The 72,089-nt window shown below is 33.5% G+C and overlaps 1 long non-coding RNA gene and 1 other non-coding gene across 2 annotated transcripts in view; both read left to right on the top strand.

The window, feature by feature from the left end:
• Positions 1 to 29,094: 29,094 nt before the first annotated feature.
• Positions 29,095 to 33,878, top strand: LOC136989688 (uncharacterized). Its single transcript, XR_010882942.1, has 3 exons — positions 29,095 to 29,419; positions 30,509 to 30,582; positions 33,791 to 33,878. It is a non-coding gene; the product is annotated as an uncharacterized lncRNA (long non-coding RNA).
• Positions 33,879 to 72,084: 38,206 nt separating this feature from the next.
• TRNAS-GCU (transfer RNA serine (anticodon GCU)) overlaps positions 72,085 to 72,089 on the top strand; it is an 82-nt gene continuing 77 nt past the window's right edge. Inside the window, exon 1 of the tRNA in view lies at positions 72,085 to 72,089. This exon is cut by the window's right edge and continues 77 nt beyond it. This is a non-coding gene — a tRNA (tRNA-Ser).

Genomic DNA, 72,089 nt, shown 5'->3' with positions numbered 1-72,089 from the left:
GATGAGGAATGTTAATTAGTGTCCGCTAGGGATTTATGTCTTTTACCCATTTTGGAGCACTTTAACATATGAAAAATTGAACTTCTACCTGACAGCTAGTTTCCAGCGGTCCTTTGATGCCCTCTGACCCCTCGGCTACGGAAGCCTCTCTTTGTAAAATCCTCTATTATTCGTTGCGCCTTTAGCCTTAGGCATTTTCTCATTTCTTGTTTTCAATTCTCTCTTCTCACAAATGGAACATTTATCTTCCAGTTAGTTTCACTTTTGACATGACTTGAAATTCTTGGATTTTTCTACAAATTCTCTTTCAGAAATCGAATTATTATTATTATTACTTTTTTTTTCCTTCAATTTTTATGTGGGGTTTCATATTCTTAAATGCTCCAAATGCGGCGGAACGTTGAAGATTTATGGTACCCTTTTTACCATTCTTGTTCTTCAGAGACGTTCAAGTTTCGGCTTTCCTAACCCAGATGGAGTTATGGTCATATAATTTTCGTAAAAAAAACCCTTCTACAAACCTTGAACTTGATGTCCAACTAAGTGCTAAATGGATATATTTAATGGTTTTGAAGTTCATTAAGGTCAAGCGGCTCGAAAACAAAAGCTTTCTCCTTGACCTTTACTTTGCATTCTGAGAAAGAATGGCAATATGGGACGGGTGGTGCACCTTCTGTTTAAAAATAATATCTTTGAGAATTAAACCTTGAGCCCGTATTTTTATATACAAAGAGCAACTTAATCATTTCATTTTTATACTACTAGATGCTGGCTATGATGGCCCTTTCGGGGTCGTGACATCTTTATAATAATTTTTAATAGAGTTGTGACGTGGAGTAAACATTTCGATTCGCCGTTATGAATCATAACATCGAAAATAAAAAGTGTTACGCTTTGCACTCTAGAATTGCACTTTGTATAATATCAAAACATAGTTTTGTGACTCACCGTATCATCCGGAGGGTGGTACTATAAAAAGTTATCCCCCCCTCCCCCAAAAAAAGGAGCCGTAATTCACGTCCAGTGGATTATTTCCTAATTAAAAGAGTAAATAAATCGTTTGTTTAATTAATTATTTTTTTTTATTTTTAAGTGCTTTTATTTAAATGAGGATAAATTTGATAATTTGGTTGGGCTGAATGAATCGATTTTAGTAAAAGGCTACCTTAAAAAATACGATTTAATGAAGTTTTATGGTTGAATTACCTTTAAAATTTCCGAAATTAGTACTTTATTCTAACTTCCTTTTAGTTTTTTTTTATGGTTTAAGAGAGAGAAAGATCCTTCTCCTCTTACGTCCAAATTTAATTAATAATAAAACCCTGCTTTAATAAACTTGTTTATTATTATTATTATTTAGAGGGTCAAATATATTAATTATAAATACTTAAAAATTGTAAAATTCGATGATAATTTATTGTTACGTCAGCTGCTCTTTTCTTTCTTACCCTGTGGGGGAACGGACCTCCTTCTCCTCTTTCGCTTCGGGACAGTACGTGACTGAGCATCCGGTTACTTCCGGTGACGCGCGCTGTGGGTCACGAATGAGCGTGATAGCGTCTGTTGATGGATGGTTGACCTTTCACCCCCGAGAATTTTGGGCACCCAATTATTGTACCAATAGTCTTAGTAGTATAATGTTTCTGGGGATGCCCGTTTCGTGCGTACGTGGACTAGAAGATGTAAGGGGGGGAATGTACGTCTCCAGTTACGCGGCTTTAAATCTTTCAAAGGACTGCCGTATTACGTCTCTGACGTCATCAGATAATAATTTCGGTTTAAAAAGTTAGTCAGCAGTAAATGATGCATCGTATACATCTGACTGGTGTGTTGTACGTAATAAGTAATGTCACTCTTGGGATTTGAACGTTAATATACTGATACATCTATCTTCTGGTCTCATAGGGTTGAGGAAATGGTTGATTTCCCGGGTGGGTATCATTGTTCCATTGATAATTGATGGTCTAGTGGTATAATACGTTAGAAGGATAAATCCTACGAGATATTCCTCTACTTACCTATTCGGAATTAACAAATATCTCGCGCCAAATCTAGTTAAATCGCATTGTTACACCATTCTCCCTCCTCCATAATTAATATTTAAAGACGTATTAACTGGAATTGGAACATTTCTACGAAATTATTTTATGAATTTCCAATTTCTAATGCTGGATTTTTCGATGTTTTAAAGCCTTATAAAAGTTGGTAGGGGGCAAGTAAAGCTTGTGACATTTTTCTTCCGCATTTGTCACCCCGTATAGGGTCCGTTACAAGCTGGTTTCTCTTCCATTGACACAATGCTCTTGGGCACACGGTCCCCCTGAATGAAAGAGGAGAACCTTATTGAAATTGACGGAACAGCGTCACGTCGGGTTCCAACCCGGAATAGGGGAGAAGCCGTTCTTAATCCCTTTCCAAAATCCGACTGTCCCATCTTCCTGTGAATAGTAAACTGGGTTGGTCTTAACAACCACACATCTCTGCCATTGTCAACATCGTTTCATTCAAGTAGCCGGAGGGAAATAGGGGAATGGATGAATGAAAGCTCCTACCCTACCTCTTTCCATCCTCCTCCTCCTCCTCCCCTCGGTGGAGATGTACTCACCTTCGTTACAACAGCTGCTGTAGATCTTAGGTTATATTATAATTGGTAGAACGGTGCGTCATTGGTTGAAAGCTCGAGAAAATCCTATTATGAATAGTTGAAATATTTGATGAAAAAGCTTCACCCCCCTCGTTACTAATTTCGGTTCTGGTTACCATTAACACCATTGTGGCTCTTTTTTTAACGTCACACACGTTTGTCTGAAATGAATGTTCTTCCCATGAAATGTAGGATATGCATGATTTCATTAATGACTCATAAAAAAGGCCAACGTTGTAAAGAGGTGCATGTAAAATTTATGACACGTTGATATGCCCATATTATATAAAACCTTTTTGGTCACAGCCATCGACTTTTTTAATTTAATTAATTTATTTTTTTCCTTCTAACTTGCCACATCCGAGTGACAAATCCTAATGTAACTCGTTTGGCACTTGACATTTTTTCCAGCGCGTCAGCCGCGTATTGCAACAAAGATTCCCAACGCACGAGCAGCTTCAAAATGTCATCTTTCCAGAAACCTTTATTGGGTTAGTCACATTAATGCGAATGTACAGTTGGTAAACAGGTTATCTTTCTTGCACACGGTGGTAGAATGGGCTTCTTTCCCTCCAATGGAAATGGCGTCCTCTTAATGACGACTCGAAGAGGAGCCCCTTTGCCCCTAAACCGTCCGTCGTATCGGAAACCTGTCAAACTCCTGCGGGCATGGTTGAGTCATTCTGATTCAGCCTGTTTAATTTAAAATCTCCAGCGCAGTTCGGAGACCTGATTAGTCTGGAAGCTCCACGTGCACTGATTGAATCACCGCTCCCTCGTCCTCTTCTCTCTCTCTCCCTTCTCTTCGGCCTCTCCCCCAATTTTTATATTCTTCAGCCTGCCGCATTTTCGTCACGCGGTCATAACGTTCTTGACGACTCGGCAACTACTAAGATAACACATGCCCCAGCAAGCTGTCGTTTCAATGGCTACCGTACAGGAGCCATTCTTGCTCGTGGGTCATCCTCTGAGGAACCAACCTGGGTGGAAGGTTCAGGTGGTTCCCTTTCCGTATGCGTGACTACTCGTGTCCCGTTCGCTTTTGATAGAAGTAACGTCATTATCGAAACAGGGGGGTGGGAGATTTTTAAGGGGATTGTGTGGCAATCATGGAGCGGAATAATCGCGCCCCCTGCTTTTTTTTTTATTCTTTAATCTTTACTCTAAAACGCATACGCAATTCGACATTATTCGAGCGTTATAACCTATAAATTATTATTAAAAAATATACAAAAATAGCAGCAACAGTAAAAACTTTTCCTAGAAACGAATCGTAGTAAGAGTTTCGACAAATTTGAACGTGATGTTGACATTCCCAAGAATAGAATTCATTCAGGCGTAACGTCACTTCATACTAAACACGAGCGACGTAACTTGGTAATTTATAACGATATAGTTCAATAATATCGTAATTACTATTTGGATTAGGGCAATCTTCTACTATTTTATACTTTTTTTTGCGTCTTTTAACTCCGCCGCCATGTAAAAAACGGTAATAATGTTAGCGCAATACAACCGTGCCTGAATAATGATATGCCAACTTAGCTATATTTGAACTGGTAATAAGCTTAATACCTGTATGTGTAGTAGTAGTAGTTGTAACGACGTTTACTGTTAAAAAACGCGGTCTTTCAACTTGTCTGCGATGACGCAGTTGACGGGTAATTCTCAGAAATTACGCTAGGTGGCGGACGTCACCCTCTAGGCGCTCGCCCTTAATATATATTATTTTTTTTTTAAATATATTTTTAAATTTGAAATTGTGTTAAGCAGCGTTTAAACACCTGCCACAACGGATACGGGACTAACTGTTACGGAAATTAGTAAGGGGTATAAATATATAAAATTTGAAAGAAGAAAAAAAAAAAGAATTAATAATAATAACGTTGCGTGCAGCTGGCAGCCTGTATTGCTCCTAGTTTGCAGATGGAGTGTCGGATTCAAAATTTCAGGTTTGGCCAACCGGACTGGCAATTAGCCCGAAGGTTAATGCTGTTTGAGATTAGGAGTTGGCGGTAAGGAGACGAGAGATTACGTTGTTCCCTAAGGGAGGAATAGAGATGGGGAATGATTTTCAGACAATGAAGGCGACAATCTAAGGCACGCGTTTATCCCGGGGGTTTGTCGCTAAGTCATTAATAAAGTTGCCGAGTTGGGTGTCAGATAATATTACCAGGTAGTCTGACGTAATTGCTTCAATACAAATACACCTTGTAACTCCATTTTCTGATATATTTCTTCTTCGGTTCTCCTTGGCATATATATATATTTTTTCATATAAAGTAATTTCATGTACGAATGATATAATTTTCTACCTCTTCCTTGATTTCTTCTTCTTCTTCTTCTTTTCTAATGGACGATTGTTTAGAATCGTTTTGAATATGGAAATTCTCGCGTGAATTCATTAAAACGGGATGATTTTTTTCAAAAAGAGATTCTGACCCGGCCATATCGAGTGGATTTCTTAACTATAACTGAGCGGATAATTGCATGAGGCAACGTGTAAATCGGTCACAAGCTGCCGCCGCTAACGATGAGCATTTTAAAAAGATGCTCATCGTTAGCAGCAGCTTGCAATATTCAAAATGCTTATTCTAGACGTGTAGAAGCGAACAGATGTTTCGAACACGAAAATGCTCATTCTGATATTTTTAATTGGTTTTAAAAGAAAAGAAAAAAAGTATATCCGGATTCTCCGCGTGCTCCGGAGTACAGGAAAAGGAGGAGGGGAGTAGCTTAAAAAAAAAAAGAAAAGAAAAAAATAATCGATCTTCTGAAGATTTTAAATCTTAAACTTGGCAGAGACTCTTGTTTTCGATTTCAGCTGGAAATGGCAAACTGGCTACGCTTTCCCGGGGATATAACTAGAAAAAGAAAAATTGGAAAAGCATCAAATTGTGATTAAGCTTCCCGGAAAGTTTGCCTAAGTTACGTAGCGAAAATTAAAGCCGTTTAAACAGTATTATTACTACGTGGATACGAAATTTCTTGGCTTGTAAGATAACGTTGATTTCTATCGCTAAAGGGTTTTAAAAAAGGATTGATTTTTGTATAAATATATACATTTTCTTCCTGAGGGAAGTAAAAGAAAAAAAGAAGGAAGGAATTCTTCAGTTTCTACTGTTTTCTACTCAAGTAGATGGTGATATATTCCCACTTATTCCTCCATCATTGAAAAATCCTTTGCGCCAAGCAATGGATGGAACTTTGAGTTTGATGTGGCGAAGAAGATAAGGTCTATTTATTGTCTCTCGTTTCATCTATATTGCTGTAGTATTTGTCTCCATTCGATTTCTTTATAATAAAAAAGAAAAAAAGAGTCACTGTTTCTTTCTTAAACTTTGAAACTTAACGCCTCGTACTTAAATTCTATGTTCCGTTAAGTCTATTTATTTATTTTTTAATTTAAAATTCGAACGATTGCTCGTTTGTCATTCCTTCTTGTAATGGAAAAGTGAGAAAATGAATTGTTGTAATGGAATTTCGATGGTTCTCTCTTCGCAGAATTACGTTAACGTTGATTAATAATATTCTTAAATTAATATAAAAACGTGAGAATCATTCAGATATGACGGTAATTCTTTATATATTTTTTCCTTTCAATGTAAATTAAGGTTGCTTTCTCGTTATGTAGGTGACGACCTGTATAATTTACGGGACGGTTTTACGCGCATTGCGCCCTTACTATTTACAGATATTATTCATAAATACCTTATTTTTTAAATTTATAATTAACATTTGATGTAAAAACTTCACGCGGTTTTGCTCAAAAACGGTCGGCTTTTTGGCTATTTCGGACGGGAGTCGTATTGTTCTTCTTATAAGGCAAATCTGAGTATTGGGGGATTGAAAGGTTCCAAATCAATTCAAAAACAATTGGCAATTTTTAAAGAGATTTGGAACCTTTTAACTTCTCAATCGGACTAGTTTCCGTTTTAAAATAATAAAATTAAATTTGCCTGAATTAATAAGATTGCTTTGTGTTTGTAGAGGGAGAAGGAATATTTTGGAAGATTGCCTTTTGGAAAAATCGCAATATTTCTTCCCCCTTTTTTACCCTCTTTCCCCCTCTTGCTCCGTTCTTGTTTATAAATTTTCACAAGGGAAAGTATCCCAACCGCGCCCATTGTAAGATCTCTTCTAAGCTTAACTTTAGCATCGATTTAGTAGAACAGAGAAGAAGCGCAAGTACTAAAATATCCTTTTGTGTATATTTTTTTAAGGCAAGGGAAATATTTAAGAGGCCCGGAAACGTTATAGATAGATATTTTACAATGACAGAATCGCTTATTTTTTTTTTCATACAGAGCCACCCCAGTTGGAGGGCGCTACCTTCACGATTCCCCGGTATGGGTAATAATGAGGAACTGGGGGTGGGTCAAGGTCTCACCTGTCACGCGCATTTCTAAAACCTAGTTTGGAAGTTATTTTATATATATATATATACGTATTATATTTTCTGTTTTGTCTTCTATAAACACAAATGTAAATCTGAGTAGCTGGAGCTTTGTCATGTAAAATGTGATTACCATCGTTTACTCGCCGCCATTTTGCCGTGAACATTAAACTCTGCTAGTTTAATGCGAACGGAGATAAGACAGAATATTCCCTATTGTCTACGGCATTACTTCTCCCCATATAAATTGTACACGTGAGCTTTTATCTCCCTTTTCGATCATCTCCATCCTTTAAATCGGAAGATTAAAGCGCTCAGTCTGCGACGTTCAGCAATGTTACCGAATAAACGTTACAGAAAATCATTAAGATATGTATATATATATATATATATATATATATATATATATATAAATGGTAATATTTTTGTGACTAGTTATCGTTAAATCGGTTAGAAACGTCGTCGGAGTAATGTGACCGGATTTCCGGTAACAACGGATACGAAAATTCTAGCAGGTGACGTGATTACTCCCGCAGTGGCTGATTGTGCACGTGACTCGAATGGGAGTTATGGGGAGGGTGAGAGAGAGAGAGAGAATTGTTGCCATAGTAACCCGGATAGGCGCCATTATTATTATTCGGGGGCGGGCATTTGTACGAACGTCCTCTTTCCCCAATTTTTTTATAAATTCGATTTTGGTTTTTTTTTTATTTATTTATTTATCGATTTATTTTTATGTATTAAAGGATCGGTTGGCAAAATGTCTGATTGCATTTTTAGAAAAGTTGCAGCAAACTCCCAAATCGCAATTTTTGCTTAGGCAAACTCGCGAGTTCTATACAAACACTTTTCGATAAGTAAATCTTTTTTTTTAAAGGTTTATATATTTATTGACAAGTGACTTTATATTCTTTACTAGTGACGTCAAATCATTCTTTATTAGTTTGCAAGTTTTATTGGCCTCTTGACAACTTCATAAAGTTTTCATCACTTCTGATCCTTTACGTTTCGTGTTATCGTGTGTGTGAGAGAGTGAGTGAAAGGGAGGGAGATTCCCAGACCTTTAGCAGCTCAAAAACCAAAATAAATGTTATATTAAGAGTTGTTGGCACCGCTGCATTGTAAATTCTTCCTATTCTAAAGTAGGAATTTACTCTACAAACGTTATTTTTACTACGCAAGTCGCAAAAAAAAAAACAAAAGAACACTCACGTCACGCAACTGTATTCGATATTACGGGAGTTTAAACTGTATTTTTTTAATTACCGTTTTTATTATTGCTGGCCAGCTGTCAAAGTAACAAGTTGCCTCACTTAAACAGTTCTTTGAGTCTTGTGATATGAATCAAAACGTTTTTTTTTTTATAAGTTCGTTGACGTCTGATCTTTCGTACTCGAGTTGGGAGTTTTCGAGATTTTTCTCCTATCTACAACGTTTATAAAACTCATTTTATGTTGATTTATATATACTTTTAACGTGTCGAGAACAAATTTTAATGCTTCCAAAATGGAAATCCTGTCGAGGGGAAAGGGTGTTGACAAACGTGTTAAATTCTAAATGCTGATATATTGGTTTCTAAACAATCGTTTGGGTATTTTTAGAGCAAAGTAAATTTATAAATCAACCTTTAAAAACGTCTTTTACGCAGTTTTTCTCGAGTGGTTAGGAGGTAGAACTATTTTTATTGAGAAAAGAATGAGGAACCACACGTTTACTACTACAACTTCTTTCTATCCTCCTTTTTCTTTTTTAACGTGGCAATTACTGCGATCTCTCTTCAATTAACCGAAACTAATTGGACTTCTGGATGGAAGAATTGACATTACATCTCGTAGGATAATGTGAAATAATAAGACTTATATAGAAATTGTCTCGTTAATCCCAGTTCGTGTATCGAATTATACAGGTTAAGTGTAGCAACTCGTGACGAAAATTCGCTTTATATATATATAAATAATGGAAGATTAATGTAAAATATCACTTATTTTATTAATTATGAATATAAAATTAAAGCTAAAATCTACTGATTAAGCCATTTTTTAAAAAGTATACTTAAGTTCTTTATACGCGTGATTCAAGTTCCATTAATATAAATTATACTTATAAATTATCATTAAGACATTCGTACAAATGTATATATTTAAAAAATTTTTACTATTTCGCTTGCCAAATCCATATAAAACCTTAATTTCGAGATGCTTAGATCCTTACTCTCAAGTAATAATTCGTTTAACACTTCTCCAAAGAGACGATAATCTACTTAATTTCTGTAAAATTTAATTATTCCTAATTCCTAAATTAGTTTAATAAATTTCAAAAGAAAAAATAATTTACATAAAAATATCGGATTTAACTCTTAAATTATTTTAAAATCTTCTTCTAAAGTTAATGCTTCTTCAGAGGGAAGAGGAGGAGGAGGAGGAGGAGGAGGAAGGAAAAAAAGATGGAGAATGCATCTTAATGCCCCCCCCCTTTTTTTTAGTGGAAGAAGTAATTTAAAAATTTCCTATTACTTAACTGACGTACCCCCTTTTTTTTCTTTTGCTTCTTCTTCAAATAAATCAGCAAAGAAACAAATTTAAGAAGGGAAAAAATTAGTTTAAAAAACGATAATCTTATATTCTGTCGCGACTTACGGAGTGCAATGTAACTTATTTATATACCGAGATAAGTCGGATTTTTTTCTGTACAAAAATATGTTATTCCCTTAATCAGATTCGTTATTTAATGACAGAATTCGATAGATGTTTTAGTTGTTTTTTTTTTCATTAAAAAACTCGATAACAAATTACTGGTTTGTTTATCTTTAAGATTTGAGAGAGATTCTTCTATGAATAAATTTCTGTTTATTTATTTGTTTCTGGTGAGAGGAGAGGGGTGAAAAAGTAAATCCGATGATTTATTTCACCTTGGGGAATATTCATAAATTAGGTTAAAGTAAGCGAAGGTTATCCGAATTCAACAATTGACAATTATACCTTACGTAATATACCCCTACTCTCCTCTTAGAAGCGTGACGATCAAGTTAATATTCTACTGATTTTCTAAAGATTACTAATGGTTTCTACTGAGTTTTTTGCATAAGAAAAGAATAGAAATGAATGATTTCCTAATTTACTTTAGTACTTTTTAACATTTTATATTATTTTTTCTGTTGAATTATCCGTAAGAGCGCTACTTTTAAATGTATGGGGGAACCATGGCAGTACGGAATACTATTATTTTTTTTATTGAATTACGAGGAATACTGATGAGAATAGCATCTTCATCGTCACTGTCCACTCCAGTACGTGAATTATGGGCAGTTTGAAGCAGTTTTGACAAACGAACCACCCTTCTTCGGATGCAGAGGTTGTGTTTGAATGTCACTAGTCTATGTTAGAAACTGGAGAATTGAAAATATAAGTGCATGAATTTTCAGTTTAAAGTGCAATATTGAAGTAACAGCAGTGAGTATAACACTTAACATTTACTTACTTGAGAATAAGAATGAGTAAAATTACAATATCTTGCTGGAAAATGGGAAGAGGAACTATGTTTCAGCACGTGTTTACTAATTCAAAAGTGACTTCGACAGAGGGTCTGTTGTGAAGTTCTTGTGTGGATCACGCTAATTTGCACCACTCTGATCAAAAATACTGTATATAAGGAGTTCCGTTCTACTCTGGTTTCCCTTTATCCCCCTCTCCGTATATACTTTAATAGTAAATAACCCTTCGATGTTTGAGCCATGATATTAAATAAACGATAAAATTCTAGAGTTTTTCTACTCGTTTCCCTTCTTTCTATCACGATTTAGATTTATTATAAGTGGCTTACAACGTAAGAAATGCGTAATAGCTGGATGCTTCACACGCATTTTCGAGATTTAAAATCAAAAATACGATATTAAACGAGTAAATAAAGTAATAAAAATGTAGATATTTTAATAAATTTTAGTTTTAAAACGTGATTTAATGCTGTAATATGTATTTTTCTTTTTTCCCCCTTCGTTATTATTGGGCATTCTTTAATCTAAAACGAGTTACTGCATCACTCCTCCCTCCCCAAATTCCATCATGAAAATAAATGAACTAAATTCAAACGTAGCAATGAATGCTTTAAATATATATATATACAGAGAGAGAGAAAGAAAAAATATATTCTTTGCTTCTACTTCTAAGTAACTGAACACGTAAATCGTTTTGTGTTCAACGATTTGCGTCAAAAATCAAATGGTTTTGGTTACTGGTCATTGAGTTTGACTTGGCTTTTTCTTCTTCTTCTTCTTCTTATTTATTTATTTTTTACGGGAATGATATGGGTCACTCGCCCCTCTTCTAATTTCAACAACGCTAGAATAGATTCGTAGTCGTTAATGGAATTGTGAGAAAACCTGTTAACAACGGACGGAAACGTAAAAACTTGGCTGTTGCTTGTACGTTATTTTATACGCATCGATGTGTCCGTTATTGCAGGTTCATTTAAAGTTGAAAAACGTACAGTTTTATATATAAAATTGCTATTTAGTTAGTATTTTTTAAAAATTCTCAGCGTGTTCTTAGTGTATTTTTTTGAGTAATTAATTCAATATTAATATTTAAGTTGTATGTTTTTGCATAATTTTCATACATCTGTGTGTTTTTTTTTAATTAAGATACTCTTCCTGTGTTTTGTTGTTTAACTTTCTTGTGTTTCCTGTGTTTTATTAAACTTATATAATGTTTAATATCCTGTGTTTTCTTGTTTTGTTTTAATACAGTATTCTCGTGTTATAATTTATTCTAAGAACTAATAAATTGTGATTTATTGTCACAATTAAGTATTGTTAAGCATTTTCCTGCCGAATTTAACCATTTAAACACTATTTTTTCTAGAAAAATAGATTTTTCTAGAAGGGAAAAAAAAACACTAGAAAAGGGAGGAGAAGAAATCGTGGTTTATAGACTAAATACAAGTCAACGCTTTACCTTGAAACCGTTTTTAAGGGCACCAAACTAGAGAAATGATAGCCGTAAGCTTTTAAAAAGGAACATTATAATTAAAGGGTTTGTCTAATTGAGTCCTGTAAAGACTCAATTAACTTCATTGCATACTTTAACAGGTGAGAACAATACAATAATATAAGCGAGGGGGAGATTAAAAGGTCTCTATCATTAATATAATTCTTGGTATATGTATATATATATATATATATATATATATATACTACGTACTTAAAATGTTTTTAATTAACTGATGGTTTGTAATGCTCCTCATTACAGTTCTGGAAAAGTATTGTTTATATGGATACAAATTAAAAACATAAATTGCCAATTATGACGAATGATTTAATAACGATTTTTCTGAAGAACAAAAGCATCCCTTCTTAATTACGTTTTTCTAACGCTTAAAGGGTTTTTTTTATTTTTATTATTATTATTATTAATGTCCTTCTTTTCTTTATATATATTATAATTATATGAACGAGGTGAAGGGGGGTTTATAGCAATAATAATTAGAAAACATTTGGTGAAGCGGCAGAAGAGAGATAAAACGGGAGCCATTTTTGTTATGATGACATCTCGGCTGGAATTATTCCAAATACGTTTTCTCTTGAGGATTTTTCTCTTGGAAACGTGTTTCTTGCCCCCTTTTTTTTACCCTTTTCTATATGTGCCGGATGTTTGACTTGCGTAACAATATTAATTCTCTTACAGAGTTGTATGTTAAACACTATAATAGCTCGTAAATCCTTAAACGAATGTTATACAAGCACGCGAAAATCCCGAGTTTTTTTGAAAGATGCGCATGGGAAAATTGCGATTAAAACGCTTAAAAATGCAGCCAGACCTCGATATAGCGACCTCATCAATAGCGAAATTTAACCATTAATTAACTAAAAACATTTCAAACGGCACGCCAAACCGCTTGACTTTCAACACCCGAAACCTCAAAACTTCGATTTAGCGCCACCGAGGTGGCGCTAAATCGAAGTTTGCCCGGTTTTTTAAGCTATCGGCGCTGTTGCAAACCAGGTTACTACATAAATCGACAATTGGTACACCCTTATCTAAAGTATTCCCTTTCTGGAATCTGCGTTACTTAAATTCTGTAGACTCCTCTCGTTTCACCTTGAAGTAACTCCACAAATATTTAAATGATGCTTTTATATATTAAAAGGCATTAAAAACGACTCGGGGAGAATTTTCGTGTTATAAGATTTTTATCTGGAACTCTCCCTCTTCTCTCTCTCTCTCTCTATCTTTCTCTTGTTCTTTTTTACTTCAGATAGACGATAACGTAATTAAATTCATTTATAAATAATGTAAAAATTTATATTGCTTCCATGTAAATCAGCTTAAGCGATGGCATAAGGAAGGAAAAAGAGGTAAATTTAGAACACTTTCTTTTCTTTTTTTTCCGAATTACGTAATTTACTCGAGCGAATTGCGTAATTTACTCGAGTTATAAAATTGTTATTATTAATACCGAGTCGCGTATACTAATTAACTTTATTTCTGATCTTTTTCTTAAATTGAAACTAACGCTGAATTCTCTACTTTCGTGCTTTTTTTCCTCCTCCTCCTCCTCCTCCTCCTCCTCCTCCTTTAACTTGGCTTCAGGCAAGAGCTTGTATCTTTCTGGAAACACCCCATCAATATATTTACTGGTAAAATGGTAACCATTTTCCCCCTTCTATACCGTTCTCCCCCCTTTTTTTTATGTTGCATTGCCAATTATCTCACCGCTCGAAGGATTATTTTTGTTGTTTCGTAAAAACCTGAATGCCAGATTAAAAGAAACGTAACAAGAAAAGTTGAAAGTTATGAAATTTTCTGCTCGTTTCTTCCACAAGATTGTCACGTTTCCTACGCTCCGGATGGCATGGAAACGATTTTTTAAGTCTTTCAAACGTGAAAAGATACCATTTCACTTACTTAATTTAACCATTTAAAGTATTTAACATTGTAAAATTTTCGGTTTAATCGAATTACCGTACATATTTCAATCGTATTAGATAGTGGATGGATCTAATTGCTTTTCCGATCACGAAGAACTTAATGGAAGTAGATGTGTGTGGGGGGGAAAGGGATGTAAAAATTCCTGTATAAATATATAAAAAAAAAGAGAGCCGAACACTCTTTCATGAAAGTAGAAAAGATTGTAATCAAAATAGTTTCCTTTACGAACCGAAAGACGAGACGATGTCTTCGGTTGTTTCGTTTATGGAAAGAGCGTTTTATCTCGTGTAATTTTATTCCTCTGCATCAAAGTGTTCCACGTGGTCGGGAGGACTTAAGTCATCAGAGATCCAATGACTTATCTTTTACTCGTGAGCGTATCTTCCGCATACTGAATGCATCACGCAATTTTGTCACGCTACGTATAAAAATTTCCCTTCTCTCTCTCTCCTCCTCCATATCGCTCACAGTTTTGTCATCGTGTGTCGACCCGAAATCGTAAATTTTACATAAGTATTATATTCATAATGACGTAATATTTGTTGTTTTCTGGAGTACTCTTTTGTGGCTTTATCTACACGTTTAATGATAAACGTTGTACAAATTATCCGAATTTGTTTTGTTTCTCTCTCTCTCTCTCTCTCTGTCTGCCTACGCAGATTATTTGCATTGTTCGTTGCCGTTTCAATCATCGTTAGTCACGATCCACTCCAAAAGAAATAATTCAAGTCGCCGTTTGTCTACGTGTAATTCACTGCGCTCGTAAGAAAACTTTTGAAAATTATCATCCTTTCCGTTCCGAGAAAAAGTACTGTGCAGGACATTCACTCTTGTAACCTTCGAAACGGGAGGGAGTGTAGATGCCCAGCGTGTTATATAACAGGAAGAGCGTTAAGATAATATTTCAACGTTGTACGAGATCTCGGAGAGAGAAAGGAGGAGAGATTCTCTTTCCTATTTTATAACAAAAAAAAAAAACCTTGAAATCGGCTTCAAGATTTTTGAAAAATCAAGATCAAGTCCGTTTCAATTTATTCTGTGACCATTAAAATGCCAGTTTTCTTACAGTCACGGTTTATATTTGAATCTATTAATGGCATATTATTAATATAATTTTATAGTAAAAGCCTTCAAATAAGTCTTCGAGGAACCAAAAGATCAAGTCCGTTTCAAATTATTCTTCGGCGGATTAACGGTGATTTCTCTTAATATTTTGGATTTTTTAAAACGATATTTTAAATTTAAATCGTGGTATTTATTATTATTATTATTATTATTATTATTACATACAAAAAGCCTTGAAAGTAGCTTGATGGATATGAAAGTTCAAGATCAAGTCCGTTTCAATTAATTCTTTGGCGGTTACGTGTCGATTTCTGTAGAGTGACGGTTAATATTTTAAATTTTCATTAATGGTATCTGGAATTTAGAGGTTTTTATTGTTATTACTTTTATTATATATAGTTTTTCATTGCGTTTTTAACGACCTTCGAAGCGTCTTTCCCCCCCTTTTCGTATTTGCCTTCCAGGTGAGGACAGGTGTGGTGGCGAAGATTTGTGGCTCGTTATCCAGGCCGGAGGTCAGGAACGCAGCTGGACACCGGAAAATAACCTGCTTAAACTGATTTTTTTAAATATATATATATATACACCATCTTTACCTCTCTATATTAAGTACGGGTGTAGAAAAAAAGAGCGTGGGTATCTTAAATTTTCTTTCCGTCTACATAGCGGCTCTAATTACACCCCAGCAGATTAACGAGCTTTAATTTTTGCTTCTTTATTTTATAAAATTTAGCTTCTGTTTTCGACTTCGTACCCGAAAAGATCATTACTTTCATTTGTAACTCGATAGCTTTAATTGTATATATTTTGGATCTTACGTAAGGGTTCGTCCACGTGTAGTCACGAAAAGTCTTCAACAAATTCGTAATTAATTTTATTTTATTTTATTTTTTTATTTTTTTCTTTCTTCTTCTACTTCTTTTTCGGCTTTTCATTGAGATAATTAAAATACAACTCCATTTTTAACTGAAAATTTCTGCTTTAATTGGTCTCTCAATTTCCCTTTCCTTTCCTTACACGTGACGTGAATACTGATGGATGTTTAAATTCATATTTAAGTGTTACCCGATAGTTTCTTCGTCACGTATTAGAAAGGATTTGGCTAATAATTTCTACAAAATTTCCAGTCTAAAATTGAGTTTTGTGTCTAAATTTCGGCCATTCAAACTCGCTAGATTGATGAATTGTAATGAAAATAATTGAGAAATTCGTGTTAGTCCTTACAAAAGGCGTGGATAAACCAGTTTTGTAATTAAAAAATATATAAATAAATAATAGAAAATTAATAAATTTCTGTTAGATTTATCGGTAAAGATCATAATATAGAAGTAAGGAATTAAATATTTACATTGGATTTGTTTTGTAGTGTTTCGAGTAAAGAAATTGATTCTATTGTGGGTATATAAGTGAAATAACTGTAGAAAAACTTAATAGTTAAATTGAATTCTTTGAATTTCTTGTATGAAGAATGGATAATTTGGATTTTTGAATTGTATTTCATGTAAAAAGAAAGTTTTTAATTTAATTCTACTTGAACTCTGAATAGTAGGGCACGCAAAACAGTAAAGTCCAAATGGATCGCTTAGTAATGCTCTGTGTAAAAGTAAGGAAATTAAATTAATTCTATTCGATTTTCGTATTAAAAAACAAACACAAATAAACCCAGTTTACGTTTTAATATTATTTTATTATTATTATTATTCATACAAATATGAAACTAAACAGCGCTCGAACCTATGCTTTAGAATGTAATTCGGGTGGCTTCTTAACGGTGTTATAATGAATTAATTAGCTTATTTTCTTCATAAATCTTGTTAAAATTAAAAATATATTTTAAAAAAATAAATTCTTGAGTAGTTGTTTTTCTAGAAAAATTCGTTTATTTGATTTAAAATGATTTTTTTTATTAGTATTTGGGATGATAAATTTGATAAACTCGTATAATAAATGCATTAATTTTGACTGTAAAAGGTATTTTTCTATTCTATATAGTCTAATAAACTTAAGTACAAATTACGGCAGCTTATATTAATTATTTTATGGGCAATAATGATCAAAGAAGGGTTTTACAAGAGGGAAGCCTCAAGATTTATGGATGACTTTAATTTTATTCGCCTTCCTCTGACCTTCATAAACTTGGCTAATAAGTAATTTCGATAATTAGTCGCGCTTCTCCCTCGGAGATTTAAAGGTTTTATCATTGTATATAGCTTCGAAAATCGATCATAAATGTGGTTAGAGCAGAGACAATGAGAAGGACCATCACTAGATCCGGTTGGCGTCCTTGAAAAAATTCCTCGATTCCCCCGGCTTGGACGTTAAAAAGAAAATTGTGGATGTAAAAATGGGGCAGGGAGAGAGTTTACCCCCGTTCCGGGCCCGACGACTTTCGCCACCCATTTAGTGTGACCCCGACAGGTCACGATTGGAATAGGGCGTTAAAGTCTGCCACCCGCCGCCCACAGGTGTGCTATGAGGTCGAGGGTCGTGGGGCCGGAGGGTGTTTAAACATGATTTTCGACTCGACGAATGGCTAGCAAATTAGTGGTTAGAACTACATACAGATAGGCCTACTGTTGGGTCACAGACCGCATCTCTTCAAACTAGATGCTGCCGTAATTAATGCCAATTTATTGTGTTTACACCAGCGGTGGCATTCTTTAGCTTCCATTAGAAATTTGTATCCTTATAGATCGAAACGATAGAGAGAGAGAGTGTCGGGCATGCTTTTTGTATTAAAACGTATGCCTCGTATATCCCGAAAATAAAAAATGAATTCACCAAACTTATGATCGAGATCCATCCATCGATGGATGATGATCGCTTTCGAACCGTGTTCGTGTTGCACATCTGTTTGCATTTCGAACCATCTGGTTTGGTGTGAAACGATCCATTATGTAACACGAAGTGAACCTTTTGGGGCCTCTTCCGTTCGGCCCGACCTCTATCGCTCGTTCTGAGAAATTCGTGCTTCGTCTCCGACGCATGCTTCGAACTTCCGCCATTTTCGTGCCTATTAAATCGTGTTACACCACTTTACATTGTTCTACCACTAAATTACTTCCATTTTTAAAAAGAAATATATATATATATAATAACATTCCAGCCGATTATCTATATAATTTTATTAAATTTTACCGTTAAACGGTTTCTTTTTTACGTGTATACATATAAAGTTTTTTTTATTATTATTTTTTATTAGATATTCATGACTTTATATTCACCTTGTGGCTACGCGGAGCGGAACACCCGAGGCTCGGACGACACCTGTCGCCTCGGGACCGGAATTGGGCGTCTTGTCACGTGACGTTCCTAACACCACTTCCCGTCTACGTTCAAGACGTTCCACGTGGATTTTTTTTCGCGTTATAATCATCCAGGCGTTTAATTATACGTTGTAATTTATATACTTCTCACACTTTTCTCTTAAACTTTTTTCTTTCTTAATATATATATATAAACGTATGCGGCTTTTTTTAAATTCAGATAGAAAAATAGATTAATTCTGCGGTTTAATATCGATATTTTTTTATGTTTTCAGGTGTTTACGAGCTCGTTTTCTGTGTCGAAATCCCCTTAAGAAGTTGAGGGCGCGTGCCCTTAAATGGCCATAAAAGAAACGATTGAGCTTTTTTACAGTGAAGAAAACTCCAAGGTCGTATGAGGTAAATCACCGGAAAGTAGTTTATCATAAGCATAAATAGTATTAAGATCAAGAAAGGAAAAAAAAAAACACTACAAAACACGACATAAGCATTTAGTAATGGAAGGTGACCTCTGGATCATAGACGATCCATGGAAAAGATATCGAACTTTCTGGCTTCGTAAGTTTTTTAAGGAATCGTACATTTAAATATTTATGATATTAAGATGCTACACTCTCAATATATTATAATATATACGTTTGTATTAAAGAATGAATGCTGGCGGCGAGTATGTTTTAGAAAGAAAAGAAAAAAAAAAAGATAGTGAAAGTGTCAAAGACTTTGCATGAAGTGGGCGTCACAACTAGTAATTTAGACTAATTACAAGTGTAAGAAACAATGTTATCGCCTCAAAAGTAGTTGTTGTGTTCGCTTTCTGTGACTTTTGACGGTTTGTTCCAACAAAGAAATCTTCCAGTAATTACTAAGGGCGCCTCTCTCTCTTACGTCACCGATTCAATGCCATTGTTGGAGTGATTAATCAGAAAGGGAAAATTTATTTGGGTCGTTTGTCTTCGGTTCTAGACAAGCTAAAGCGTCCATTTGCGGTTTAATTGTTTTACTTGTTTTCCAAAAGCTACTTGGCAGTGAATATAAATGTTTAATTAGGAATACCAGGCTGCCTGGTTTGTTGGTGCTAAATGCGACAGGCAGTGTGGGAATCCTAATAATAAACATTGAATTTCAACGTTTGTCCAGCGTTGACCTTTCTTTAAATTAACCTCTACCGTTTCGCCAAGGTTTGCAGAGGGGGAAAAACCTCTGATTTCTAGGGTGGAAGTTTTTGTCAAGTCAGTATCAGTGTGACCTATTAGAGAGGGTGAAACCTCTATATTTGGGGGGGAAGATCGTTCTCTAAGTAAGACTTACACGTTTTATGGATGTGGATGAAAAAAATCCCGGTTTTATGGAAGGAAAAGAATGGAAAATTTCTTCACCAGAGTTGTAAATTAAATTGAATGCATAGGAGAAGGTTTGTTTAACTTTTAAATCTCAATCTGGGGGCATGTAAATGTATCGGATTTCGATATTTGTCCGACGACGATTTATTTCTAAAAATAACGTGGATGGTCTGTGGCCGGTTAGAAGCAGGAGAGGGAAAAAAATCCCCCGTGTTCTAGAGAGAAAAATGATGATAATAATAATAAAAAATATATATATATAATCAGAAAAATCTTTCGCAGGACCTTTAAATGACATTGACAATGCATCAAAAAAATTCCTTCAATTTTTAGATCTCGACCTCGGGCTCGCATTTGTCACGATTCACCTACTTAACCCTGAGCCGAGCGGAGAGTGATTGGAAGTCCTTGTCGGGTGTCCGCCCTTGGACTCTCGTGAAATGACGTCACGGCCACGAAATCGTCTGCCAGGTAACTTCCAATTACGTCTTCTTTCCCACGGTGCATTAACGTGGAGGCGTGATGCAAAAAAACACCGTAGAAAAAACCGAAAAAATGTCTTACCGACAGTACTTACGTCTGTCGGTAGTCGGGGGGATTAATTAGTATTTTTTCGGTAGGATCACTTTAGTTTTCCAGATCGGTAGACGAGACGTATCGAGTTAAAATCGCGAGCTGTAAGATAGGAAATACCCGCTTAGGTTGCACAATATGGTTGCGCTTTTAGCCCCGGAGCCTTAATGATGCAAAGGCGAATGGACTAACATCCGTGGGAATGGTACTCCCAACCGCCCACTTTTATCTGGACGACGGATAAGTCAAACAGGTGCTGAATATCGGTGTCAACGGCCATCTAACCAGGCGTTTTCGGTTTGTCTTAATTACTATATTTATACTTCTCTCCTCGTCGAGCATCTCCACCGCTCTTGTTTAAACTAATGTCGCCCGATACGTACGCGCTTAAATGAAACCTCTACGGAGGCGTTAACGTGTTTTAATAGTAAAAAATCTAAATTACCCTCCTGAAGAGGGGTTTTTTTTTCTAATGTTCTCTCTTAAGATATTCCCTCAAATTCATTTTTAGTATGAATGAATAATTAATAATGAGTTAACTATGTAAGTGACCATCAAGGTTATGTTTCTTGTAACCTTGATGGAAATCTCGTCAGAATCCTGATGATTCTTTAGCAATATCTTCTGTATACTAACTGAATTAACACTTTCTTGCTATATTTTTACATTAAAACTTTTTAATGAGAAATTATGATGTGATATTTCTGTATAAGTTACCCATTTATAATACATATAAATCAACTTTTAATCATATTCGCCTAATTCAAGTTGAATTTTTTTTCCCTCCAGATTCAATGCCAGTTTAGTACATAAATAATAAATTTACACTTTATTTAATTTATAAACATTATTCTAATAGAAAATTTATGTGTGTACAAGCTATACTAATCTTATTATTCAGTACAAGGACCATACAAGATTGCCCTTATTTTAATCATTGTTTCTTAACCTATGGGGGGGGGTTATCACCACAACTGGATCTAAAACATTATACTTCAGACTAAAATTAATATTCTATCAATGTGTTTCGAACATACTGATACACCCCTTTCTATAAAAACAAAGTGCTGCCTTCATCTGATATAAATATACTTAAATATGGTAATGACAGTAACAAATTTTATGGGTTTAGAGATATTCTAGTTCTTGCCATGGGGAAATTTAAGAAAAACACTAGCAAATACTGTTCTAATTTACATAATCAGTGTAAATGATTGAAATATTCTATCAATTATACAAATTGGAACCATCTTTAACATATTACTCTGCAATAACTCTAATTTAAAACAGGCTCTGCTATGCAAATTACCCGAAATTGAAATCTCTAACAAATTTAATTTAATATTTAAATATTAAATAATAAAAATTCTCAGATAAATATAGGGACGAGAATGTATTTATATTCTCAAATTAATATGTTTTTTAATCTATATCAATTTCCCTGCTAGCATTTTTACAATGTGTAAGTCTGTATGTCTTGATTTGTTTCCTTAATCTGATTTTTTTTTTATGATATTGAATAATGATCATTTGTAAAATCGAACGAATCTGAATGGATTTGTCAATGTTTCCCTGTTTCTTTCTCTCTTTTCTAATCTGGTTATCTATTGTTCTTATTCTGTAGACCTTGGACGGGTCAGAAGCGACGACGATGGATCCAAGGTCAGCTTCTTTTTATTTTCCTACCCTCCCCCCTCGCCAGTTTTTGTGAGTTTCCCTGGGGTTTCTCGGGGATTAATCGCGTCTAAGAATGGCCCCGATTGTTATCTGTAAAGATAGAAAAGAGGCCCCACCTTTAGCATCTCACGTGATCTACCGGATAGGGATTTTTCAGCTTTACACGCGGTTGGCCCAATAGGGAAAAATCGTTTTTCTTTTATAATTGGGCGAATTTTTTTTCCCCTCTATAATAACGATTGTATTATCATTATAAATACATTAATTTAGATTTAAAGTTTGTATTGCACAATATCTTCACGAAATTTTTTTTCTAGGGTAAATTAAGTGTAAATTGCTTAATTTTTTCGTCGAATTCTTCATTGTAAAAAAATTGTACTTTTATTAAAATTCCATTAACTGAGGCATTTGATCCATTATATTTCTATTGTCGGCAATTTTAATTTAACGTGTTCAAATAAATATAATAATTTGAATTATTTGATAATTTAGGAATGATTTCTTGTAATACTAAGTGATGCGGCTGCCAAGATAAATGTGTACACAAGCTAATGATGTTGCCAAAATCTCAAAATAGCAACATATATCTTAATTAATTATTAACACTTTTATAATAATAGTTGTTGAACATATTTACTAACTTTATTTAAGTGTAAACTATAGAAGAAACCACCTGATTCAATCTCCTGATACTGAGGGGAAGCCAAGAATTTATTTATTATTATTTTTTTTTACATGAAATTCTTTTTGCTAAATGGTGAAAAATTTACTTTTTAATGATTAAAAATTGATTCTGAGACACACAATTAGCAGAGGGACACCATTTAGTTCAGCCCCCTAACACACAAGGCCTCAAAGTTTTTATTGATGAGTGTAGAAAATCCTGCTTTTCACATGAATACAATTGATATTTTTATGCCCTTTTTAGAGAGGAGAGGCCCTACATTTGTAACTGGCTAGGGCCCAATTTCACTTCTTAAATCCTGATAAATACAGTGGCTCGATAAGGTATTTTTAGTAAAGATGGGGGCCACCTTACAAACATGGATCCTCCTCCATTAAAAGGTATATTTTTATACCATTGATTTGCCATTGTTTCCCTGCATAAATCTAAGATATAAAGATCTTATTTTTATAAATTTAAGGTTTATTAAATTCTCCTCTAAGCCATCTTAATAAATACAAAAAATGTATCCTTATTTTGGAAAGAAATAATGGCAAAATTTTATAAAAATTATTATTATTATTAACAATAAAATTTTTATACTCAATTACATAGACTAATAAATATTTTATGTTGAAAATTCTCACGTAAAAGTATAATTTATGGGTTCGATTCAGTATACAACATTCCACATAACGCCTACTTTCTGTACTTTTTTACTACTTTTTATATTGATTAAATCGAACTGTATAAATAACAGAAGAACAAGTATAATATAAACAGGTTTATAATACATGTAGAGATGTATTTCTGAGTATCAGAATAGATCAGGAATCAGTAGGAGCATTAGTACATATATTCAGTTGTAACAGGTTCCACTGAGATTAAACCCCCTGAACGGGGACTTAAAATTGGTCTTGCGCTGTAAAAAAAAGGGGGGTTAAGGTTGTTAAATTTTGTAGAGGAACAACCCATTTTTGCCAGCGAAGAACGACAGTTTGGCTTATCTGAGTCTTCTTTACCATAAAAGAAAATAATAGGTTATTAAAACGTGGTGCATTCCTTTAAAAAAATGTAGAGAATTAAATCTTTGAGAGAGGGGGAAAAAAAAAGAAATTCTCCCTTCAGAAAATTGTAACGTTACAGAATATATTACGCAATTTTACGACAGACTTAATAATGATATATCGTACTATAAAATTTCTATAATTTGGAAAAATCAACAATAAAATATATTTTGATTGCTGGATTTAAAAAAAAAATTAAAAAATTATATCATAAATTTTAAAGGGAGGGGGGAAAAAAGTAAATTGTATATTTTTAAGAGAAAAAAGTTTAGAGGAGGGTCGTAAAATTTCTATTAATGGAAAAATATCGATGTATGCAAAATAAGAGAAACGTGTCGGCGTGTACGTGGCGAGTGTTTAATTCATTAATACAAATTCGATTATGAGCTCTTTCCGGAGAGAGACATTCCCGCCGCTAACTCCCCATTAAGAAGGATGAATAATGGGTTCCATCATTATATCCCTGGGGCTAAATTTAAATCATCCTAAATGAAGTTTTCGCCTACAGTCTTGGGAACGTTATCTCAAACAACTCGAGACTATTTCCGCACCTTTAACAGGAAACCCAAGAGTTGTCAATGCACGCCACCCGATGTCAGCACACCGTGAGAAAGTCCTCCTTACGACTTAGTATACGTAGTATCGAGTTCTACTTATCCGCATTCACGCAACTTATCGAGGGTGGGGTTGACCTTGATTCCTAGAAAGGTCAAAAAAAAAAGATTTATTTTTTTTTTTCATCAGTTTCCCATGTTAACGCCAGGTGGAGTTCTCTGTCTCAATTTCCGGTCAGGGGATACTCATCTCCTAAACTCTTCTCCTCTCTAAATTTGTGATTTACCTGCAGGGATAGCGCCTCTTTTTTATATATGTAATTTTTTTTTCTACTTTTCCTTCCTTACCTGTCGATGGAGGGACGAACCGTAGCGGTGGCAGGAAATCCCTCTACGCATTTTCCCACACCTGTCCCCTTGTCTAGCAGTTGTTTGAGAAACACCGTCTCACCGGAAGTGAATTTTTTTCCGTCTTCGTCTTTCTTACAAGGTCACTCAATGTTCTCCTTTCTTAAGGATCCAGACTACTTTTTCTCCGCTATTGTATAACTATGTGAGAGTTGTATCCCCTATTATTGGGCCTACTCCTTACAGCTTGAGACCCACGGCCCAACTTTGTTCCACTACCGAATCTTTAAAATTTTAAAAATCTTATATATAATGTGTGTGTGTGTGTGTGTGTGTGTATTTATTGTATTCTTTGAGTGTGTTTGTTTTTACGATCCCTTCGGTCGACTGCTACCCACTGATCGTTAAGGGGTGCAACACCCTTTCGTCACGTTATCGCTATTCTGTTCCCATGGGGCCATGAAAACCGGACGCTCTCCCATTGGCGTTTTCACAGGATGTCCACGTTTGACACGTACCGCTTCTGAACTTGTCATTGAAGGTCATACAGGTGAGATGGGATATTAATTGGTTTCGTATGAAACGAAATCCACCCCCTCAAAAAATAAAAGAAAAGAGCGGAAACTTCTTAATTGACCCTGAAAATAAAGCATATGTTTGATTAATTTGAAGAAACCAAACATATTTTAAGTAGCAGGTTTCATCTGTCATCTTCTGGCCTGTGAAACTTCAAGTTTCAATTAATTTGATTGGCATGTTGATGATGATTTCATCATCCGACCGGTTTTAGCTCCACATTATTCAAGTAGGATTGTATCGATCTAACAGGAGCTTTCTTTATTTAAATAATAAAATGTCGTTGCATCCATTTTATGTACACTGTACACGTAATTTTATATATATAAAAACAAATTAAAGTGTATAAATTACGCTATTATTAACTAACCTCTTTTTTTTGCCAATTCTTTATAATTTTCCCACATTCCTCTTACAGGCTCCTATATTTAGGCTGTTTTATACACTTCTAGCAACTTTAACAATGATTATATGGCCCTATACTTCTCGGAGAAATTGTAACTTTTATTTTTATAACAATTCCTAGAATCGAACCTTGTCGCTTATTAATAATAACAAAGTATTTCTTACTCTACATTCTTCGTAAAAATCGGCTAAAAAGTAGGCTAAGTATTATCATAAAACTACCATTTTCTAATAGTTTTAATATAATAAAGTATGATTCACTGTGTAGTTGTACATTTTGCATTTAATCGAACGTATGTGTAACACCGAGACGGTTACCTTACTCTTTCCTTGTCACTGGTAACGTATCATTTACGGACTCGTTTGACAAGTTGCGACTACGTTCCGCATCAGTTATCCCCCTTCAACGATAGGTTATACTTGTTTCATCTTAATAACTGACTGACCAGTTTACTTACCGTAAATATACTTAGAAATATTCCTCTCCTATAACCTTGAAGTGAGCCAGTATATGCTGTGTGTTTGTGTGATTCGAGTCGCAAAAATGTGTTTTACATTTAAAATTAATTATTCTGTGGATTAATAATATATACACACTTGGCTTTTCCTATTAATGATTATTAAAACTTAAAAATAGTAGTAAATTACTTATCATAACCACTATACATATAGCCTTATACATAAGTGCATTATATATAGGGGGGCTACATAGTAGAACACCAATATGAACAGGTTAAAGATTACCGTTCACTTATACAAACATACCAGAGACAATTTACATATCTACACTAAACATACACAGATCAATATCTCACTGATGAGTTCAATATGTTGAAAATGTATTAAAGATCCACGTCCATACGCCAAATAATTACTTAAATTCGGCCGATAGTAATAAATGGGAGGGGGGGGTCTTGTGGTTTTGAATAAATAAAAACGCTCGGATATTTATATCTTATGTGACACATACAAATAGTTGTACACGCCCAAGATATTTACCACATCATTATCATTATTGTAAACATTAACGCTATGTAAACAAGGTTGGTGACTCCGTACACATCCACGAGTGGCCGACTAGTGAAAAGAATTACAAGATTAAATACCGAGAAAGAATAATAAAATGCATTTTTAACGTATCATTCAGTTACAGTACACGTTGAAATTATTAAAACGTAGGCGACGATAATGCATTTCTGACAGGTGAGTAACAAGAGAAGTTCATTAATGCTGGCTCGTATGTATCAAAGACAACTCTAAGCACTATAGAAAGGGGGAGGGAATGTGGGTAATGTAGCTCGTCTCATCTGTCACCAGACGTGTCAAAGATGCTATATTTATTTATCTATAACCATTTATAAACCATTTATTTTAATAATGATCGATCGAATTGGGTACAAGAATGGATCAGAAATATTTGTTAACGTATCAGTCTGTTGGGTAGTTTTCCCAGATCTAGACATATATATATATGTAATAAAAAATACTTTACGACAGTAATAATATACAAAAGAAAAAGTATGACGCAGTCTACACGTATAACTGTCGACCTTGAGTTTCTTTCGGGTGATTAGATCTACCAGATTTTAAAGTATAATCTATTAAACACGTTATATACATAAATATAATTATAATATTTCAGAAAAAAACACGCAAAGTCCTTAATTAGTTACGTAATCTGTTTCATAATTAGTTCCACTTTCGGTTACGACTTGGAAATCGTTTTGCAATTCCGACTCTTCGTGAGGTCATATAATACGCTCGCAGATGCTGACGTATTTGTTAATTGTAATTATGGAATTTTTATTAATAAAAATGCCCTTAGTAATTAGAGAAATAAGAAAGTAAGAAGTTCAGGTATTAAGTAAGGAGAAAATGTGTTGGTATACGGAATCCCACGTGATTCTGCGGTGCCAATGAGGTTGTAGTGTGGCCCGTATCGACCTTGGAGAGACCGGTCCCCTCTTGGTGGCACCTCCAACGGCGGATACGGATTGGATCACGTGACTGGCCAGATGGCACTAACCCGCCAAGGACGTACATAAACTGTACCGCTGCTCCGATGAAGCGCATCCATCGGAGCGGCCTCCATAGCGCGTTCGAAAACCGAATATATACAGAATACTCCGGTGACGTAACATAATTATACAAAAAAAAATTGCTGTGAGGCAAATTATGCATTAGAACGTAATAAAATTTATTAAAATCTAATTTATTCCGAGTTTAAATTATGTATAAAAATCATATTTTAAAAACTAATATTCAAATTTTTGATAAAAGCGCCACACCGATTTAATTAAGTTTTCACGTTATTTTTTTTTTTTTTAATTTAAAATTCTTCGACCGAATGGGAGTGGTAAAATTCCTTTAGGAGATTAAAAGAAATTACTTAAATTAATTTATTCAAACTTAAAATGTTTCTAATTTACTTTAAATAAGTTATGATAATTAGAAATACGTCAAGGGAAAAAAAATATTTTCTGAGGTAAAAAAAAATCCACACTAGAGGGCACTAGCAGATTGAAAGATGAGATCGCCCTCACCGGCAGTAAATTGAACAATTTTTGTTGCTTCCTCGTAATTATCAAAGATTAATTAAAATATTTATTTTTTATTTTTAATGTTGGTTGTGTATCGAACGGATTTTAAAGCATTTTTACTGTTTACTCAAAGGCCTGTATATAAAACTCTGCCAAGTTAAACAAGAAGGGAGGAAGCTGAAAGACTTCTATAAATCGATCGGCATGACCCTGGTGTCATTTAAAATGAAGATGATGTCTAATAATTGATAGACGTCGTATCTACATGAGCCTTGGCCTAATTGGAACAGATAAATGGACTCTCGGCTTTATTTTCCTTTCTTCTAAACCTGTTTCTTTCCTACTTTATCCTCTCGTTCCTTTGTCGAATGAGTTTATCTTTCCTTGTCGATACTGTTACAAATATACTTCTAGAATATCGAAAGCTACACTTGAATTTTATCTACAATGAGTGGGTATGATGAGAGAGAAAGAGCTTTTTAAGTAAAAACAGTGCTTGAAAAATGTTTTCGATCCCCTTAACCATTTTCCAGATCAAAATCTTGAAAGGCGTCGGTAAGGGAAGTCCAAAGAAAAAGGGGCGGGTATGCTATTTTCGGAGGGAATTCGCAGCCCCGTGGGGTCGGAGGTCAAACGGACCATGAAGGTCGAGGCAACGCCTACTGCTAGTGGCACCGAAAACCTGTTTACAGAAAATTCGTACACATTCTTTTCAATTCCTGGCGGATCCGCAACAGGATAAACACTCATTTCCCACTTCGTGTTATTCTTGAACAGTCGAAATTTCTAGAATATTCATTGACGTAATAATACATTTCAAGATTTAAAATAATAATAATAATAATCTCGAAACTTCAACATTCCGGAATTTATATTTATTATAAAGTAAAATATGTTACGCCATTTCGAAAATTATAAAATTCTTAACGTTAGCAGCGCCAATTCTTCATCTACCAGTGTATTAAAGAACTAGAAAATCGGGCGGGAATTAATTAATTAATTCTAAAAGGAATATGTGATTTCTTGTTAAAGTCCATTTTCATATTTTAAACTGATACGTGCTCCTGTCTACGTTGTGTCCACCCCCTCGGGCTTGCATTCACGATTCGATGTTTTCTGAGTAATACTAAATTAACTCGGTGGTGATATGGAAAGGGGAGTTGTAAATCTACCTCTCTCTCGGCAACAGATGGCCCGTCCTGCTCTGGGACGATTGATGAAAATAGTAGAGTGGCAGGATAGAAGGGAGGTCCGGTTACTTCAATCCAGAATGTTAAAGTCGGCGTTTCTCTCTATGGGTCCGGTTACTGCTGCTAGTCGTGGAGAAATCGTAAATCTAGTGGCTGATGTGACGTCAGAATGTCCTAGACAAATGGATTAGGTGAGGATCACGGTACGCAGGGTACAACTTATCTGATTTAAAATGAAAGGAGGAACGTAATCCTCGGGGTACACTGATTAAAGAGATGCTCAACTTCACTATTTCACTCCAGCCCCTGTTCCAAACTTGGGGTTGGCTTTCTTACGTTATAAGCTGCATTAAACTAATTAAATTCCGGTCTCGCCCCTAATTTAAATTATTAATTTAATTTAGTTTTTTTTAAATCCCTAATTATAAACCATTCTTTAATTTTAAAGCATGTTTATTTATGCACATACGGTTTTTTTTTAAATATATATTCATTTATTAATTTATTACAAGCTTCAAAATTAAGCCTGTAAAATTAATGTTAATATAACTATTTTCTGAGAGAAAATTGCTGATTAAATCGGTCACCTGCCCTTCTCGCTGCAGTTTATTAATGAGTGAATTTACTTGTAAAGGCAGCTTTTACTCGAGATAAATTTTCTAGGTCAGGCGAGAGCAGGTGAGACTCTGCTTCAGTTCCTAATCTAAGGGGGGGGGAGAATGAATGACTCCGGACCTAAACTCCATAGAAAATTAAAGAAAATAAACCACAAAAAAAAAATAAAATGCCACGCTTGAGATGTTTCGCATCCGCACTGGAGGCGGCCAAAGACGTGTATGACCTACTTTTAGGCATTGCGCTTGCCTCAGTAATTGGCCCCTCAAAGGGGCGCCTCACCTCAAGGCAATATTGTTAGGCGGTGAAGATTAATTATTACACTCCATTTGAAACTTTCTAAAAATTCTATTTAATTATATAAACACGTTCAATTTTTTTTAGGAGTTTATATTATAATATTTTGTACAATTAAATTAAATAATCTGCTTAACAAGTTTCATTTTAATTACACAATTCGTTTTAGTTTAAAGTTCTTATTTCTGTATTATTTTTACATTAATAAAAATTTAAAAATTGAACACGAATTAAAGGCTATTATGGTGTAATAACTTTGTGTAAAATACGTTCTCTAATCTTTTAATTTTTAATTAAAATATTTTAATAATTAATCGTTCCAATGTTTGTTATAAATCTATTAGATTTATCATTAATTATTCTTACAGAAATTGCAGAAAGCTACTTAAAGTCATCCTTTAGTATTACGAGGTAATTCCCACATCCTCCATCCCCAGCACTAGTAAGTATTCAAGATAACGTCTAGCATCGTAATAATTTCATGAATATTTAATAATATTCAACGATTCCTTCAGAGAAACCTTAAAAAGTTCGTTTAGATGGGTCTGTTTCATCCAAAAAAAATAGCTTAAGGAGGGAGGAAATAATTGCTATCAAATCAGAAAATTCGACACGATATTGGCACGTCACGTGACTTTTGGTGACAGGTTTCGGTGGTTCCGTGACTACTGTTTTAACACGCTTCAAACTGTGGTAAATTGATGCTAAATACGCGCATCTTCATCCCAGGGTTTCATCCTCATCATCATCATCTGATGCTGACGTATTATAAATATTTTAAAAGACAGTGTCGTGATTTTTAATGACGTTTAAAACCAGTTACAGTATATTGTTAAAGGAGTAGTTAGTTTTTCTTATAATTACATTTATTTAATATACTTTTTCATATTGTAAATTGATTGGATTCATGCGGGGTATCTCGTTACTACAGTAACATAATGGGACTGTGTTATCCAACAACCGTTCACTGTTTCACGGACACGATATCAAATTCCATTTGAAATTCCCATTAATTTTCTTCACAAATTTTTATTAATTCATCTGAACATCCCGAAAACAGTTAGGAGCAAATTAAAAAAGAAAAAAAAGGGGGGCACCACCCGCTGTCAGAAAAGGAAGGTGCGCGCTGGCTCAAAAGTTAATCATAGTGGCAAAAGTTTCGACTCACTTCACTCGTACAGATTGACAGGCTGCTGGCCCGCTTTACGGTAAGTACTGTAAATGGTCACCATGGTGACGGCACGGAACTGAGTCACGTGGCCTCCCGGAGGGTAACGTGACTCAGACAGTACAAACAAGGGAGTACAATTTTTTGCTACTCTCGAAACACGTGTCGTTGTTAATCTCTGGCCACCAGACGTCGATCTGATTGGCACGTTTCGGTACCTATTTGGTCATCTTGTACAATATGCCCCAAGGCTCTATATCCCTGGGGGCTACGATCGATATGCGGGTATTTATTTTTAAAGCGCAGTAACGCTTGGACGAATCAAAACAATCTTTTTATTATATCGATTTATAATTTGTATACATAGGCCCGTCCGGGACTGGACGGGCCTATGTATTTCACGCTTTTCTATGTCATTCGACCATTTACAAAACCTCAATGCAGTAGTAGAAAGATGTGGTAAGTGGGAAGCAACCTATACACTCACACACGCTATAAATACGTGTTTCCACTTACTAAAGCTAGGCCAAGTACTCTCCGGTTTGATCCTGATTGGCCTATATCTATGTTTTTGATCATTATGAAGGGGCCAATCAATCAAATCTGTCGAAATTCCCACAGTTTGTGCAAAAATTCCATAGTCGGAACTAAATAAGACGAATGTTTAGAGGTGCATCAATATAGTATGCTTGAATGAAAAAATTCTGATCGTTCGGTACAAAATCCTAATTTCTTGATCAAATTTATGTAAAATTCAGCATTTGAAACGTGCAATCGAAGGTATTTAAAGTGAGAATTATCATTCTAAGCATACCAAATCATTAGAGAAACACGTGACTGGAAAGAAAACATCGCAAGTAGAAAAAGTCCTTTTGATCGAAACAAAAACCTCTTAATGGGAAGAAAATCCTCTACGGTCAGAGGATAATCCCTCTGGTATCGAGGTTTGGAAGAGAAAAAAAAACCTACAATCGGAAGACATTGAAAAAATACAAAAATCATCCCGTTGTGTAACTTATATAGAAACTCTAACGATCGGGAGCATTATAAATACATAAAATTTGGGATTTTCCTACAGATTTGCCGTTCCCTTATCTACGAAATCGGGCTAAGAACGGAGTGTAAAGCGTGAATCACACCTGGCAACAATCACGAAATTAACCGCTAAATTCTTAGAGGTCAGCAACGTAACGCGTTGGTGGTTAATAACACGCGCGCGGTGATCTGACCCAAGACGTCCTTTAACCCATCCATTGTCTCCCGAAAGTCGTTTAATCTCTTAATTCCGGTTACCGACACACAAAACGAAAGGCGAATTATAAGCGCGTGACGTCATACAAACAGGCCACGATATTGGCCAGTGGCCTCGGTTCTTAGCAAACGGCAGATGCTTTGGCCTAAGCTATTTATATCCCCTCGTTATAATATAAGTAACAGTCGTTAACCGTTTGCTTCTCTCAATATAGCGTTATTTAGCAACGTTCCCAGCGGTTGCGACAATTACGTTCAATACAATTTTAGAACACGAAATCGAAAAAAAAAAGACCGAATTAAACCGTGACGTCAGCCCGTTTCATCATTCGGTTCACGACCCGCGAAGTATAACAGACGAACTGGCGCGATGGCGTCGTGGGGCGAGGGAAACGCCCTCCTTGCCTCTCCTTCCTACCTTCAAGGTCAGGGGATCGTAAACACGCTCGAGCGTCACCTAGGTAACCGAGCCTCGATTTCCTGGCAAGCTGCCAGCGGTGTGGTCACGTGGATCACTCGTGCGATGTCGCTTTCTGGGAAATTAGGATGAGGTCAACGGCTCTTCTCTCCAAGAAAATAAACCCGAGTGGAGGTTTACTTTTTTTTTTTTTCGGTTGCTTATTAAAGAACACCCCGGGATGACGGCCGGAGGATGTTCGGAAGTGGAGCAAGGTTGGGGATGTCCCAGATTTGTTCCAGATGCTTTTCTTCGTTACTGGGGTGTCGGCGTGTTAACTCGAACGTGTTTGTTTTCTAAACAAAAGTTCTCATTCCCCCCTGTAGGATACATTGGGTCATTTGCCTGTTAATTCCATTTAAAAACCTCACCGGGTAAACCATGTAATTTTCGACCCCCCCTTCCTCCCGTATAATTCTAAATTTATGTGGCATCTGTAATTGTAACGAAGCTGTTGCCCCCGGATTTAAAGTTCACAGCTATCGATACGTGTGACGTGTAAACCCTCGAATAGCACCGAAAGTGTCGTCGATGTCGATGCCTCCACGTGTGTACGTACTGTGTATACAATGGAAAACACGAGACGGCATTAGCGCGTGGGAGTTTGTGTGCAAGATTAAAAGCTAATTTTCCTATCGTTAAATGTTGTTCTAGTCCTTAATAAACTTCATTTGTTAATTGCATTGTTTAATTTAGTTCTATATATTACTGGGTGCTTTGAAACTAATAACCATTTCCTTCCTTTTTTTTTTTTTTTTTTTTTGTTTTTCAAAGACTCTTCCAGAAAAAATAGAGGAAGAGAAGAAGAAAAAAGAAGGATCTGGACGGGCTCCAAATCGAAAGTTTTGCTGATTGGATTTAGGTAGAAGAATTTTGGATCTTTTGGCGTCTGGATTTGATTTCAATTGATTATTTGTTCTTTATTTCATACACTTTTTTATATATTTTGAACAGTTTTATGAACTGCAATTATAAAAAAGAATGAGAAATGAAGTTAATTCTACCGGAATTTTATGCCAATTTTGCAAGTTTTTACTCCAAAATTCCCTTTATTTGTAAACCTTTTCTGCCTTGTTTACAATGCCCCTTTTCTCCATAATTTTTGCACTTTATTTAGCTTTTTTTTTTTTCTTTTTCTTCTTCTTTTTTTTTAATTCCTTAACTCTTGCAAGTTATTTGCAAGAGTTAAGGAATTTGCAATTCATTCTTATAAATATATTTATTTCATGAATTTTTACACATCCTGAGCAATCTTATTACACACCTCTTATAATTACTATTTACAGTTTGACTTCTACAACACCTTATACCAAATTATCAAGATTTTACTCCTATTTACCATGAATTTTCGATCCTTAAATTCGTTCTATCTTTATATAGCCTAATTAAATCCTCGCACTTCTTGAACTCTTCCAACTTGGTGTTTACTTGTGTATTTTTATATATTCTGAACACTTATTTTTTAGCTTTTATAATTTTCCTTCCATGGCATCTTGTGCCAATTTTTACTCCTATTTACATTGTTTTTTTTCGCTCCTTCCCCTTCTTCACCCTTATTTACAATACTACTTCTTTCTGTTATTCTTCCACCTTATTTACAGTATATTTTTTTCGAGTTTTATTTACAAATTTCCACTTCTTAAACTGTTTTTTTAGTTCGCTCACTCACACTTCTGCGCTTTTGTATGGGCGACAATGGACCCTTTTCATCATCGCGAATTTTTTCGTCGCTTCTTTACGTCACAGAGGACTTTTCTTTCGATAGAAGCACGCAATACAAACACTTATCACTCGAAAAAAGTAGGAGGATTTTTATAAATATTCCCCAGTTTTAAACGACAATAAAAATAAATAAAAAAGGCGCATTATCACACTTCAGGGAAAAATGTACCTTAGGGTAAATCTATTCTAATATTTTTCTCACCCCCTATTTTTAGTTTGCTATATATGTTTTTCTTTTCTTATTATTTTCTTGAGCCAAAGTTTATCATTCTCTTGGACCTCCTTCTTCCCTCTCAGAAGAGAGAAGAAAAAGAAACATTGATGGATGTATCTTGCTTACATTAAAGGAACAGTGTGTGTGTGTGTGTGTGAACATTTGATGTTTTAAAATGATCTTTCCCCTATTCAAAATTCACTCTGGTTAGGTTATTCTCTTTGGAGTAGAAATAAATATCAAAGCAAACTTGGTATATTTTGGGGTATTTGGGAATAAAATATTCGCCATTTTATCACCAAGTACACTAAGAATGAAGTGAGGTACCAACTAAATTCGAATGGAACTATTCTTATATTTATTTTATCGAAATATCAATTGTGTTTTTGGTCTGTTTAAACTCTTTTCCACTGCCAAAACTTGTTCTTTTATTAAATTGCTACGAAGTAATTCCCTAGAAAATTCACTTACGTATTGAGTCAAATTATAAAGAAACAAAGAAAATCCCATATTAAAGGTTTATTTCTATCTACTTCTGTTGATTGTTCGGATATTACTTTAAAAAAATTATTCTTTCAATTTTTTCGGTTCGTTTGTATGTCTGTTTGCAACTAAAAAAATCTCATATTCATTGATTTTTTAACTGAGAAATTTTTAATTGAAATTGACTTTTGTTTGTTTGTATGGATGTCTGTTCGTAAGTAAGGAGTAAATCTTGTGTTTATTTCCGTTTTTAACAGAAATTTTCGGTTATATATAACGATAAAATCGTATTTTCTTACATAAATAAACTTAAAAATTATTGCTTGTTAACTTTATTTGTGAATTATAAACATTAGCTTAATATATAATTAACTGTTTGGGTAATAAATGCCAGTAATAATCACTTTAAATCTCTATTACTTGGTTACATTTTTAACTAAGGGAAAAAAGTGGAAAACTTTTTTAAAATAAAGTACCTTACACTATTTATTTATTTATTATTAGCTTCTGTCTTTAAACAGGAATAAATGGTATCGGTTCTTTATCAAATTTTGGTCATTCGTTTGCGTTTTATGCTTGAACAAATTATAAATACTGTAATTATAATTTTTAATCTAATTAAAGTATAGGCGGTTCTCAGAAATATATTTGCTATACAATCGAAATTTCAATTTTAACGACTAATCAGCGATGTAGAAATCGACATAATCACGCCCACTTGTATTGATTTACAGTTTTTTAAACTAATCTCCGTTAAGATAATCATATTTTAACCAATCACCATTGGAACATATTTTAAACATTTATATGTCGCATATATTACAATAAACCGCCTGTATTTGCAGGAATTTAATTATTTTACTAGTATTTATAATTTTATACTTTATTTATTTAAATTTTTCGATTTATATTTATTTTAAATAGAATTATTATAATTATAGAGACAAGAAAAGGATTAAAAAAAAACCCTGAAAAGTTGGGATGAGACTGTAAGTCTCTAGACTGTGTATCATCTAGTAGCATCATCATCATCGTCGTCGTCGTCGTCGTCGTCGTCATAATTACACACGAATTTTCATTTATTTGACTTTAAAATCTCATTTTTAAAGTCAAAAAAAGTCATTTAAAGAATAAATTAAACAAAGCAGCAGACAAAATATACAAGAGAAATGTGAATATTTAATAATAAATATGCAGAAAATCTGATAAAGATCCGTCATCATCCTCCTATTGATCATTAAAACGGGACATCTCGAAGATAACCCGCTGATAATTTTCCATCTACTTCGCTTCTACGTCAACAAAATGTATATAAAATGGCCTTTATGAACGTGATTAAATGTAATTCATTCTTCTAATTGCTTGATATACAACGCGATTTATATTTAAAAGCTAAATATAACTTTGTAATTTCCCTTCCTTTTTTTTAATTTCACATTAATTTATAAATAGGTTTTATCATAACAGTAATTTAATCCACTCTTTCATTCGACTCTTTCTAAGAATATAACGAAGTTTATGTAAAAAAATATATTCGAATTTCATAAATAAAATGTTTAAAATTTGAAAAATACTTTCGTCTTATAAAATTCTGTATAATTTTTGTTTATATTTGATCACATGATTGATGCTTTCTCTGTTTGATCTTCAGCATCACTCGATGCTCGAATGGGATGAAAGATTTGCATCTTCTCTTCGCTTTTTCGTCGAAAAAATTGATTTTTTAAGCGTAAAATTATGCTTAAAATTCGGTATCATGAGTAGGATGTATATATAAACTATAATTTAGGGCCCCACGCTTTTAAATTGATTTGTTAGAGAGGCAAGGCCTTTATCACAGCCGGATTTAGATGCCTCCCCCTTTGCCAATACGTGTAAAAACTGCCTTTGAGAATAGAACGAGGCCCATCGTAACGTGAGGCCCTAAGCTGTAACTTATACCTAAATCCGCTTCCTCCTTTTATGTGTTACAGATAAGACCTCAACAACATAGATGAGTCAATTGTTGTTGAAGTTTGAACGGATGTTGACGAGTTAGTATCAATCATTCACGTGTAATTTAATACAATTTCTTAATACGTTACCCCACGTTCCTGTAAGATGATGTTGCTGTTACGTTTAATATTTTTTGATAAAGAATTGATGTGTAACGTTTAGAACGAATTAGTGATGCAGCACATTAAGTGTTTAGTGTACGGGGATTACAACTGGATACGAAAGCGAGTGTCTTTTTGAAACTGTAACGACTTACGTCACGACTATTTTTGAAACAGGATACAACATTGGACGAGGAAACACTTTGTTTCGGGCCCTGCATCCAAACATTTAATATCCACGAGAGCAAAAAAAGAGACTTTTTTTTTATTTTACCAGGCGAGGGGGTTGTAGTTTAGTAGAATTATAGGATATAGTCCATAATTCCTAGCAGTGGACACGCACAGTCAACAGTGAATAGAATCGTTTCCTGTTTAAAAGACCCTTCGGGTGTACAATTTGGTGGCGTCTACTTCCTCTCGCGTTACTAAATATCGAACAATGTTATATGCCTGGGGCATCCTAGATAGGAAAAAGGGGAAATTGCGCTTGTATCTAACTCATACTAATCATTGGTGGACGAATATACGTTTATCCTAAGCGGGAATTCCCCCCATAAATAATACAGACCTCATACTACACCGCTCTAGATTCGAATTTAACTCCGAAGGAGTCATCTATCACACGAATTGCTCCATCACTCACCGGTCTAGAGACTATCCGGATTGATAAAACGAGGAGCAAAGCCTCTTTCCCACTAGACATCCCCCTGTTTTCCTCCGTCGTCCAATCCCCCCCTCTTGTTTATACGGGGATAGGTTTAGTAGGCATCTCTATTTAATATTAAATAATTTATCACGGACGTGTCAAACATCCTTAACTACCGACGCAGTAGGTCTATTTTGGTTTTAAAAAAAGAAAAGAAGATTACACCCGACAATAGCGAGTTTCCGTTACACGGATATTCGAGAGAAAAACCACTAAAAATAGGCGCTTCCCCCCCCTCGTTTCTTTAAATGCAAATTCGGACATTTAATTGAGGATCTCATGCGTGAGCGCGTGGACTAAAAAGTATTAAACGGTGCCAATATCCATGCGGCTCCTATGACGTCACAACTAAGGTAGTAGAAGGCAACTCGCACGCCACCTGTCGGCCGACCTCGACAATTAGTAGCAGAGGTAAGAGCCCCGGGCAGTGAACGTCGAGTAATTACTTCGTGCATGTTTGATCACGCACAACAGAGGGCGGGGTTTTTTTACCCCCCTCTCCCTTCTCCTTTTCCCCTTTCTCCCTCCCGTCTTTCTTGCAGACGATTTTTTATGGCGGCAAATTTATTTATTTATTTATTTTAATTTTTGTTTAACATTTTCGCTTTTATAAGCAGTACATTAATTAACGAAATGCTTAATTCGAATCTTTAAATGAGTTTTGTTAAATTAATAATAATATATATATATATTTTTTTTTTAAATAAAAACGAAGTCGGTGATGTCTCTACGGGAAAAAAAACACGGTTTCTTATAAAATAAAATGTTTTTTTTTTCTTAAATAATTACATTTATTCTTAATGATTTCTGCTACCAAATTGCACTTTCGTTCCCTCTCCATTTTATTTTTTTATTGTTTCTTGTCTGTTAATGTTTTTATTGATGCCCGAAAAACCTGTTTCCTTTGTATTATAATTGTATTATCGATATTATATTTAGAAGCCGTCCTACTATAAATTTTAAATTAGTTTTTCGCAGATTTAGAATGACGCAAAACTCGTCTAAATTAACTCACTCATACGACACTTCACCCCTCTCGCTCCTACCTTTACGCAATTCTCTACTTCGTCCCTCCCCCTTTCTGGTCTTAGAAAAAACGCATCCAAAAATGATAGAATTTAACATAAATCTGCCATAAACACCGTTAAACAAAGATTAATAAGACTCGATTTTCATACCGGCGTACGGAATGGGGGGGATGACGGTGGATGATTCTTCTCCTCCGCGAATACAATCGCTAGAATATAATTTGTGGCCTGTTCATGCGAACAACTTACTAATACACGAAACAGTTGATAAACGAGAGCTTGACCTCATTGTTCTATCGATTTAATTTAGCATTGTAGGTGTGAAAAAGCCGGTAGTTTGCGTGAAGATGGTCAGAGTTGCGTGATATTCGAAATTCATTAATGATTATTCTCGATAAGTTAGTAAAAGAATAACTACATTAGTACGAACGTACGAGTTCAACGAACGAGAAAAATCCAATAAACAAACATTGAGCGCGTACAGAGTTCGTAAAACAAACATTAAACGATGCTTTCTTAGATGCTCTGGTATGGAACTATGGCGTGATTCAATCCGTTTTATCTTCGATTTTTTGATATTTCCTCGAAGATATACTCGATAAACAATGAATAAATTGTTAGAATTTTTAGTCTACGCTTACAATTCATTAGTATTTTAACTTTTTAATGCTTATTTTCTCACAGGAAAATACCTCTGAAACGAGGAAAGTTGGCATCGTTACACGTTTTCTACTACACATATTTCGCAATAGTCTCGCAAGTCGAGCAATTACTGAGAATTCTTGTTAATTACCCAGTTACATTTATACAAATCTATGTTACACCTATCTTACTCTATTGATTTATTATCTACTAATTTATATAATCGTCAACACTTTTGGGGGGAGGAGTATTAAAGTTACGATTTCTTGAAATTCGTGACAAATCCTTCCATTTTATAACGTAAAGAGCTCGAAACTTGAACTTTTCCATACCCATTTCGCATGCGGAGGTTTTTTATTAGTGGGCTTTCCACTAATATAATTAACGTAAAAGCCGTAAAATGAGAATTTAAGCTATATTGTTGTGTAGATTATACCGGAAACGGTCTGATCCGTGCAAATTATTAACAAAGAGAACGAAAGAAAGAAGAGGAAAAAAAAAAGAGCAAGGAGTGAAGGCGCCTTCTTTGGCGTGACAGACAACAACTGTACCCCAGAAAAGCCATGCGCAAAAAATTAGACCCCTTAAGGGTAGGATCTACTAAAGAAACTCGGATAAAGGTCTAATTACTAGGGTCGGGTGAATGACCCTAGTTCTTTCCCTTAGTAAAAAGGGGGAAAACGGAGGCAACCATATTGGATTTACTCTTGGATTCCATCCATATACTCCGTTTCGATACAATCTTATCAGATAGAAACAAAAATAGTTCCAATAAGGATAAATAAAATACAATTTTTTTTTTTTACACTTACGTTCTTTCCTAGTTTCACTTAAGTGTTTAGTAACGTAACAAATGTACCTCTTGTATTTTTCTCAACCGTTTAACAATATATAATCGACTAGAAGAATACACGCATCCTCCTCTTCATTGAAGGATGGAAGATCGTAAGAGGAGATACAATGTACTCGTCTATAATTAGGCTGTTTATGTTTTTGTAATCCAAGCTCATTAAGCTCAAGGTCCAGAATAATATAACCGCATCCATCTACCATTTATAATAAGTCTTATAGTGATTTACCCCTCTCTCCCTTCCTCCCTCCATTTTGTCTTTTCATTATCGGATGCTGTCGTGTCGTACTCCTTTATCGACTCCTTGTGCGGGGATTTAACTTTATATCTTAAGACAAAAGAAAAGAAGAGGGGGGGAAAAAAGGCGTTATATCCGATAAATTTTCATTATTTCGAATAGGGTTTTGTATAGGGGAGAGCGTATTAATGACCCGTTTTGTTTGGAAGAATACCCATTTATCTGATTTAAAATGAAGCAGACAATGAATGAATCGATTTATATTTAAAAAATACTGAATAAATAATCGATTAATAAAGAAATTTTGGCGATTAATCACGTGATAAATCTGCAATCAAAGTATTAGTAAATGTTTAGTTAAGTCCGTAGACGTGAGGTTTATCTCGTTTGTCACCGACATCAACCCCAAGCAGTTGACAGATGCAAACCTCCAACTAACGGTTTGTTTCTCTATCTAGTTTTTTCACCCTGTTATTTTAGCATTTGTATGAACTTTCGACCTTCGATCTTTAGTCGCGTGGACAACACGCGCTACGTACAAGAGATTAAACATTAATTTGTTGATAAAAGTTAACCAGACTATCTTCTAGATTGCTCCTATCGATTTGTATATCTTGGGGTTTTTTAGTATTTAAAAAAATGAATTTTTAATACGAAAAATGGCATTTTTGCGTGTTAGAAATCGAATCTGGACTCTTATGTAAAAACTCATTATAACTAGAGTTTATTCTTTAAAATTTCGTGATTTGTACTCGTTTTAAATGGGGGAAGCTTTTGTTTTACTCACTATTTATGAGTTTACACTCTCTTTTCATGGGTAAATTAATTTCTATGAGCTTTCAGATTCGTCAGAACTCATAATAAATGTTCCATAGACAGATATTACTCCCTTTTTTTTATGTAAAATATAATTTATTCTGCTAGAAATCGAACTTGGACTCTTATGTAAACATTCATTCTTACTGAAATTCTTAAGATAATGGACGATTTTCTTTTAAAAAAATGGCTAAAAATTTGATTATTTTGATGATTTTTATTCACTTTTAATGAGGAATTTTGTTTTAAAATAATGTTTTGTTATCTTAATGTTTATGCACGCTCATTTATGCTCACTGTTTACGAGTAAAAGACATTATAAAGCTCTGAGTTTTTTGGCTAACTACAAACTACTGAAGTATAATATTCATAATAAATGTACTAATAATCATTTTGAACGAGATAATTTTCATAAGTTTTATTGTTTACTCTTTTCATCGTTTAGTTGATTTTAATTTCGATCTCATAATGCTTCTCCTACGCGAATAAATACAGTAATTTATTAGTGATGAAGGGGGGTCGAGTGCAACGAAACGACACTCTGTCAAAATGCTAATGGCTCAAATTAAAACTAGTGACAAAAATTAACACTGGCACAAGTCGACGAATGAATTATGACAAGTGACAGCTCTGTTTGAATTGTTTTTAATCATAAATAAAACCTTTTGTTCTTCAGCAAACAAGGAAGAAAGAAAGAAAAAAGTCTTCTTCAATATTCCTTTATTACCGTTTTGTTAATATGACTCGGGTCATTAAACTAGATTAATAACTTAAAATATGTATCAAAAAATTAAAAATTAGCATTAAAAAAAAAGAATTTTAATTTTTTCACTTTATATATATATATATAATATAATTTATTCGTGGAAATTTGTTTAAAACTTTAATTAAATTGCGGCTTATCTGCCGTGTTACTTCGACTTCTCACTTCTTTTTTTTTTGCTCTGTTTTTTAAGGCTTTAAAACACGTATAAATAAAATAAAATTGATTTTAAACAATATTTAAATATTTAAATTTAAAAATATTTTAAAGTTTAAACAGATTTATTTTATAGAATAGGGAGTTTTTGTTTTGTTTTTTTTAACGATGGAAACCTTCCACTTTCTCTCGTTATAAGCTTAAATTATGAAGAGAATATTATGAAAAAGTTAATAAACGTATAAAATTCTATAATAATACTTAATTTTTTAAATGATTTTACAATTTAAAACTGAAAATTCAGCCCGGAAGAATCATTAAATACTTAATTCATGACCGATCCAAACCGGAATCTCCATTAGTCTGAAACTCAATTACAGCAATTCCAACTTGGTTGATCCTTTCATAAATTTACTCCAGAGTCCTTTCTATTGTGAATAAATTATTCCATTCGGATTTTTTTCATTATTTCAAATAACTTTTTCTTAAGTATCATTTATCAAACCGTTCTTAATCTTCTCCCTTCTCTTCCACTGTTTAAGACGATCTTACGAAGTGTATTATTCGCTCTCTTAATTACACTTTAAAAAGAAAAAAAAGAAATTTCATTTGCTTGCTTAATAATTGTTTTTTTTTTTTGTAAGTCAAACGGATGTATTGACCTACTTATTACAAAACAGAAGCGATTCGGGGCGGATAGACAAAATAGTGTCAAAGGTTACAAAGGCGAAAGAGCCACATAAACTCCCAAATTATCCGAGTCAAAAGGAAACGAGAAGTTTAGACGACCTTTTGAACCTAAATACGAATCTGCTACTAGTATCTGTGGATGGAATAAATCTGCTTCTGTAGCACGTGGGTGGCGCGTGGCCATATTTCCTATCTCCTACAGAATGACCTTTAACCTTGTGCCCTTTTACATCTCGACGATGTTAGTTGTTTAGATGAGGCTGGGGTGTTAAATTCTAGCGTACAAAATGCTCCCCCCCCCCTTTTTTTTTATTCTTTCTTTCTTCCTTTCCACTCGAAATCTTCTTGATGGATGCGCTCGTTAATTGACAAACTTTGTGACTTGTCTTATATGGTAAATAGCAACTGTTAGATAACTGATACCGTATATTAAAAAGTTTAATACTTCCTTTCTTCGTGTTTCTTCGTCTTGGCTGATAAACTCGGTATATATAATTAACATATTGATCATGTCTGTACGAAAATTTAATTATTTACTTCTTAAATCAACGAATTTTCGATCGAAACGTTTATTCTATGGCCTATTGACGACAATGGCTTAAAGAGGTTGTTTTAAGAAAAAAAATTAACATAATTTCTTTATAATTTATAAAATATTGAGTCTAAATTTTTTCGAATTTTTAAGAAAAAAATTTAATTTCTTAGTTTATTTACATAAATATAAATACGGTTTCGTGTTGATTAATATTATATTGAGTAAAACATGGAAAACTATAGGAAATTTGCTTATTATACAGGAAATTCGGTTGGTTTTTATGTATATAAAATTGATAAATATGAACTCTTTTATAATATATTGTCACATTTTGCGGTTAGACAGACTTACAGACTAAAATAATTTTTTTTTTTTTTTTAATGACTAATTGAGATTGCGTTGCTCGTTTTCGGGACTAAATTAAACTAAGAAAATGCTATTTTTTCCCCCTTATTTACCGAGGTTAAAGTTAACTCCATTTTTTACATATTCAGGATATCTGGCATATAATCCCGTTCTGTGTTTAAAAATAAGGTTTATCAGTTATCCTGATTAGAATAATTAGCGAAAAATCCTTAATTACAATCATAACCAGATGTGGAGAAAAAAAAAATAAGAGAATTTTGTAAAGTAAAAAGCATTAAAATGTAATTTTGTCTCGTGTTCACTTCAAGCGCTGTTAATTCTCCTAGGAACCATATTACTAGTGTTCAAATGACTGAAGCAGATGGGTTAAAGGTCACGACAACAACAGCTGCTCTACCTTTAACCATCTACACTCATTACTCGCTGGCAGCCGCAAGCCATTTAAGCGGAAGGGGGCCCCTTTTTGGTTCCAGGCTAATGGAGAATGATGGACCACATGCTGCAAATACTTCTATTTATTCCAAAATCCGAGTGCACAATTCGCAAAGGTGATTAAAATTCCAATTTGACACAAGAAAGCAATATTCGGCCATCCCTCTGTTTATCTTAACACACACACACCAGAAAAAAAAAAGACATAGTACTTAAAGGTGTAAGAATAGACTAAGAAATTCAGTGTTTATACATTTTTTTGGGGTGTTTTACTGATAAATATCTCGGTTGATGTTCGCATTTTTTGATAATTTCCACCTGGAGCGTACTGTTATACCTCTAGCAATCTATCTTACTCAAAATGAGGGGAAAATACAAGGACTTCGACCCTTTCATATCGCTTCTTCTCGACGTACGCACGATGTTTAACCTGGACACCCACCAGATTTGATATTCTCGGACACCAACCCACACCTGTCACGTTGCCCTAGCAATAATCTTCATCCCCGAGACACCTGAATCACCTATCTCTTCCGACACTTCCTTTACTGATATACAGTAAAGTTGATTTACCTCGACGTCACGCTAATAAAAAAATGACGATTTTCTTTCGTCACATCCGGCTATAAATAACCCCCTTCCCCCATCATTTCTTGTACGTTTAATTCAACAATAAGCCATCTTTTACATGTTTATGTTACAGATAAGATAGGAGGCTCACGAAACGGATGAATGGCATATTTTTCTAGTCCCTAACAGTTGTAAGGATGTTTTCCATCGTTTAAGATCCTTCGTGCCGTAATTCCGGTTAACAAAAATTGAATTTCTTTTTTATATGCCATCTCCGGGGAGGTGTTTAAGTTTAACCTCGACTTCCTGAGGACACCCTCTTCCTGTCCGCGTGGTTCTTCTCCTCCTGTTTTCTGAGGTGACATCGTAGACAGTTCGAGATAAGAGAGTCCACATAAATAAATTTATGGTCGTGGCTCTTGTATTCTTCACTCTTACAAAGCCCTAAAATAATAGGAGAGAAAAAGGCATTTATTTATTTATTTATTTTCCTTTTCTTTTTTCTGTTGGATTTTTGTAAAAATACAACAAAATATAAATAAAATCGTGAGATTTATGTAACCGATAAATTATCATTAATTAAACATGGACAGAATTATATACTAGATAAGATCTGTATCACATACTGATAAAGTAGATGCAACCGGACACGACATCACGCAATGTGTTTAGCATAAGTCAACTGACCATAATGTCTAGATTCTTAAAAGTCAGTTTAACCCGTTTAAAAATCTAAATTTCTACCTCCCAAAACGTCTTATTACTTAAAAACCTTTTAAAAAATACGTCCAAAATGGGTTCCTTAAGCTATCCGGACACAATCTCCACGCTTCCCTTACGTTAACCATTGAAAAGACTAAATTGATGCCTTATTTATATAATTTAATTACTTACAAACTGCCGAATTTCTGGCGTAATCACCGGGCCAGCCCGTATCTCCGGTGAAACGTGTCTTACGCAAACCACGACGTAAAAACATTTAAAAATGCGATTTTTAAAAAAAGATTCGATCAACGGGAAGGGTGCCAATTGAATCAAAATTAAGTTAAGTAGTGTGGTGGAGATTAAAATAGAAACACGCTAGTGTATACGGTTGAAGAGTATTTTGACATTTTCGCAAACGTCCTTCGCGTAAAATTCCATCTCTATCTCAAGTGACGCTCCACAGTTGGACGAATCGTATAGCATTGTATGCAAATGAGTGGCACGAGACGAAATAAAAGAAAAGTTATGGAAAAAATAAAATAAAAGTGTTTTTTTTTTTTAAAGACAGGTTCAGTAGGCGTTGTGACCGAAAAGAACAGAAGAAAAGGTAAGTAAAAGGTCAAAGGCCGTGAGAAACGTAGGACAAGAAGACTATCGTCAACGGCCCGTGAGACGATTTCGTAATTTTAAACATGTACAAACAGAAAGAGAAACGATAATTATAAATTAAAAATTAGCAATTTAGATATAATGTTTCGTAGAGAGAGAGAGAGAAAAAAAAAGAAAGAAATGGTGAGAAAATTATTTTCTTTTGTCGATTTAATATAGAACCAACGTTTAACTTCACGGCGCAACTATATAATTTTATCCTATTAAGGAGAAGATGAGAATGAAATCATCTTAGGAAACTCTTAAAGCGGTTTAAGAACCTTACAACTTAATTAAATTGACTCTCGAGTAACTATATTTTAATCTTAAAAATCTCAACAAAAAAAAAAACACACTCATTCTTCTCAGTTTTGGAGTGTTTCGTAGAGAAGAATTAATATTATTATGAATAAAAATAGATTCATTTATCTTAAATTTTTGCTCAAATTAATATATATATATATATATATATATTTTATGGAAGTTATGTTTATTTTACAAACGTATTTTAAAAAGGAAAAAACTTGTAGTAACTATCAATTTTCTGTTTCTTTCTAAGTGTTTATTTCCTGTTTAAGTAGCAGTTTGATTTACAGCTTCAACACTGTTTTCTTATATACAAAGTCATTGTTCGGGGGTGGATCTATCATTATAATATAAGTTAACATTTAAAAAAAAGTGTACACTGGAGAAGTATAGAAGAGAGGGATGGAGGGAGGAAGAAAGAGGGAAGAGAGAGAAAAAAAAGTTAAATTTACTTAATGTAATTTGAAATTCTGTCATTAATAAAAATGGTGAAAAACGCGATTGTATCCACTACCAGAGGCAGGGTCTATACATATTTTTTTCTTATTTCGGAGGGATTTTTTCCTTAACTGGATACTAATCTCGTCAGACCAACCACGTGCTTCCCATCTGTAACTCCAGCAAAGCGCAGCTGGAAAATGCTGCCCCTTACATAGATATTTTATACTTCTTATATTCATTTTCTAGCAATTTGTTTATTTATTTATTTTTTCTACACATTTCTATATCTTTTCTTCTCTCGACGGACATGTTTCGGTTCTCTCTCTCTCTCTCTCTTCCTGTGAGGTTTCTGGTTCCTGTCTTATGTGTGTGGTGAACTTTCACCTCGTCCTAACCGACCCCCTTCGGCGTCTGACGGCTACCAGCCGCTTACTTCTTCTTGAGACATTGTGTCGTAGTTTATTAATAGATGTTTTGTAACATATCTCTAGTTCAAGAACCTTTTACAATGTTATAAATCTTAAGTTTCGTTGCTCTCGTACACGTTTCAAGCGTTTCTCGAGATGCTGCCCGCTTTCGAAATGACGGTTTGAATCGATTGTTTTCCTTCTCCCCTTCTACCCTCCCCCTTCTTAGTAAAATGTCTATGATACTGTTTATGTAATGTAAATATATTTTTAAATATTTTATCGAATAAACATCTTGTAGAGAAATGAATTGAAGTGAAGTATTGAGAAAGAGAGAGAAGGGGGGGGACGTTTTGACGAAAGTAATAGGCCCTTATAAATGGAGTACTAACGTAAATACAGACGAAATTAAGCTAAAAATAAGAAGAAATAACACAAAAAGCGAAGAAATATTTTACTAAAAATAGTAAAAAATTCATCTAAAATAGAAGAAACGAAATCGGAAAAAAAATGGAGACTTAAAAATAGAGAAAGTAAAGAAAAATCGTCGAGAAAACACACGGGAAATGTACTGTAGTAAGGGAGAATAACTTAAAAATGTAGGGAATTATGAGGAATTTAAGGTAGTAAAATAATGGAAAACGAACTTAAAACAAAGGATTAACTAACTTAATGCAGTGAAAAATCTAAACTAAGAGGGGGGAAAAAATAGGTGTTTGAGGTATTATTTGGTCTCGTGTGAAATTGAAAGTGATAAAATTTTTTCCTCTCTCTTTCTCGTGGAAAATGATAATAAATAACTAATCTACTGCAGGTAAAGCCCTTTCTTGTTTGAAAGGCCCATTACTAGTATCGCTTCATTTAGTCAGATGAATACTAATTTTTTGTCTTCCTAATCTCGGTGATCTCGGTGCTTATCTTCTTTTTACAAGATTGGTTTTAAACACGAATATCTAAACTTGGAAGGAAATAAAAAAAAGAAGCTCGTTTCAATACAATCTTGGGATTTCCACTCGAGAGGAGTTGGCGAATTGGGAGGGTGTTTGTTGCTAAGGCTCCTTTACCTATTCATCCCCATATCGCCAAGGGGTGTACGTAGTCCAGGAAGTTCTCTTCAGAGTGAGGAGGGATCAGTATGAAGGTCAAAATTCTAACTTCCGTTTCCTGTGTCCATCACGGCATTCAGTTCAGGTCCAGCGATCATGTCGGTGACGCAACAGGAAATTATCTCTCTCCCTTTCGCTCCCCTTAATATGGAGGAAAAGAGAAAAAACTACTCAAAAACTGTCGTAAATACATTCTAACATTGGTTTTTTTCTTTTTCTTTTTAGAATGAAAATTCTATCTAAAGATCCTGTCCAGAGAAATCGAATATCTTGAGATTACAATGGATGAAGGAAGTTTGAAAAAGTTTGAGTAAAAGAAAAGATTTTTTTATTCAAAACGTGATCTGTAGAAAAATATTAATGATATTTTATGAATTTCCTGGTAATTAGGATTTAGTATCCCAAGAGGTGCCTCTCAGTCCAGTAGAGATGTGGAAGAGCAGCTGCAATGGATAATGGATTCAGTAAGAGGGTTGGGAGATGATATGATTCATTCACGGTATGTGTCACGATAGGGTCACGCAACCAGCTGCTGTACGTGATTCACAAGAGTGTTCTGATGGTATTTCTAGATGATTCGCTAATATTTAATGAAAATACCGAATGCATTCCTGTTATATTCCTCATCTTTCATCCCGAAAATGTTATCTCCAGAAGCATACGAATTTTCCAATATTTCATCTCGGAGTAAACGCCATTAGGGCCAGATTTTCAACGTATATTTGCACAAAATTTTACTTCAACGCTCCCATTAATGCTCTAATTATATTCATAATGACGTCATTGGGAAATCTGTGACGAAATGGGATTCTGTCACGTGTCGCCGTCACGCCGATAAAAGTGCGGCGAGAGGGAGAACCGTCTGCACGTGACATAAACTACGATTCTTATTGGTAGCTGTCAGATGCAGCAGCGACCGTAACCAATAAGTATTATATCACAGAAAGGGGCTCCTTTGAATTTTGTAAAACCTAAGTTTACCTCCCCCCAAAAAAACCATCAGTGGAAGATCTTTTTGCAATCTATTACCATTACGGATTTAAAATTTTTAATACGGTAGCAGCCTCACTATATATATATATATATGTATATATATGCGGTACAAGCCATCTAATATAGCGTTAAGAGGGTGGACTGGGCCGTCTGGATGTCGGGAATGCTCCCTGTGGAGCGGTAGGAGCTACTTGGGGATGGCAACAAGGGTCGCTTTCAGAATATTTTGTAAGAGAACATATTTTAAGTATAAAATAAGTTTCTTCCTATAAAAGTTACCCACAACATACAAATGTGTGTCGTTTATACTCTACATCCAACCTGCATTTATTGGATCTCGATGTGTCTTCGACATAAGTCTATTTTATGGCAAATCTTATCATATCCATACTAAAAATTTAATATTGTATCTCATAATACTCGAGATCCAATATAAAATGCACCTCACCAAATCTCTATCTGGCTATGGTCTTATTCAAATCCAATTTTTAAATGTAGATCTTACATAAAATACCACCAAATAAGACTTTACTACGTCTATAACTGTTATATTCTCGTAATTTACAATTGATTTCCGACTAAACATGGAAATTGTGATTAAATATATTATCAATTTACAAAAGCATTATACATTTTTAACACAGGAATGCCAATACGCAATCTATAATTAAAGATTCCTCAATCTTTTAACCTCAAGCTTCCATCACTAACCGAATACCATCTTCAATTTCTAGATTAATTGCATACAGCAAGCGAATGTTAAATTTCGTCATATCTGCACTTAAAATTCATTTATGGACCTCATAATAACTTCATTGTAAGACATTACAGTACCCATAACCTCACACTATAATTTACAACCGCGTATAAGATTCACCATTGCTACGATTCTTTTGATTTTATGCCAATATCAACAATTTCCCCGTTTATAACGAAACATGAGTCACGATTTAAAAACAATGAATAAACTCCGTTCCCCCAGTTATAAAATTGATTTATTGATATTTCTACGAAAGGATGGATCGAACTTTAATATTTGTACCAACTCTTTACATGGTGTACTTGGTCGAAATTATCTCTTGGGAGGATTAGTGACCCGGCCAAGAGATGCAATTTTTTTCTATTTATTATTTTTTAAGACACCCACATAGTCTGAGACTAGGTTTTTCTAATTACCTCGTTATTAGACCCTCTAGTGAATCGATGCTAGGCTAGGGAGGGACATAGTTTGTGCGCGTGGGAGTAGGTGTTGCTGCAGGGACGGGACAAGTAGTGAAATTCTCCATTCACCCACGTCGATGGACTTTACGGATATTAAAGATTAAAGTAACATTATTATAAATATTAAGGCTTATTAGCGTTATAATGATATTAAATTATATATCCCCCCTACTGGACGACTTACTACTAGAGTAATAAAGTTATAAGATGCTAATGACAATGGGCCTATCTGTTCGACACTAAATCTAACTAATGTAGAAATTCTCACTCCTACATTTTACTAAGACCACATGGGAGTGCTTCTAATGGGGGGAAGGAATTCTACACGTGATACCCCGCCTAATTTTCTCCCCTCTCATTGACAGGGTGTGCGATATTATCAACTTGAGCGTGGGTAGGACTCTTTTTACTCACTCTTAGTGATAGGGTGTGTTTTAAATGACTGTTTTTATTTTCACTCGACACATTTCTCGCATTTAATCTGAGCATTAGCCTGAAAAATAATCGTACCGTGCCGGCATACATCTTTAATGTCACATATTTAAAATTTCATAGACCCTAGAAGAAAAACGGGGTTGAGAAAATGCAGTGTGAATTCTCCCCCTTCTTTAACTGTCGATACTCTCGCATAAACGTAAATAAATGTGCCTCTTAATTTATGATTATTAGTCAAAAAACCGCCTGGTAGTGTATTCGTAGATAAAGAATGATAGGGGGGTTCGAAGAGGGTGATGCTGCGATATTCTTAAAGAGTGTCGACCAGTCTGTGTACACACCTGTCCCGAGCGCTCGTCTACCACCTGGTGTAGGAAGTCAAAGACGAACTTAATTCTCGATCGGATGATGTCTTGACCTCTATGCGCGCGCTTTGTTGTTTTACCATCTGCTATCCCTCCCTAAAGCGGTGGGTGTAACGGAATACACATTTAATAATAGTAACACGTATAAAAAAAACTGCCGGATAATTGAATTTCCTATTATTTTTTAGTTACTTTATATCTTATCTTTTGACCATAAAAGTGTCGAGTCTGGAAGAAAATTCGGATCTCTGGACCGTAAAGAAAAATACCCTTTCTGAATGGATCTCGCTTTCGTTCTAACTTCCGGTGCACGGTAGGTTGCGGAAATGGCGTCACAATTTCCGGAAGTCGTTTACGTTCCGTAATTAACCGTCCCATTAATTAATTATTAGAATTCTTCCGGCGCCACGTAGGAACGGAAAGAACTCCCGATGTTAACTGACCAATACCTGATAATCTCTTTTGAAAAGAAAACCATCATTTTCCAGGTACTTCACGTGGCCAATGATTAAATTTAAGCTACTTAAAATAAATTTTATATCTTAATTATAAGAGTTCTTTCATTTTTAACAAAAGTTAGGTAAATCTTGGCATATTCTACCTCCTAGCGCGTCGCATCGCGTCGCGTCGTGCGCGCGCTGGTTACATAATGTATTTATGTTTTCGTTTCTGTTTCGTGTTTTCTGTCATTTTTTTCATTTTTGTTCGTTTCCTATTAGGAAACATAAATTTATTTTAAAATTAACGGAAATAGGAATCCACTCAGGTATCGTGAAATGACTAACCTGTACGCGACACGACGTGACGCGATGCGTCACGTCCTGAGTTGAAAATAATATAGCAAAAATTTACATTTTATAGAAAATTATAAAGTCGATTATGTACATTATTTTTTAAAAATTGAAAACTCTTAATTAATTTTAATATATTGAATTATATAATAACACTACCAATTATAACAATTCTTAAGGCGCACTTCTCCTTATCGCGTCGCGTAGACGCATCACCCGCAACACTTACATATTTTTTATTAAATATGTAAATGTTACGGATGATTTTAATTATTAAATAGTTATTCTACAATGTGGAGTTAATGTTAACAATTTTTGGTGTAAACATTAACTAGAAAACTTAGAAAAACATACATTTTTATGCAGAGAAGAGTACAGAGAGAGCATCTTCCTTCTTCATCTTAATTCTAGATCTGTACGTTGAAGGACTTAGACTTGTGTTAAACTATAACATATAACAGGCCCTTCCCTCTACCAGATAGTGATGCATTTAAAAATATGAGGTCCTAAGTTATAGACTTATAACACTGCAAGTTATTTAGCGTGTGTAGACTACTATACAGTACTGTAGATCTATCCAAACTTATACCCGATACCTCATATCTAGGTTCACCCCTGTTTGCTACTAAATGAGTGACGCTTCTTGTTATATTACTATATAACCGAGCGCGCAACGCAACGCGCCACGCGCTGAGGGGGAGTATAAAACGAGAACGTAACCCCGTAAGACACGTATCGATTTCTCCAACCGTCCACGTAACGAAATAATATAACATTAATCATCTTTTTTAGAAAGTAACAACGGGGGGGAGGGTAGAAAAAATTCTAATTTCGGATTCTCTTCCAACTTATATATCATTTTTGAAAATACAAACACAATCGATACAGTTCTAAGATCTTATTATCTTATTCTCTTACAAAGTTTTAAGTAGGAAAAACACAAAAATACGATAGGAACGTAGAATTAAGTAATATTAAAATTGTATTAATGATTTATCCTTCCATTAAAATTCACTCGGACAGATTTTAACGATTCGAAGGCAGAGAGAGAGAGAGATTAAAGCTTTACTAATTGAAGTAGAGATTTCTAAAGCGTTAATTAACAAATTAATTAATCAACAAAAGTAAAGTTGATGAACAACAGAGATTTCCAGTTTGTTCTTCCCCTCCCCCCGTCCATAATATATATAAATCCGTGTATCGTGTGTTTGGCACGCGCGAGATTCTAGTCCCAGTACGTGAGTCGAAGAAAAAAGTGCGGAGGGGGGGGAAGAGATCCGCTTCACCACCTGCCACAGTGACGTCACTAAAGATGGCGGATTAGAATGAGAGTATGGTAATAATACCGTCGAGCGGGCAATGTTATTATAGAGGACAATGACGTGGACTTCTTCGTTTAATTGGAAGTAAAAAACTGAAGTCGTGCTAGTACCAAGTCCACTTTAACCATCATCGAGATTAAAGTAATACATCAGGGGGCCTTCTTGTTCAAAGGTAGAGTCAGTGAGAGTGTACAGCATCTGGCTTCTATGTTTAGTCTAGGAGAGGACATTTGCATTGAGTCAGACATCTCTCTCGTGATTAAAACAAGCAAACTATACCGTTTTATAACGTTAAAAAATTGGTTTCGAATTATATAGATAAAACTTGTGTATCTTGTAGATTAAAGGGTAGGGATCTTCTGGTCAACATTCTGTATATCACTTCATAATGCCGAAAGTATTTATCTCGCTTGTAACCGGATAAGTTATCTTACTTTACTTTTTATTTTTCTTTCTTTATTTCGGAATTGATTACTTCCTGGTTTGAAAATTTGCTTTAATTTGCTCGTTTCGATTTTTTACGGCGAGCAAACTGAACTTTCATCGTCGAAACGCAGGTGTATTGGGAGGAGTTCGTGACCCTACAAGCTGTCAAAACAACCTTTTGGGGTCTCTGATCCTTTGATGTCTTTTGACTCATATCAACTCGATTCGTATATTTACTAAATTCATTTTTGTATGTGTATGAATCACATCAACTATAAATTGCATGGTTAGGAGTGCACTTTCTTCGTTTTAATTCCTTTATAAATATATAATTAAATTTTTTTTACTGTCTCTGTTAAGAAAACACTAGCGTGATCTATATGGTATTTACCAAAGGGTAGTTCGCGTACCCTTGGAGAATCTAATCTCGATATCCTAATCTTCCGATACGCTCTCCCTGTTTAAAAAAGGTTGGGAAACACATGTGCCTTGTTTGCTTTTCATAAGTCAAAAGTAAATAATATATATTTAAATATGGATATTTATTTTTAAATGTATACTTTAAACTTTCAACATATTAAATCTTTATAGTTTAATACGCTTACACTTTCGAAGGGGTTAAAGGTTGAATTTCTGCTTCGGAGTCATTCGGGGGGGGGTTATAGATGATGGGAATTTTTCTCACAATAGTTATTTCACGTTTACCTTATAGAGCGCCTATAGTAATGAGGCACCAAAACGAGTGAACTATATCAAAATCTCCAAACCATCAGTTATTTGAGCAGCTGCTCTCAGTTGATGGACCTGCTATATAATCACGTGACTACCAGGTGGAGACCAAGAGCGTTCTTGAACGTCGTACCAGACCAAGATAAGATATAGGTAGGCATTAAGTTGCCTCGATATATATACAAGTACCGCTTAGTGATTAACGTTCGTGATCTAGTCTGGAATTTGTACCCTTTATATACACATCTTCGCGGTAAAATGGGCGGGATAAAGCAATGGAAGATAAGATTTCGTTTTCTAACTCTAGTTTAATCATATCCTTAAAAACTAATTCACGATTGACCTTCTTATTTACGGCAAAGAAACTGTCGACCTAACAACTGATCGATGGATCGTCCCCCTTTATAATTTATGGCAATAATAAGAGGTCTCACGGACGTTTCTATAATCAAAAACTTAAATGTCAAATTTAGAAAACTATAATTAAGCATTTTCTTTCTAATTCTCTCCAGTTTCTTGATAGTATATTCCTATAAACACTTTAAAATGTCTACGTGTTAATACACACCTTAACCATTACTTTCAATAGAGAGGCACCCCCTTAAACTATCGTGAAAAAAGAAAAAAATTACTTTAAAATGCTTTTATACGAGAATAATAAAGCGTATAAAAATTTATATTTAAACAATTCTTAGAATAAGTAAGAATAAGCAAGAACAGGTAGAATGCGTCATACTATTAGCGCGTGTGTCATCCAGGTATTCCTAGAACTGTATTGAAGGAATATTGCACTGAAATCATTCTGAATATAGATATTCTGTATATTTATAAAAAGAGATGAAAATAATGAAAGAGTGACGCAAGCGTGTGTAATGTTCATCTACAGTTATACGATTCGTGATGTGATCTGAGTCACGCTTTAGGAGAACATGACGTGTGGATGGTCATAGAGGCAAATTAATCGTCTAACATATTGAAAGCTGGTAAAGCTAGAGGTTAGCAGTTATGACCACTTTTAAGTGCTACGTTAGAGCATCATCATTTGCAAAGAGTTAATTACGGTTTTCTCCATTGGAAACTCCTGTAAGAATAGGGGAATATTAGGTGTAGGATGAGAATATATACGAGAATTTAAGTATAGGATAGGTAAGAATATACGTACGATAGGTTTATACGAAGGTTTGGTGTGTATAAGTGTATAGGATGAGTATGTATAAGCCGTAGCTTAGGGCCTCGCGTTACGAGGGGGCCTTTTGCCCGGAATGCGTATCGGTGTGTAAGATATTCCTAAATAAAGAGTGATGTTAAAGGTGCCCAGTATCTACCTATGCACCAAGTTGTGAAGTCATAAAAAGGGGGAAAGAAAAGTTTAAAAAATCTAAATCAGGCTCTGGATATCAGTGACGCGTTACAGCTTTATGGGGCCCAGGCAAATTTGAATTAGGGGGTCCCACGTAGTGTTGACTTCATACATTTTTCTTCCAGGGAAATATTTTCTTATAAAAGATTGGTTTGGGCCCCCTATTGGTGAGGGCACCAGGAAATTGCCCCTTTTACCCGTAGTATAACGTGTCACTGTTGGATATAGAGTATCCAAGAATTAACCTATAGAAAGAGGATTAGGAGAATAGGGTAATATAAAAACTCACTATTCTTTACATATTATTTAAGATATTCAGCCGAATTTCCAATAACGAACACCTCTAAACGGCGGCCACGTTCTAGGAAGGTTGGAAAAAATGCATACAAATTAACCTCCGAACAACGGCCATATTTTATGTTCTCGTCAGTGGCCGTCGTTCACAGGTTTGACTGTAAGTACCTACATCCTTCGTTCCAGTGAATGATGAAAGAGAGTATCGTATATCATCCAGAAATTTTATCTTTATCACATAATAGCGCATTGTAACTAATGTACATCTTTTTTCTTTGTTTTAAAGTATAATAAATAAAATTTTTGTATATAAATAACATTTATCTCTTTAGAAAATGTTATTTATTTATATATAAGTTATATAAATAAGTTAATTTTAGTAACGTTATTGTAAAATAAGTTATTAATTGTTTTCGTTTGTCATATCTCTGTTTATTGATAGATCGAAAAAAATAATAAATATTTTGATGAAAATTTATAACAGGATTTATTATTTTTATTTCTCCTTAAACATTGAATCGCCAGTCAAGTCATATTTTGAACTAAATTTAGAAAAATTATTATTATTATTATTTTTTATTGTATAAATGTTTAGAAATTGTTTAAGATTAGTTTTAATATTTCAAAATGAATTCTAGATTTATGAATGAGGCTCTAAGTATGCCCAAGACTCGTGAGGCCCCTTTTATAATTCCAAATAGTGCTATACTAAATCACGATGAAATATCGATAAGTATATATTTGAGGCCCTCAAAAACGAAGGCCCTAAAAAAATATGTTTCTCTGCTTAAAACCTACCTTTATATTTATTATTTATAAATTTAATTGGGAAGTTTTTTATTGAGAAATTAGTATTATAAACTATATTTGTGACCTATAAAAGCGCGAGGCCCTATTCAAAAGACTAGGTTCCTATATCTAAAACATTCCACTACAGAATTAATTGGAAAGATGTCTGTTAATAATTCGAGAAGGGATTAAGATAACACAAAAATCTATATAATAAATACAATAAAATTTGTAAAAGAAAATATGTAATTAGATTTCTTCTTGAGAAAACAGCACGTTTTCTATAATAATATAAGTAGCTGAATCATCAAAGTGAAAAAATAAAATTTGGACGAAGCTCTTTATATGATGCTAATGATTCTTGGCAACGTGAATATCCGCATATAGAGAATAAATTAGCCATTTAGCTTGAGGCCGTGGGGCTGAGATTGCTAATCTGTTTACCTTTATTTTATTTTTTTCTTTTGTTTCTTTACTATGACTCGTAAAGTAAACATTTCATAAAGATTCAGGAATTACCCTTATTATTATTGATTATTGATATAATAATCGTATTATAATTATAACAACATAAAATATAACCTATATAAATTAAGGTATAAAATCTGTCGAACCTCTCAATAACGACCACCTGTAATTGGCGGCCATTTTTCACGAACGTTATTTTTTAAATGCAAAATAACCTGAGAACACGTTGTGGTGGACAATTAGTGGCCGTCGTTTACAGGTTTAACTGTATTATAACAGGCATAAAAAATTATAATGTTATATTAGAACTAATGCATCATTATAAGGGGATATATAATAGAACGTATAAATTAGCCTATAAATTATTTTATTATGAAGCCAGTTATATAAGAGAAAATATCAATTTTTACTAATTTTTAAGTAAACAAATGTACGTATCAAATTAATAAATTTTATGACTAAAGCAAATGTCTAAAGTACAACGATTTAATTTTGATTATTTGTAAAGTTATACAGGTTACGATTCTTTTGTTGATTACAGAGAAGTATCGTGCGATTGTCCCATTTAAATTAAACATATTTTATAACTTAAACTTTATTACGAAAGTTCGAATTAATTGTGAGTAATTGGCATTAACAAGAAATTAGTCATTGGTAAATATGAACAGATCGAGGGAGTAGATGTGTGTCTGCATTAAATCTCTTCCCCCCCTCTCTCTCTCTCTTTCCCTGTCCAACAACAACGTCTCTTCAGAGATTGAATTACTATTAAAGTACGAATAAATATCAACAAACGCCCACTATACATCAAAATTTTCGTAGATGTCGTCGAGATGAGGATGAGGAGGCCTTGACGCGACTTCCCGATTACTTAAAATAGAATATATAAACACAACTTTACATGCTCCCGTTTTATATAATACGAACTCTATTGACGTCAGAGTTGAGTTATTTCGTAATTATTTCGTTTAAAAAGGGAAAAAATTCAATTATTATATACTTTTTTAATGGCGCGATGCGTCGCGACGCATCGCGCCATTATACGCGTATTATTTAACTTTAAAACGTTAGAAATCATTTAAATAATGTTTTTGTATTTCTGAACTTAAAAACATAATAAAATACTGTTAACATCATTTTAATATAATTAATAGTCTTTTAAATTTCATCACTTTCTCTTCATCTCACGCGATATCGCGACGCTTCGCCTCGCGTGATATCGCGCATCTGATTTAAAAACTATATATATGTATATATATATAAAGAATATTTTAGTGTTTATGAAAAGCGTATATTTTATTTCATTATTTATATATTTTAAATTGATTTACAGAAATATAATGAGGCTACGTTGCTCCCGTTAGCGAAGCGATATAACGTCGCGCCGCGTACATAAATAGTTTATCAGAAACTTTGATGGAAAATTAGTATAGAAGAGGCGTTATTTCTTTCGATTGTAATAGCAATAGATAAGTTTAGGGCCCCTCATTTAGGTCCCCAAATTTATCTATTGTTGGCTCCCCTCATTGTGGCCCCCTCATTTAGGGGATTCTTAGAATTGGGAATCAAAGAAATATCTTTTTTCTTACTTGCAGTATAATGCTCATTATATACAGATATTTATATAATAAGTTATATTATTAACTTTAATTTATCGTAAAGATAATTAAAAACATAGACAATTATAATATATTTTACATTTTATCATAAACTTTCTTTAGTTTAAAGTACAGCAATAATTAATCTATAGCTGGGAAGGGTCACGCTCGACTTTTACTTATCTGACCCGTTTTAATATTTATAATTTTTATCTTAAAATATATATATATAAATTCTATTTTAATTTAATATAATTCATCCTCTCTCGCTCACTTTAGTGCTTTGGGGATTCTACATATTAGCTTATCTTCTTTGATGACCCAATTCCTAAAAGGGGCACAATGACAGGAATCTGATCGTACTTAACGGATATTAAGCTTTTAATATAGCTTACCTTAGGGTGGAGATAGAAAAAGAGAATATAATCTAGGTCGGTTCCTTACGTTTGATGTTCGATCCTTAAAAAAAAAAAAAGGATAAAAATTCAACTCGGTTATTAAGTGATGTGCCTTATGGAAGCGTAAGAACTTGCTAATTATAGAACTGTAAGTACTAAAACTTTTCAGATAAATTCCTAAGGATATTTATAAAGAAGGGTTTTTGGATGTTTACAATCTCGTGCTTTATGCCAAAAACATTTTTAGACCTTTTTAAAACCGAATAATTTGTATAACATATATATTTTTCAATTTTTGTTTAATTAACTACGTAACCCTGATAAACATAGGTGTTGTTTCTTAGTACAATAGCAGAATATATATATATTCTTATATATAAATAACAATTGCAAACAATGAGAAAATTTCTCCTTAAAAATAATTAGGGGTGGGAGTCTACAACATTCTAGAATAACAATGAATTATAGAATATGTTTAAAACAAATTACACCTTGATCAGTATTCGATAACGAATCGAAATTTGGGGAAACTCCCACTCCACACGATTCAATGATTGTGTTTCTAACGAGATAAAATTTTACAAAGGTTATAGAATATTAAAATCTTTCTTGTTATTCTATAAATTAATGTATTTTTTTCGTGTATTTTAGTCTAAATTAAATTGAAGATCAAACTCCCCCCCAAAAAAAAAACAACCTCCGAACTGAAATACTAGGCTTTAGGGCTATAGTAAGGTAAATTATACTAATTATAGATGTTTTTAAACGGTTCTAATACAATGTTTTATATCCCTGAGGGGTGTTTTCACCCCAAGAAAATCACTAATATAAATTGTTGTATTAAAATTAATTACGAGGAGTGACTTATATATATGAGGACTTTCTGTGTTGTAAATCTGTACAGAAGTTAAATGAATAGTGATCCTATGCTAAGGTTTTTGTACGCGCAATGCATCATTTCAGCCAGACAAGGATCGGTTAGCGGTTAAAGGACATTTTGTTCACTCTAAACAAACACAGGACGGCGTTATCGGATCCTTAGATGTGGACTCCGAGCATACGAATGCAGGTGGAAATTAAAGGATCAACTTTCTTTTGTTAAAAATAGTGTGTCTACAGAATTTTTATGTTCTGTGTACACAGCCGGATCGGTTACGGCTTTAAGAATACTTTACCTTTTATTTTTTTCTTTTCTTTTTTTGTAGAAATGAGAACAATATAAGTTAACTTCACTTTGATACGCGGTTCATATTACAGATTTGCTATAGAATTTATCGACAAATTTATACAAATATACGATGTTTTTATTAAATAAAACAGTGCGGAAGTTATAGAAAATGCCTTTATATTTTCTAAATTCATTTACTTTACTGCACAGTTAATTATTTTAGGTTTTAATTTGAAATTCTCATAAATAATTTGGTAATTTTCGCTGATAAAATTTGCTTTTTTTTTTTCTTTTTCTTTGTCGAATTTTTATCGTATCGCGTTTCGTTCGCGTAACAAGCGACGCGACGTCGAGGCGTTGCGCGTAACCTTTAATTGGTTACGGTTTTGTTTTAAAATAACGTTAAAAGTTAATCTAGGTTAAATTGCATCTGGAAATAAAATTCCTTTAATAGAATTTATATCATAATCAATAGTTCTTAAAATATCGTACGTTTATATGTTTGTACGTCCTTATATTTGTAATTAATTCTCGCATAAAATTAAAATATATATATATATATATTCTTAAATTTAAAATTTCTATTTTTCCACACAGTATAATTTACTTTAAATTTTTTTAAAATTTAATTTAAATTGGAAGAATATTTTATCTCTAATTTTAACAACGGAACGGCGCAACACGTCGCATCGCATCGCATCGCGTCGCGTGCCTATTTTAAAGCCTTTTATGAGAATAATTACAGAAGGACTGAAGAAATTTAAGTTTATATAATACATTTAAACACAAAGACTAAATATTATTAACCTAAAATGCACACAGAACGTGACGGAAATACATTTTTTTTTATATAGAGCGTGATGGACAGACATCACTTAGTAACTGAATAAGTAACAATTAAACATTTATTAACGAACAAAATATTTTAAATAATATAATGTAATAAAATTAACGAAGAGGAAGAGAGAGATATTATTTAAATAATATATATCGATTTAATAAAGTTTAATTTTCTCTGGTGAATTATTAAAAATTAAAATTCTGCATTATATAAATGAAAATTTAATAATTTAATTTTACGTATGACTCGATGAAAATTATATGTAAAATTTCGATTTAAAATGCTTTCCCGTTTGCGTGACGTTTGCTGTTACAGAATGTGACTTTTGTTGCGTAAAATAGTCATAAAAAATCAATATGTCACTTTGTTTAATTGTCATTAGGGCCTCTCGGTAATCGACAGCCGTTCTGATGATAATTTGGGTCTCTTGGAGATCCAAGAAACCCTCTAATTATAATTAAGATCGTTAGAAATCTCGAGAGAGGCCTTGATGACAATTAGGGCCTCTGAGAAGTCGAAATTTCCGTTGATAAATAACAAGGCCTTTTCAGAGTTCGAGAGCGGTTCTGATTATAATTAGGATTTCTCAGAGGTCCGAGAAAGGCTCTGGCGACTATTAGAGCCTTTTTAGACAGCGGTTCTGACGAAAATAAGGGCCTCCCAGAGGTTGAAAGAGCCTCTGATGACTGAGCTTGTCAGAGACTTCTCTCAGATGTTAAGAAAGATTTAAAAATATCATCTGAATACTTAATTAAATTTAATTAAAAATTAAAAGAATAAATTGAATTTAAATTTTAAATATATTAAGAACATATTTTCCTATCGTTTATGCAAATTATTTTATGGTAGAAAGATTTTGAAAAGGCGAAACTTTCGGAGATGATTCTTTACGCATAAAATTTACTTTATAATTATTTTTTAATTAATAATATATATAAATTGATTCTAGATAAAAATAAAAAAAAATTAATTATAATAATTCTATTTTGCATAATTAACTTATTTGCAAGCTTATAATTAGCATAATTAATTAGTTATAAGCTATTAACGAGGAATATAGGTTACATTAGCTGAAAAATCTTACTAATTTGCATAGAAGTGAGTTAGAAAATTTAAATAATCTTTATTTTTATTTAATTACTTTATTATAATATTTATATGATAAAATATGACACGAAATTCACTTAAATTCCTTCAACTTACTGAATTTATTTCTCAAAATACAGCCAAACATTCGCATTTTTTTTTTTTTTTTTTTTTTTTTTTTTAATTAAGATGAAACGAAACAATTTATGGAAAAGCAGGGCCTGAGAGAGGTGAGATGAGGCCCAAGCCAGTCGTAAATGTAGGATCCCACACTTCACCTAAGCTATAAAAATATGTGATAAAATGAATAAAAATAACAACAGATTTTTTCACCACTTTTTTAAAAAGAAATTCAATTTTGGGGGTCCTAGCTTGGCACACAATCCTGTGGCACCATCCTTTATCGAATTCAAAATGTACAGCTTATATTTTCGTGAATTACACAAACATTTCATTCAATTTTTATTAATATTTTTGTATTTAGATCCTTTTTATAAAAAAAAATGACACCATTTTTAAATTTTAGAGAGAAAAATTTATATTTTTGATAATTAAAAAATATAATTCGAAATTTTGAACTTTCTAAGATCGATTTCAAGATAAAATCGAAGATCAACTGACAGACAAGCGAACGTGCGACGCAATTTTTATACAGAACAGGCGATTTATTATTATTAAGACAATGCTGAGAACACACAAGTTAGACAAATTACATTACATTAATTGAAAAAATAATAATGAAAATATGCATAAAAACTATTCTTTTCTACATAATAATAACAATAAATAAACTTTGTTAAAATAATGAATTTTAGTTATTAATATTTATACATTAAAAAAATTAATTTGAGTAAAGAATAATTAATTTAATATAATTCAATTGTTAACATTTAATTTTTAAAAAAATTTATATTAAATTATTCACATGAATTTTTCTAATTTAATTAATTATATTTAATGGAATAATTAATTCACCGTCAGTTTAATTATATTGTAATTTTATATGCGAGTGTTTTGTTGCCCTCAAAGCTTATTTCCTATTTTCAAAATGATAAACATCTCTGTCAATTTTGCATTTTTGAAATGAGGGTAATCTTTTTTAATCGTCTAAAACAATCAAAAACAATGAACGAAATTCGAAACCGTTAACATTCAAAATAAACAACCCTATGGGTATTTTAATTCAATGTAAATTGATTATAGGTTATTGACCCAATAAAAGATAAAAGTTTTGTGAGCAGATGTGGAAAACAGGACTCGAGAATGGCCTTATTTTTTCTCTCTTGCTTCCACTTCTTTATCCATGGCCCATTGTAGTCTTCTATAAGAAGATTGTACTGTTCCGTGTATTGTTCTATAGAGTTTTCAGGTATCCTCAGTAAACAAAACTACAGTGTTTATGGAACGTTGCATGCAATATTTAACAAGAAGATTGCATGCAATGTTCCATGAACATCGTTCAATCTTCAACAAGAAGATTAAATTGGAGATGGAAAACTACAACCGCGAAGACTAGAGGCTACCTGAAACATTGAGAATGTAGTGTTCTTACAAAGGATTATACTGTTATATGGAATGGCCTCAGTTTTCGGCTGAGTTCAATAAAAGTACTACAATTTTCTGAACAGAGAACGTTGCATATATTCTTCCGCTAAAGAAGTGAAGACTATGGTCTTGTCGATTGAAGACTGAATACTACAAGCCTGAAAAGTGAGGACTGATGACTGTATGGAACACATGCTGTTCTATACATTATAGTCAGTTTTCGGCTATCTTCAGTAAAAAATTAATGTTCAGAACATAAAACGTTATACTTAGTTTGCAAGAATATTGTAGTCTTCCATATCGTAGACAGAAGACCACGTGAAACATTGACGATTTAGTTTTCTGTAAGTGTAGTGCTCCGTGTAGTGTTCTATATATTATATTCAGTTATTCTGAGTATTGTATTTAGTCTTCCGTAAAAAAAAGACTAAAATATTCAAAGGATGCATGCAAAATTGTTAATTTATTGAAAGTTAAATCGAAGTATATTATCAGATAGTGTTTGTATACACAGGGGTATTCGAGTAGAGGTGTCAGCAGAGTGATTTAGCTCGCTCCCCGAACATAAAAAGTCCCAAAATTTAGTCTTTTACGCGGAAAAAAAATGATAAAATTATTTTGATAAATGGTAAAAATTCGTTTTATTTGCTGTATCGATTTTATTTATATATTTTTCTACTTCCGGATAGTAGTAGAGCAAGTGATTAATCTATAATACTAATCGAATTACGTCATATACACGCAAGACCTAAAAGTGGTGAGGTAGGGCCCGATTTAGTCACAAGTATAGAACTTTTGCTTACAAAGATGATTATTTTGAATTAGTTTATGCTTATAAAATTATTATTTATCTAATTTTTATAGTATAAAACATAGATAATACTAAAAATTCCGAAATTTATTTGTTTTTTTCGCTTATAGAACACGTTGGATCTACTTCCTCTTTTCATTATCTTCAATGTTTAATCGAAGCAAATAACGGTAATAAAATGATTTAATCGAATTTATAAATGATTTTAGCTATTTATATATAAAGAATAGATGCTAACAAAATTAATTTTATACAATATTCTGATATTTTTTTAATAGAAATTTTACTGTATATGTGATATTGCAATTTTCATATGGGCACAGTTTTCTTGCATCTTTAACAAGAATTCAATTGAAAATTTTATGATAAAATAATTTAATAAAATTATGAGAGATGGCCATGCGTTTATTTAATATTTTTATTACAAAAAAAAATATATATATATTCTAATTTATATACTTTTTACCTATGAGAGCCTCTAAAATCTTCTCGAAGATGCAAACTCCTCATCACCGGATGCGCAAGATCAGATCCAAATATTCGATTAAAAAAAGCAAAAAAAATAAATAAATAAGGTATTTTAAGTCAAAGAAGATTAATTTATGTATAAAAAAGCAATTTATTTTGTTAAAAAATTACATATTGTTTGTTTAACATTTTCTCTTTCCACATTCATTAATCTAATGTACAAAGTTTACACACTTTATTAATAATTAAAGATGTAAAATTAAATAAATCATCTATACAAAGTCGATTTTTAATATTATCAGTAAACATTATTTCATTTTTTAAATCTCGTTTAACAATATCAAATTCAATATGATTGATTAATTCCCTACGATTTAGAACCACGTTGGATTTCTCACCGTTAACTACAGTCACGCTAGCTTGTTTGATTGGATAAAACGTAAAATCCAATGATACCTAACCTTGTTTTTAACATTATAATTAGTTCTAAATATTATTAACCTTGTAATAATAACGAAATTTCAAATAAAAAAAAAAGAAAAGCATTAATCACAGCTGCTACTTCAATACTTCTTTTATCCTAGTTTTGTAGGTTTTCTATTGATAAAACTAATTTACCACCTGCTTTATATCGAGTAGTAAATATATTTTGTAGATGATAAGTGACAAGAATTGATTGTAAAAACCAGTTTCGTTCTTTCCCCTATCAAATGACATTTAATATAACATATTAAAATGAAGATGGAGTCATTAAAATTACCATTTTCGAATATCGTAACAGGAGTCACCATTGGGAATTTACAAAGTAATACAATGGCTCGGATCCTATTTTACGACTTAACTTTAATGTCTTCCCAGTTTTAATAATATTGTTAATGCAAGTATGGGGGGGGGGAATTTTTAAGGTAAATAACTATCGAATTTTCGGAGAAAGATATTTAAAAAAATGAAAAACAATATCCTGTTAGTTGAAATTATTTGAACGCGAGGCATCTGTCTTTCAAACATCTGCCGTACGTTCAATAACTTGACAATCAGATATCATAGAAAATTCGACTTCCAAAATAAAAAAAAAGTGGCAAGTTTCAGGAAGCAAAAGCAACGGCCGAACCCGGTGTAATGGACTCGCCCACTCGTCGTTTAATCGATGTAGTAACTACCTTCACTCCCGTCCTTAGCAACGAGAGCGCAGCTGTCAGTCTGATGAGGGGCACAGTAATCACCTGGCCCTTTCCAACCACGGTTGGAACGGGGTCGTCGACCGTCGTAACAGACCGTTAGGTGACGTCATTACGCATGCGTTCTATTAATTCTGCCACCTCCTAAGGGAGAAAGGGTTCGACGAGTACAATCAAAGGATACCGTCTCTTAATAATGGATCCCATTCGTTTCTATTACTTTGCGAATTAAAACATTTTCAAAATGCGATAGACACGTTTGCGCTCTTTTATTTATTATTATTTTTTTTATGCATAACTCATATTCTCTAGTGTTTGCTCCCATTCTCTGGTCATTTTTTTCATCAATTTTTAAGTCCCTATCTGGTGTTTTTTTTTTTTTTTTATTTTGCTTCGTGATGTTTCGCACACATTTTTATGGTTCCTTATGTGGGTTCATCAGTTTTTGTGTTCTTTATGAAGATTTCTTATACCGAATTTTCCTCTGGTGCCATTTTTGCATCAGTTTTCGTTCCTCTTCGTGGAATTTTCTTTAATCATCCGCATCTTCCGCTCATTTTCGCTACATTTTTCCAGACTCCTTTATCAATTTTCATGAATATTTATATCTTTTATAACATTTTCTAGAGAATTTCTATCTATCTTCAGAATATTTGTCACCAGATTTTTACATTTTGAAACATGTAGAGATTTAGTCGACACCGCATCAATAAATATTCCGAAATATCACATATATATTACTAGTGGGTTCACATACATGGAATTTTTCAAAGTAATTCTTTTGCCCCCTCCTTTGCATTGCCGTATCTTCAAATGTTGCAATGCTTTGCTCATAAACAGATAAAATATATGTTGGCGTATAAATATATTATTTGATGTAAGCACTTTGGTCCAGGCAATAAAAACGTGTCCAAAAATATAAACATGAGATGTATCAACTGCATCTTGGCAAATTTCTAAATCTTATCGTAGAAAATCTGAAAGCCCTTATTGAAGGGAACGGTTAAACTGCCGAACGTACACACACTATCATCAAGTATAGAATCCAAACGGATTTGTCAGTCGTCTTCTTCTATACAGATAGCTCTATGTAAATATATGCTTCGATGATTCCTCTTTTTATCGATTGTCGACTTCCATTTCTTCCGCTAGTTGTCATTTGTGTGACTTGAGTTTTGACATTGGTTTCTCTTCCTCCGGAGTAAATATGGGGTAGATAGATGATAAGTTGCACCATTCTTGTATGGGGAATAGCTGCTAGTCTCTAGTAAACTTTGGATTATATATCGAGAGTTATTCTTTCTCATTTTAAAGTTTCGCAAAGGGGGAATTGCAAGAGACAATTACTATTGCTTTATGCTCCGATACATACAACCTCCATTTTGCTATCTCGTTCCTGTAATTGATCTTTACAGCAGCCTCCTGTAATGCCCATATTTCTCTTGATTAAAATTTAAATTTGCCACTTCTTAACTCCATATTTGTTATATATTTAAATTACATTATAATGCTTGATTTTCTTTAAAAAATGTCTTTTTTTTAAGTGAAGAGAAAGCATATAAATGGCACTTTTTATGGCACTCGATTGCAACAGGATTAGCTTAATTAATGTATCGAAGCGTGCGGCAAATTTCTGAATTTTATTTTTTAAAATTTTTTTAAATTAAAAATGGTAAATTTTTCCGATAATTCGAGTAATTAACTCAAATATTTGTTTAGTAAATCTCGAAGAAATGGTGGTACAGTACTTCAAATGGCACAGTTCGTTGCACACAGATGCACCATGCTGTCGATGGGTGAGATACTGACTTTTATGAAACGACTTCGAACCATTTTTTTGGGCGATAATTTCTACTCTGATGTCGACCACGTGATCGACCACCCGCTAAGCTGTTGCTGAATCACGGTTTTTAAGTGGATCTGGCGTACTATCTCAGTGCCGAAGGGAACGATGGGAAGGAAGATGGCAGCTGAAATCTGATCAAAAGACCGCTTGAAACAGAAGATTTACCGAGTAACAGATAATGATTTTAGAACGTGATAAAAGATTTATATACCTTGACGGCCTTTAAATTCGAAAAAATAGCCAAATGGGGGTGGAGTTGCGAAATTCATTAAAGAGAAGGATTCGGTCGATTTATCACACTTTTAACATTAGTAAAATTTATATTTAATAAAACTTTTCTATAAATATAACTAATATCACTTTTTATAAGCGGATTACCCATTTGACAATCTGTGCATGAAACGGTACCTTTTTTTTTGGTACTTGTTGGTACTGTACTTTCAAAAGAGGTTAATTAGAGTGAACCAATGTAACAATTTCAAACATAATTTGCTATATATATATTTATATATTATACATACATACCCGATATAACGTTACGTTATACCGAGGGGAGGTGTGTGTGTGTGTGCGTAATTTTAAAGAACAACAATTTTTCTTCTCTGATTACATTTTGGTAGTTCAGTGTTTTTCTTTTGGTGTGTTAAAAGTTACGAAGGTCTTCGGGGAGAAACACCGAACAAGGTGACCCCTAACATGGGGAAAGAGGATAGAGAATTAGCCACACCTACTTCGAGGGTCAAGCATTTCCCGCTGTCATATGATCTGGAAACTCGTTGCAAGGGGACTCGAATGAATGGGGAGATTGGGGCGAAGTACCCCACAATAGTTGCTAAATGTATGCTATTCAATGCCGTCCTTTCCATGTACACATAGAATAGACAAAGAAGATAGCACCTGCAGGGTTCGTATTGAGTTACACATCCAAGCTACTATATATTCCTCAAAAATGTTTTTCAAGATTTTTACCACTAAAACTTTTGGTTCCTGGTAGAGAATTTCAATGCTTTTTTCATTCCAATTTTGTAAAATTTTACGAAAATTAACGTCAGGAAATCTATTATCGTTAATTGTATAAATAACACGAATTACCTACGATGATTCACGCATAAAATATAAAATAAATCGGCTAGAAAAACAAATTTTTCACTTAAATATCTCCTCATTTTCATTGTTTATCTATTAAATTACTGAATAAAAAATTAATGCAATAAAATTTATACCGTTTTTAACATTTAATAATACAACAACACGCAATTTAATTCATAAATAAGTAATTTTAAAGCGACTAACTGTATATAATTAAATAATACAACGATTTAAAACATTTTTAATTATAATTAACAACTTAAAAATGAATTTTTTTACGTAATAAAACTCATTTTAAATCAATAACATAGATAGAAAATTACACGAGTGTGCTAAAATAAGAGGAAAAAAGTTGACTCGAACAGGTATAACACGAAAAAACGTGGGCGAAATTTGTCACGTAATCCAGTTTTGAAATGATTTTCAAAGCACGACAAACTTTCTTAGAAACGACAAATGTAGAAAATTTAAAAGGAAAGTAGTTAAACTAGCCTTAAAAAGTAGCAATGGACATTTGTTGTTATCGAGAAGAATTTTTGAGTCAGCTCATCTTGCACCATACCTTTCAACCGCAAAACATTAAGTTCACTGAACTTAAGTTTATATTCTAATTAAAATAAAACTTTTATAATTTACCTAAGGAGACGATAAATGATTAAATGTTAGACTATGAACCAGACTCAAAGGTATTTATGTCATGAGTTATAATTAAGACTATAAATAACGGTTTATAAAATTACCCCCGTCTTATTTTCATATCCTATTCAAAGAAAAATAAATTTCGCATCTTCTGAAAGATTTTCCTTTCGTTTTTTTTTTTTTAAATTAATTTATTTATTTAATTCCGTAATTTATTCTTTAAATCTCACTTGACGTGTTTAACACGCCTTTAAAATATATTTTTATAAGTCTAAATTAAGAGTTAATATTAAGAAAATTGAGGATAAAAGTCTATAATTTTTTGTTATATCGAAATAGAATAATGGGGGCCTGCGTAAAATATCACACGGAGTGGTAAACGTTGTATCGTTTAAAGTACAATTTTGTTGTTGTTTTCGCTGTTTAAGAGGGCAAAAAAAGGGAGAGACTTAACTGGAGGGTGCAATAAAACAAGATTTTGAAATTTCGAAACGTGATATTTTGCTTTAGTTAATCTTGAAAGAGGGAAATTTTTCTAGAGTAATCCACGCTGGAAGACAAATTCGGCCTTTATGATGATAAATATTAATACTTTACATGTGACGTCGTATAAAAGCCTGTTAATGTTTATCGTCATCATCATCTTTATCATCGTACAAAATTAATTGTAAATATTTATAGCACACGATGCTGAACACTCGCAATTATCATCATCACATAAAACCAATGCATCAATTATCATCATTGTCTTACGAAGTCAACGTGCGGTTATTGTTCATATATTCACATAAATATTCACCGTCATATAATATATATATATATAAAGCACTAATATATTGCAGATGTTGTTAGTGTTTTTGCTCTTTGCAGAGGTGCAAAAGCGTGTTTATTTGTATACAATCCTATTTATACGAAACAAATCTCTGGTGTTGCTTCGTATTTCCGTATAGATACTTTAAACTTACGTAAAAGTGTGACATCAAATCATAATTTCATTTAAAAAATTAACAATTTTTGGGGGCTATTTAATTTTGAAACGTCATATGAAAAAAAAAAAGAGTCACTACTATAACCAAAAATAACTTGACCGGACGGATGCCACTCGAATCAATTTGGCCCCACTGCCAAATATCTTTTTCAAGTTTTTGTGCCAAAGCCCTTATGATCGTCCATGAACTCTGCCGGTGTCAAAGAACTGGAAAATAATAATTTTCCAGTTATCTTTCAGGTTCGAGAACTAAAGCAATAATTAATTTTAAACAAGTGACACACAGGGGTGATAACAGTTGACGA

Source organism: Centruroides vittatus, unplaced genomic scaffold, assembly GCF_030686945.1.
Source record: "Centruroides vittatus isolate TY-2023 unplaced genomic scaffold, ASM3068694v2 scaffold_752, whole genome shotgun sequence".
NCBI lineage: Eukaryota > Metazoa > Arthropoda > Arachnida > Scorpiones > Buthidae > Centruroides > Centruroides vittatus.
This window is presented reverse-complemented; position numbering and strand designations above follow the sequence as displayed.